General features: G+C 39.2%; 2 protein-coding genes across 2 annotated transcripts; both read left to right on the forward strand.

Moving 5' to 3' along the window:
* Positions 1-29,373: 29,373 nt before the first annotated feature.
* On the forward strand, positions 29,374-37,048 carry LOC145101314 (DNAse I-like superfamily protein). Its single transcript, XM_079038514.1, has 8 exons — positions 29,374-29,486; positions 29,661-29,839; positions 29,947-30,054; positions 30,257-30,608; positions 31,048-31,238; positions 35,758-35,866; positions 36,056-36,210; positions 36,390-37,048. Exons 1-8 carry the CDS (start codon positions 29,475-29,477, stop codon positions 36,649-36,651), a joined length of 1,368 nt encoding a protein of 455 aa, XP_078894640.1. The 5' UTR covers positions 29,374-29,474; the 3' UTR covers positions 36,652-37,048.
* Positions 37,049-65,770: 28,722 nt separating this feature from the next.
* On the forward strand, positions 65,771-67,178 carry LOC145101315 (putative F-box protein At5g55150). Its single transcript, XM_079038515.1, has one exon. It carries the CDS (start codon positions 65,859-65,861, stop codon positions 67,038-67,040), a length of 1,182 nt encoding a protein of 393 aa, XP_078894641.1. The 5' UTR covers positions 65,771-65,858; the 3' UTR covers positions 67,041-67,178.
* Positions 67,179-72,089: the final 4,911 nt, after the last annotated feature.

Raw genomic sequence — 72,089 nt, forward strand, 5'->3', positions numbered from 1 at the left:
TGGCCCAAATTAGAGGAAAGGCAAAATGGACTATGATTGGTTGAAGGACTCTTGGTCAAATTAGTATCTCCATTTATTGACTTAATGTTCATTATTTGGATAGTACGGGATTTTTGGTGAGACAACGATTCGGGAGTTCGATTCTTCAGTTCACATCGGCATTGCGAGGTGACTTATCCTCATCGTACTCAAGGGTCTAAAGCACCAAGGTCGGCCCTTTGATTTGTTATTTGGAATTGTTACTGTTGTGATATGTTAGCTCGGTATCCTGGTAGATAGGATGGTTATATGCTAGTATGATCTGTTAGATCGGTATCCTAGTAGATAAGATGTGGTTATGCTTAGTAACCTATAGTTGGTCTGACTGTCTGTATGCTGTTAGGAGATTACCTGCTATATGTGCAAATGATTGATTGGTAGTTGAGGGTATTCCATCCCGAGGATGATAGGACCCTAGTATGTTGTCTTTATAGATTGTTATACGATTATCTGATATAGATGCACATGTTTGATTAGTTATGGGGGCATTCCAACCCGGTGGTTGTGGCCCGAGAGTATTCCATCCCGATGATGATTGGACTTGTAGTATGTGGGCATTCCAACCTGATGGTTGAGGGCCTGGGGTTTTCCAACCCGATGGTTGATTGGACCCACAGTATGTTGGCATTCCAACCCGATGGTTAAGGGGAATGGGGTATTCCATCCCGATGGATGATTGGACCTATAGTATCTGTTATATATGTATTGTTTGTGGGCATTCCAACTCGATGGTTGTGGGCTGAGAGTATTCCATCCCGAGGATGATTGGACTCGTAGTATGTGGGATTTCCAACCCGATGGTTGAGGGCCTAGGGTATTCCAACCCGATGGTTGATTGGACCCATTGTATGTTAGCATTCCAACCCAATGGTTGAAGGGCCTGGGGGTATTCCTTCCCGATGGATGATTGGACCCATAGTATGTTGTTATTGTTATTGTATGTGTATTGATGTGTGTATGGGTATTTTTGGGGTAACTCACTAAGGCTTCGAGCTTACATTTATCGATTATTGTTTCAGGTACAACGGATGACCGTAGGAAGGCAAAAGCGTGACCGTACAATTCCTCGATTGATGATTATGATTTCTGGGAACTCTAATGTTTAAACTATTGCGAAAACAAATTGTAATCACTGAATGGTTTTAAATGATTTAAAAAGTTTTAAATTGGCTCGAATTTTTTGGATGTTACAAGTTGGTATCGGAGCTTTGGTTTGAGTGAATTGGAGGAACACTCGTTTGAATCCAGTCTCAAACTAAGGAAAATATTTTCAAAATGATTTTAAATGGTTATCAAAATAAGAAAAGGAGGATGCAAGTGTATGATCAACCGGAGCCAGTAAGTAGACCCCAAAATACCATGCAGTTATTTGATTATGTGATATGTTAGAACATCATGCTAGTGATAAGATAGGGATCCTCAGGAATTGTATGATAGAATTGCCTGATCTTTGATGCCTTATCTTATGTAGAGTACCTCATTGATTGTTGTATGACTCTTTTGCGTGTGAATTAACTATTGGGTGAATACTCCAAGTCACATGCTACATGGGTTAAATGGTCTTAGGGTAAGGGATTTGGTCCTGTTGTGCAGCTCTCATATGAGTCCAATCGTTATGGGATTAAATCTTTTAGTCTAAGATTGTTTAAGCCATGCGGTATGTGATTGTATTCATGCAATAGTTAACTGGCACCAATGGAGGGTCATGTGGCAGTTGGTGGACGGGTGGGTTGTGCGAAGTCGATAGGCCAATTATGAGATATTTAGCATTCCTCTAGGAGTGAGGATTAAGCGCTCGCTATATTTATGTATATTGTTAGGGTGTTGTGGTGATACTTGAGACAAATATAGATAGGTGTGGAAGGTAGTATGGGCCCTTACTACTGAAAGCACAGGACCCATACGCATAGCAAGGAAGTCACAACCCCTAGGGTTTAGTTGGGAGTTGGTTTCCTGTTATTGTATGGATTATCCAAGACGTCTTGAGACCGGATCCGGGTTAGGATCGGAAGCTGGCAGCTAGGATAGGCTAGTATTGTCAGAGGATCGTGTCGGTGAGATCATCCAGGAGGAGGTGATCAAGATTGTCCGGGGACAATTGCCAGAGATGTTCGGGTCTATTAAGACCTCCATGGTTAATTGAGGGATTGGACTGTCATTTTATAGGGCAAGGATTGTGCCATTTCAGTTTTTTGAGCTCGAAGGAGTGAGCAGGCTTGTGACCCCAGGATTAGGTTGTATTCCAGCTCGGGGTTAGTTGGTTGCAGGGATTGGCAACATTATTTCAGTGTCGATGAGCACAGGTAGGTCAATGTGGCAAAAGTATTTTGTGAGGTCCGATTTTCCTTGAATCTCTTGTATCGGGCAGTAAGGATTGATTGTGCGACCAATTGCACGTTTAGGATTGTAGACTACGTCTGGGGAGTAGTTTGTAGCCCGGTTTAGGGCAGAGGTTGCTTTAGCTAATGCAGTTCAGCTGTGGACGTTTGAGCGGGTGAGTAAGTCAGGGTACGAACCCTGAATATAATGATTTCTAGAGCTCGAGAGTGAGAGACTTATTGGGAGCACCTTAGCAAGATGGGTATTATGTGGGAAGCCTGCGGATAGGGTCCCACAGAAGGGTTATTCAACATTGTTAGGATTTAGTGGTTTTAGCAACCGTTAGTGATTAATGGAAGAAAGCGCCAAGGGAAATAGCTCGTCGCCGAGGTATTAGGTGGAGGATCTATATTTTGGTCTTCAGGACTTGAGTGTGAGGTCATTCAAGCATTAGTGATTTTCTGTTTCACTGGGATTCTGGAAGTGTTCATCTGGTTCTTAGAAGTGTGAGATCAATTGGGATTGGCTAGTAATGGAGCACTAGTTGGAAAGAGTTGGTTGTCATCGGATCGATCGTTGGGAAGTAAGAAGGATTGGGAATCCTTCAATTTTCATGTATTGTGAAGGCTTAGTCGAATCTATCGGGGGGGGGGAGAGTTACCCCGGGATGCAGAAGCGGGAGTGGTTTTGAAACGGGGATAACTTTCGCAACACGACAAGGAGAATGGAGGCCCCAATGGCCGCTTGGTTTGAGGGTTGTGCTAGTTGGGGGTTCGGTAAAACTCCCCAGCATAAGGAACACGTCTTCTTGGTGCTTGATAACAGAATTTGGGGAAGCATGTTGTGGTTTTAGTCATGAATTGAGTTCAGTTCGGGTGTTCGGTTGAGTGTGTGCTCGACTCTGAGGGTTTTTTGAGTGATAGATTGAGGGTTTTGTTAACTACCAAGGCTCAATAATACATTCAGCACAGGTGTGCTGGTTATTTAGCGCATGTGGTAGATACGCGGGTCAGAGATCAGACCACGGTTTTCCGAGAGGGTGGACGATCGACATGAGGCCTAGGGTTAGGCCGGGGTTATAGTCCACAGAAGGGACCGGGAGTTCAAAACCCCCAAGTGGGTGAGAACAGGCTGCATGGGAGAGAGCACCAAGAGGGGGGTGGTGCAAGGTGATGCTCAACAGTTTGTAGCGGTTCGGATAGTTTGAAGGCCGGTGGGGCGTACTAGTCAGGCCGAAGGCTTGGAGAACGCTCCAGACAGGCTGAAGGCCCAGAAAGGCGGTCTAGACATGCTGAAGGTTCTGAGGGTGGTCCAGATAAGCTGAAGGCCTGGTGAGGCGGTCCAGTCATGCTAAATACTTTGTATGGATTTGTTAGTTATTTGATCGGGTATTGAGTATATGTTATGGGGTAGCAACTTGTTATATAAATGGATAGTGTAGGGTGAGGTTTTGGTACTATGACACTTGGTGGTGTTGTGATGGACATTTACTAGGCCTTCTTAGGCAATGGAGGAGGTTAGAATCTCTAGGATGGAGTGTTGGGGCAAACTGAAGTGATGACAACGGTGTCGATAGGTTATCGGGAGCATTCCAGTCATGAGCTAAGGACTGGAGAGGGCATACCAGACTCATGTTGTGGGCTTAGAATCAATCCAAACCTATACTAAGGACCATGTAAGGGTATTCCAGTCATAGGTTATGGGCATAGAGATTGTGTTAGCTATGTCTCTTGTAGGAGCGCATTTGGAATGGATGTTTTGTTGAGATTCGGGGGAGTTGTACTCGGTTGTGACGAATCAGAGGATAGTGGATGAGACACAAGGATAGATCCTTGGATCACAAGTTATGAGTAGACCCGAGTTATGTTCACAGAGGTATTCCAATCAAGGGTATTCCATCCTTAGGATGACCGGACCCTATGATTGATTGGACCTGATATGTTTGGTATTCCAACCCGAGGGTTGATTGGGCCAAACATGTATGGGATACGAGGGTATTCCATCCTAGGGATGACTGGACCCGTTGTAGGAATTCCTGGTATTCCAGCCTGAGGATGATTGGGCCAAGCATGAGTGTTCATGTTTATGAGTGGGTTGATTACGTATGATATTTTGGGAGCTGAAGGACGCACTATCTTGTCAGCACGAAAGGGTCCGCTTTAGGAAGGGGGAAAGTTGGGTTTCCGATACTTTGGATCATCATGATTTTTGTCAGGTTGGCAAAGTGGCATGTAAGTTAGACCTTTTGAAAAGGTTTGGTTGGATTTACATCGGTTTTCACGTCTGGCAGCTGCAAAGGCGCAAATTGGATGAGTAGGCGGTTGTATCGCTGGGTGATGTTTAGGTCGGAGAGCACTTGAACTATGTAGGGAGACCAGTGACAGCATCGGAAAGGGTCCGAGTAGACTTGGGAGCCAGAGTCCAAGATGCGGGAGCATTATCCTGAATTGTTCGCCGCAGCAGGCTTCGAGGACGAAGCCTAGCTTAAGTGAGGGAGAGTTGTAACATCCCAAGATTTGTCATTTATAGTCCCTGGGGATGGATAGGTAAAGCTATGAAAAGCCTAAGGGTTAAGTTGCAATTTTGGGATGAGGAGGAGTACGTTGCGCGTACATAAGGGTACGCTGAGCGTACTAGGCGCAACCTAGTATGCTGGGTAGACACTTGTGTACGCTGGGCGTACTCATGAAAGAAGGAAACCCTAATATTTAGGGTTTGAGTGCTATATAAACAAACTTATGAGCTCATAACCCTCACTTACCTCAGCCTCCACTGTTTAGAGTTGTTTTCCCCAAACCCTAATCATTTCCTTGAGTGTGTGAGCTTATAGAGTGTATTTTGAGTAGTTAGAGAGGAAGGTGTTGCATCAAGGAGTTGGAGAAGGAGAACAATCTTGTAGATCTAAAGTTGTTTGGTGCCCTAGAATCTCCAGAAGGTAAAAAGCTTCAAACTTTATGCTTGAATGATATAGATCTAGCCATTCTAGCTTTATGGAACCATTCTTGTCCCAAAAGTTCCCAAGTTGGTGCATGTTATGATTTCGACGAAATGAGCTGTCCTTTCAGACTTTAGAAAGGGTCCTAAGTGATAAAAATGATGTCCCAATGGCTGAAGGTGTCCCATGCATGTAGTAAAAGGGTCTTAAGGGATTAAGACCATGTATTAAGAACTTTATGGACGTCCAAAGTAATAAAGTTCAAGACTTTATGGTTCTAAGGCACATTTGGTCGATGGATATGAAATTTGGGCTTAAGTGCTTAAGCCATTAAGCACTTATTAGAGTTTTAAGAACAGCTCGCGTACGCCCCGCGTAAATCCAGTACGCGCAACATACTGGGTAAACCACCCTGATGGTGGTCAACACAAGGCACAGTACGCCCAACATACTAGAGGAGTGCGCCCAGCGTACGCCCTCTATTGGGCCTTTAACGATTTGGGCTTCGGGTTTGGACTGCTTTTTGACTTTTTGGACTTGGGCCTTGCTGGGCTTTCTGAATAATGGTGTTTGGGCCAGTTTTGAATTTGGATCTTTGAATGAGGCCCAATTAAGGAGTTGGGCCCAATTTGGAAAATTGGGCCAATAATGGGCCTTATATATGTGGACTTGTGGATCATGGATTTGGTATCGGGCCTTGGCCCAAATTAGAGGAAGGGCAAAATGTACTATGATTGCTTGAAGGACTCTTGGTCAAATTAGTATCCCCATTTATTGACTTAATGTTCATTATTTGGATAGTCTGGGATTTTTGGTGAGGCAGCGATTCGGGAGTTCGATTCTTCAGTTCACATCGGCATTGCGAGGTGACTTATCCTCACCGTACTCAAGGGTCTAAGGCACCAAGGTCGGCCCTTTGATTTGTTATTTGGAATTGTTACTGTTGTGATAGGTTAGCTCGGTATCCTGGTAGATAGGATGGTTATATGCTAGTATGATCTGTTAGATCGGTATCCTGGTAGATAGGATGTGGTTATGCTTAGTAACCTATAGTTTGGTCTGACTGTCTGTATGTTGGTAGGAGATTATCTGTTATATATGCACATGATTGATTAGTAGTTGAGGGTATTCCATCCCGAGGATGATAGGACCCTAGTATGTTGTCTTTATAGACTGTTATATGATTATTTGATATAGGTACACATGTTTGATTGGTTATGGGGGCATTCCAACCCGATGGTTGTGGCCCAAGAGTATTCCATCCCGATGATGATTGGACGCATAGTATATGGGCATTCCAACCTGATGGTTGAGGGCCTGGGGTATTCTAACCCGATGGTTGATTGGACCCATAGTATGTTGGCATTCCAACCCAATGGTTGAGGGGCATGGGGTATTCCATCCCGATGGATGATTGGACCTATAGTATCTGTTATATATGTATTGTGTGTGGGCATTCCAACTCGATGGTTATGGGCCGAGAGTATTTCATCCCGAGGATGATTGGACTCGTAGTATGTGGGCATTCCAACCTGATGGTTGAGGGCCTGGGGTATTCCAACCCGATGGTTGATTGGACCCACAGTATGTTGGCAGTCCAACCCGATTAATGAGGGGCCTGGGGGTATTCCATCCTGATGGATGATTGGACCCATAGTATGATGTTATTGTTATTGTATGTGTATTGATGTGTGTATGGATATTTTGGGGGTAACTCACTAAGCCTTCGAGCTTACATTTATCGATTATTGTTTCAGGTACAACGGATGACTGCGGGAGGGCGAAGGCGTGACCGTACACTTCCTCGATTTATGATTATGATTTCTCGGAACTATGATGTTTAAACTATTTTGAAAACAAATTGTAATAAATGAATGGTTTTAAATGTTTTCAAAATTTTTAAATTGGCTCGAATTTTTTGGATGTTACATTTTTCAAGGTCCTTAAGACCCCCACTGACTCCTTGAAATATAAGATCCTCTTGTCAAGAAACATTCCTTAACAAACAAATATTCATGAGTTAGTGTGGATTCTTATTAAGAATGACACTTCATATAATCGGTCTTAGTTGGTCCTTTGTCTTATCCAAGACACCACAACTACTAATTACAAATGTGTTGTAAGCCTACTTAAGATATTACACCCAAGTCACAATCTTGGAGTATGCCTCTAAGACTTGATATTGGAACGAAGTATGACTCACCTTTTGATTTAACCATTTCAACAATTTTTGATTCCTCTTCTTAGCCATACAAATGTACTAAGGTGTCCTCAGAGGATCAATTGTGATATGGTTTTCATAATCATGAAGATGATCATAAAAGATGATGCTAACGTACTCTCCTTTCTTTTCAGATTGGAGAAACTTTTATCTTTCTGCCTAATTAATTCTTCTTATTCGTTATGCTATACATTGAATCTTTTCCAATGATTCAAAATTACACTTAATCTTGTAAGTATAACCATATTTACTAAACTTTTAGTAAATCATGATGAATAGTCTCGTCGTTCTTTGTGGTGGACCTGACCAGTGCACAATGATGTGTACTAGATTCCTTAGTCCCAAAGATGAAGGTTCTCACTCATCATACAACACAAGTTGCATGATTCCAAGTTTCTATCCAAATGAAACTTGGTTAATGAGAATCTTTCCTTATTTGGTAAATTATGACACTACCACAAATGAAAGAATTGGATCCATATTGCTAAAAAATAGAAACATACATACATCAATTTTCACAAATTCCATTGCAAGGAAATATAAATAAGATAAAACAAAAATTTCTTTATTTATAAAATTTGCGGAAAAACCTATCCTTACAATGCAATTACATATGAAAACTATGTTACTACATATTTCTAAGCAGTCTATCAGAACTCCTAAGCAGCAGCTCAAAAATCCGATCATCGAATCATGCGATCGAAATCCATTTCTTCGCAATCAGACTCAGCCTGCTCTTTCTTTAAGCTTCCTTTCTCTTCTTTGATCCTTCAAAACATCAAAATCTAATCTTATCACATCATGTATTAAGAATCTCCAAATAGGATCTTAATAGAGTTAGATAACGGACTTACCTGAAGTAGAACCATAAAATTCGATTTTACCCTTTCTTAGATTTCTCAGGTAATCAAGACAACTTCGTTTTCAATGCACCTTCTATTGGCAATAGAAGCAAACAAACTCTTTCAGAATGGTACATGGGACAATCTCAGACTTAGCCTTTCCCTTTCCCTTGAAAAGAGAAATATTTTCTGGACTTCTAATGTTTCCAGTGTCATTGTCCATGGAAGTTTGGAAAGTAGATCTTCCAATCAAATTTGTTTTACTAGTGTGCCAAATCATTGCTGATTCAGCAGCAACAAGCAAATATGTTAGATCAATAAGGGTCATGTCATTATCTTCCATATATTAGTCCTTAAGGAACCCGTTATATGACTAAGGAAAAGAACCAAGTCTACATCCAACTTCCTTGAAACTACGACACCCAACATTCCCATCCTGTCAGTACGGGACTTCATCTTCAAGACATGTGCATACAGACCTTCCATATTGGTGTTTGCTAGCCAATAGGGCTTGAGTGACCTTGAAATTTTCAAGTTTTTGGACATGTGGGTTAGGGAGAATTATTGGAGGAGGTGGAGGAAGTGAAGTATGATTTCTGGGAACATCATCTTCATGAGGAAAGCTTTTTCCAAAAGATTTGGGAAGACCATAATTGTCTGAACTAGACATCTACAAAGGAAAAATTCAAGTTTAGTTGACTTAAGTCCTTAATATAACACCTAAATGAAATATTAAGGCTAGGACCCAACACAATAATTTACAATTCGGAAGAGGGATGCCGTAATCCAATTGCAAATTATTTGAAGGTAGGTAAATGACGATTTACCAATTTCCACCATGAAAAACGAAAATGAATTTTAGGTTTTTAATGAATTGAAATTCCTAGATTCTTTGAGATTCACTGAACTTTTCAATGTCATGTTTAAATCTCGATTATGCCCTCTAAATTTTGTGACTGGGATGTCGAGGGTCACAAACAAGGTGTGAATAACCATGCAAATTAGCATGGTACTCTTCATGTTACATATCACCTAATCAATGTGTCGGTTAACCACACACACTCCATTGATCAAAGATAAACATCAAGCTACCCTTTTCCACCCTTGCTAGTCCCAAATTGGTGTTCCGGTTAACCACACACGCTCCACTAACGACTTAGAAAGGTGTAAAGTGCAATTTCATGGGTTAGCACCAAATTCACATTTTTTCCTAAAGTAACTAAGTTTGGGAATTTATCAAATTTTAGTTACTTTATATTTCATTATACTTTTAATGAGGATTTAAATTTCCTGTTAAACCCGTTCGGCTAACGACCCTCCACCGGTCAAGGAAGCGGTGGGTGAGAGTCGACACCCATTAAACCACCATTTTATAGGCAGTAACCTTATATCCCCTTATAGACCGGCTTCATGAATGAGGCCTACTAACGGTAAGACCGACCTTTTAATTATACTTATATATATATATATATATATATATATATATATATATATATATATATATATATATATATTAGACTTTTAATTTTATATAGTATAAGGGTGTATTTTAAACTTTTAAAATACTTGATGGTTTAATCTATTAATAAATTATACTCTTAATTTAATTAAACTTAAACCATATCATTATGGATTTAATAATACTCTTTTAATTAAACATTTAATTGACTATTAATAAAGTCCATAAGAGTTAATTGAACTATTCAAAAACATAAAGATGCTAAATCAAATTAAAACTATTTAATTAACTTTAAGTTATGAGCCCATAAGTTACATTTTGAAAACTTTTCAAATTACTAGAGTTTCTATGAATTCAACGTTTCTTAATTGAGACATTTCAACTTTTAAAACTTGAGGGCAAGTTTTGTAATTCTTGAAAAACTTTTGAACTTCATAACTTAAGGAGTTAATTTGTTTTATGAAGATGAGACTTTTTCAAGTTCCATAACTTATGGAACTCTTCAAAAACATTAAGATCAATTTCACTAATATTTATTTGTAACTCCTTCAAAACTTTTGAGTTCCAAATTTGATGACAAAATGTGTAACTCCTTAAAAACATTTAGATCAAATTATAAACTTATAAAATAACCATTTTTATCTTTTACCAATTTGATCATAATACAATTCTTGTAGTAAGATAATTTCAAATAAAAAATTACAAATAATTAGCTTGATCATATAAACTAGTAATTATCTTTAAATTTGAAAATTTATCTTTTAATTGGATGAGAATAATCACTACCATATAAAAAAACAGATTTTATGATACAAAGCAGTTTGTGGTGATGATTCTAATCCAATTGAGGCCAAAAAACCCGAAAAACTGCCAATAGATGATCCAACTCGTCGACGCGGTTAATGGACTCGACGAGTTCATGTATGGACTCGTCAAGTCCTCATGTCAGAGTGCAGTTTTTCAACTTTTCCAGCTTTGAACAATTAAGCAAGCAACAATATAACAGAAAACTACCCATTGCTCTGATACCACTGTTGGGTCTTATGTATTCTAACACTCCTATGTTGCACATACAACCCTAATAGCTTTGGATCTAATTTTTCTTTAGTTATACATGCAATTTTTTTTCCAAAGCTAGAAAGCAACATCTAGCATACAATTTGACATATTAATCATAAAAGTAAGTTAGAAGATTACTTCTTTGTTGTAGCTTGTAGGAATTGGTCTTTCAAGAGTCTAGCACCTCAAGTGTGATGCCTCAAATGTCTTATAACAAACCAAGAACAAGAGGAGGAATTTGAGAGAGAGGTTAAAGAATCAAAATTGGCTAGAGCTTCTAAGAACACTTAGTGTACGATTTTGGCTTTAGAGGAATACATATGTAGTTTAGAATTCCAAGAGTCATAAGCAACCCCTATTTCTTACACTTAGGCTTATGATCCATAATTCATATGGACTAATATTTCATGGACTTTCACATAAGCTTATTCCATCATGGATCAATAGCCCAAACCATATGTATCACTGATTTACACAATCAGTCGTTGTTAATTTAATTAGTCTCTTTTGATCACTAAATTAATTCCAAATTAATTCTTGATCAATACTAATTAAATAATATGATTTATCAATTAATATATTATACTTATAATATATTAATAAATCACAAAGAACCTTTTTCTCAAATATCCATCCTATCAAATTGTTCTAGAGTGTTACATCCCAAATGGACCATGCAGTATCAGGTCAAGTACATACCAATTATAGTTATGGGCTTAGACACATAATCCAACAGTTGACACTCGAAAGGAGAAGCAGAAGTCAGTTTCCGATGTCCCTATGGTGAGGGAATTTCCAAATGTCTTTCCCGATGATCTTCTAGGTGTGCCGCCCGAGAGGCAGGTGGAGTTTAGTATCAACCTGATCCTTTGTGCTGCCTCGATTGTCAAGGCTCCATATCGCCTTGTGCCGCCTGAGATGCATGAGTTGTCCTCATAACTCTAGGAGTTGTTAGAAAACATATTTATTGACCCTATTAGCTTGCCTTGGGGAGCAATGATTAAACATAGTGGTTGTTGGATTTCAGAAGTGCTATAATGCGAAAATGGTCCTACCCTCCGGTGTTTCATGGCTGGCCCCTGTCTGTACATAGTGGTTGAAAAGTTTTGTTTAACACTTATTAAACATTGTCATTCCTAAATAGTCGCAATAAATATTAGATTAACACCTAGCGGTAATGATACTAGCTTGCGTCGAAGGGAAATAGATGATGGGTTTTAGCCATATGAACATTCCTATGTGCACATACAAACCCTAATGCTTGGATCTAGGTTTCTCTAATTGAATATGCATTGAATCCAAGACTTCTAATGACTACTAGAGTATAATAATATAAGAAACCAGATTTGAAAGATTACCTTGAATCACTTGCTTGAATCACTTGCTTGAATCTTCTTGTCCTTGGAGCTTTAGAGTCACAATTGTCACTCCTCTAATGGCCTACAAACACCAAATAGCAAGAGGATAATTATAGAGAGAGGAGAGAGGAGGAAGAAATCGGCCAGGGTTTCTTTAGAGACAAGAGTGCCGATTTCCCTTAACCCCTAGGGTCTATTTATACTAATAAGGCTCCTAGGGTTTCACCCTTAAACGCTAATTGGATAACTTAGGCCCTAAGCAATCCAATACCCTAATAATAAGCCTTGGACGATTTTAAGGTCTATCCAAAGCCTCAAAATCGTCCCCCCTTATCCATAAGGGATTATAGCCCAAAGTACAACTATCATACAATTGACAGTTTATGCCCCTTTATTTAATTAATCTCTTTAAGTCACCAAATTAATTCCTAATTAATTTATGACTTATATTAATCAAATAATAATAATATTATTCCTTATATTATTCTCATAATATACTAATAATATTTCTTCTCTCATTATAAATCATCCTATCAAGTTGCTATGGTGAAGGCAACCCAAAAGGACCATGCACAACCAGGTCAAATACTTGCCTAATATAGTTGCAGCCTTAGACACTATTCCAACAGTCTCCCACTTGGATAAGTCTAGTAACTATATAAAAGTATAATCCGATTAGCAATCGTAGCTCTCAAAGACGCTGTCAAGCTCTGATCTTATCAATCTTGTCCTTTAGATAAGGGATCGTACAGTCCTCTGTTTTGATATCATGCAGACATTTACATGGAACCAATTGTCTAGCATTTGGTTTCTCGATCTCAGATTTATTTGACATAGAACTTAATCGAACACATCAATTGAGTTCTGACTGGGCCCGACACATAAGTCAAATCAAATCATCGAGCGGCCGAGATATCGCTTTTACCCTCTTAGGATAAAAGTAACAGATAAACTTCGACTTATATGCATTTACTATTCATTAATCAACTATACACAACAATGCATTTTATAACATCAAGTTACTGATGCGGTTTCGCATTATCAATGTACAACCAATCAACAAATAACAAACCATATATCTAGGTTTTAAGACCATATGATATTATCGTCTTGCGATCACCCTTCTTATCATATTCCATAAGGTAATTCCAGCAAGCGCGAGTTTCTTCCAATGCTCAAAACTAGTTCATAAGCACTCATGAACGTTGCAGCAAACTTTTGCTATGTCTATTACCATTTAGACAATCTACAAACCAATTCATGACAATCTTCATTCATACCTACTTCCAACATATGAACGATTGTGGATAATTTGAATAATTCGATTATTCTTAATAAACTCAATTATCCTGGAAGTCAAAACATGCAAAGTGAAACAATAGTTAAACAATTAACATAAGACAGTAACATTACTCATAAATAATACTCTTTTATTTAATCATCAAATGTTAATTACATTTATCTATTACATGTTTCTAATACTATCTAATCTATACTAATATCATCCTTCAGCCCAATACTCCTAGCATGCTGCAAGTGCTTAACCCTGCTCAGTCCCTTCATAAGCGGATCTGCTGGGTTATCTTCTGATGATATCCTCTTTACTACGAGTTGTCCTTCTTCTACTCGATGTCTAATAAAGTGATATTTTCTACCGATATGTCTAGATCTACCATGATCCCTCAGTTCCTTGGTCAAGGCAACTGCTCCTTCATTATCACAGAAAATCTCCATGGGCTCCTTTATGGCAGGCACAAATCCAAGATCACGGATGAAGTTCTTCAACCATATTGCCTCTTTCGACGCTTCGCTCGCTGCAATGTACTCTGATTCTCACGTTGAATCAGCTACGGTTTCCTGCTTGGAACTTTTCCAAGTCACTGCTCCTCCACTCAGGGTAAAGATCCAGCTCGACTGCGAACGGTAGTTGTCCCTGTCGGTCTGAAAGCTGGCGTCACTATACCCTCGCACCTTCAAGTCATCACTCCATCCGAGGACTAAAAACCATTCCTTCGTCCTCTGAAGGTACTTAAGGATATTCTTGACCGCAATCCAATGGGCTCTGCCAAGGTTCCCTTGATATCTACTAACCATGCTCAAAGCAAAGGCTACACCAGGGCGAGTACAAGTCATAGTGTACATGATTGAGCCAACTGCGGAAGCGTATGGAACTTGGCTCATTTATGCTATTTCAGCTTCGGTACTCGGACTTTGAGTCTTACTCAACTTGGCATTACTTTGTATCGGTAATTCTCCCTTCTTTGAGTTTCCCATACTAAAACGCTTTAGTACTTTAACTAAGTAAGTGCTCTGACTAAGTCTTATTAGTCTCTTACTTCGTTCTCTCACTATCCTTATTCCCAGAATATAGGAAGCCTCTCCTAGGTCCTTCATAGCGAAGCACTTCCCGAGCCAGGACTTAACCTCCTGCAGTGTCGGGACGTTGTTTCCTATGAGCAGTATGTCATCGACATACAGAATGAGGAAGCTCACTATACTCCCACTGGCTTTGACATATACACATGATTCATCTTCGCTTCGTACAAATCCAAACTCTTTGACTTTCTCATCGAAGCAAAGATTCCATCTGCGAGATGCTTGCTTAAGTCCATAAATGGACTTCTCAAGCTTACACACTCTATTCGGATGCTCCAGATCCACAAAACCCTCTGGCTGAGCCATGTAAACATCCTCAGCTAGTTTCCCATTGAGGAAAGCAATTTTGACAACCATTTTCCAAATCTCATAATCATGAAATGCGGCAATCGCTAGCATCACTCTAATAGATTTTATTTTCGCAACTGGTGAGAAGGTCTCATCATAGTCAACTCCGGGAGTTTGAGTAAAGCCCTTCGCAACCAATCGCGCTTTATATGTGTGTACGTTTCCATCCACGTCGGTCTTCTTCTTGAAGATCCACTTGCACCCAACGGTCTTACGTCCGGGTACATTATCAACCAAATTCCAAAGTTGGTTGTCATACATGGACTGGATCTCGCTGTCCATTGCCTCCTTCCATTTCGTAGACTCCGATCCTGCCATGGCTTCCTTATAGCTATTAGGTTCATCTAGATTTATTAGTGTACCATCACTAATATACGTGTCCCCTTCGGTAGTAATATGAAAACCATAAAACTGGGGTTGAACTCTAACTCTTTCGGAATGTCTAAGAGGCAAGGACTCGTCAATTGGTTCAACCGGATTTTCCTCCTCGGGTTGAGCGCCATCGGTAGAGGTTCCTTCATCAATCGACTCTTGAATCTCTTCAAGCTCGATTTGCCTCCCACTATCTCCTTGGCTTATGAGCTCTCGCTCTCGGAAAACTCCACTCCTCGCAACGAAGACAACATTGTCCTTTGGTCTATAGAAGAGATATCCAAAGGATTTCTGCGGGTAGCCGATGAAAATACATCGCTCACTACGAGGTTCGAGCTTGTCGTGAGTATCTCGTCTTACGAAAGCCTCACAACCCCAAACCTTGATATGTGCTAACGAGGGAGCTTTCCCTGTCCACATCTCGTAAGGTGTTTTGGCAACCTTCTTAGTAGGGACTCGGTTAAGGATATGGGCGGCAGTCTCTAAGGCATACCCCTAGAATGAGATAGGTAGTGAAGCACGACTCATCATAGAGCGGACCATGTCTAACAAGGTTCGATTACGCCTTTCTGCCACACCATTCAACTGCGATGTCCTAGGTGGCGTCAATTGTGAAACTATTCCACACTCCTTGAGATAGTCATGGAATTCAAGACTTAGGTACTCTCCTCCTCGATCGGATCGAAGCATCTTGATTTTCCTGCCCAATTGATTCTCCACTTCATTCTTGAACTCTTTGAACTTTTCAAACATTTCTGACTTTTGCTTGATTAAGTAGATATACCCATATCTACTATAGTCATCGGTAAAAGTCACATAGAAGCGGTTCCCATCCTTTGTGGTCGATCTAAACGGTCCACATACATCGGTATGTATGAGGTCCAATAAACCCTCACCCCTTTCACATGTACTAGTGAAGGGTGACTTGGTCATCTTTCCAAGTAAACAAGACTCGCATGTGTCATCATCTCTAAGGTCGAATGACTCCAACACTCCATCCTTTTGGAGTTGGGCTATGCGCTTCTTGTTGATATGTCCAAGACGACAATGCCACAAGGATGCTCTATCCATACTATTGGAAGAATCCATGCGTAAAACATCATTTCCTAGGTTATCTACAATCATAACAGTTTCATAAATTCAATTACATGGTATTGCTTCAAAATATAAGACACCATTTAGATAAGCATAAATAGAACCATTCTCATTATTAAAAGAAAATCTAAATCCTTGTCTAAACAAAACATGAAATGAAATGATGTTTCTTGCCATTTCTGGCGAATAGCAACAATTGTTCATAAACCATTCCTAAGCACTAGAGAATACACTCCAATCTTGGTCACAGGCGACGATCTTCTGTTCCCCATGATTAGATTTATTCTTCCATGCTCCACATCCCTATTTCTTTTTAGTCCCTGCAATTCAGAACAAATGTGGTAACCACACCCGGTATCTAGTACCCAAGAAATAGCATGAGATGAATCATTATATTTAATTGTGTATATACTTGCGAAAGATGGCTTGATCTTTCCTTCCTTGATGGCTTGCAGGTAGTCTGGGCAGCTTCTCTTCCAATGCCCTATTTTATGGAAGTGGTGGCACTCTGCCTCCTTTGGGTTAGGGTTAGGCTTAGCGAGATCAACTTTGGTCCCACTAGAAGAGGAACCATCTCGGGACTTTCCCTTGCGGTGGCTCTTAGACGGAGCCTTCCTCTTCTTGCCTCTTCCTTGCCCAATGGCCAAAACAGGAGTAGCGGGTGGATTGAGAGTGGGTGCAATAAACTTGTCCTTGAGGTTGCTCTCAGCAACCCTAAGGAGACCTTGGAGCTTACTTAGGGTGACCTTTTCCTTGTTCATGTGGTAGGTCATCCTAAATTGATTGTAACACGGAGGCAAGGAGTGAAGCACCATGTCGATTGCCAAGTCTTCCCCAAAGTCAACATTCAACTTGCGAAGACGATCGACATACCTTTGCATCTTTTGCAGGTGCACGGTTAGAGATTCTCCATGACCCATTTTAGCGGAGATCATGTTAGTGAAGATCTCGTAACGTTCCTGCCTCGCGTTCTGGTGGTATCTCTCCAACAAGTCTTGGTGCATTTCGTACGGATACATGTCCTCATAGGAATTTTGGAATTCGGTGTTCATTGTGGCTATCATGATGCAATGAACCTTCGTTGCATCACGTTCATGAGTCTCAAAAGCAGTCATTTCAGCCGGAGTAGCGATTTCTGGGTTGATCTTCTCGAGCTTCTCATCGAGGACATACTCCTTGTCCTCGTAGCGAGCAATCGTGCGAATGTATCTTATCCATTCGCTAAAGTTCGTCCCATCGAAAGTCACCTTTTGGCAAAGGCTCATTAATGTGAACGAGCTAGCAGCAGCGTTATTCGCGTTCGACATCTACAAATAGAAAGGACAAAGATAAATTAGAATTTGAATCCCTAATTATCACCCAATAAGAAAAATTAGGGCTAGGATCCAACAACAATATTTACATATTAGAAAAGGGATGTCGTAATCTAACACGCAAACAATTTGAAGGTAAGTGGATGATGATTCACTAATTCTCCACCATGAAAACATAACTTTAAGTTCTAAATGTATTGAGAATTCCTAGGTTTTGATGAGATTCATTGAACTTTTCAATGGCATGCTTAAATCTCGATATGCCCCTCTCGTTTGTGACTGGGATACCGAGGATCATGAAGTGGGTGTGAATTACCATGCAAATTCACATGGTGCCTTCATTGTAACAATCACCTATTCGATGTGCCGGTAAACCACACACGCTCCATCGAACTATGATAAACAATGAATCACCCTTTGCCACCTTTGCTTAGAACCAATTAGTGTGTCGGTAAACCACACACGCTCCACTAACTTCTTAGCAAGGGTGCAAAGTGTAATTTCATGGGATTGCATCAATTCACTTTTCCTAAAATAACTAGGATTGGGAATTTTTTGAAAAACATGTAGTTACTTTGTATTTCATATTATACTTTTAATGAGGAGATGAGGTTGCCCTATCCTACCCGTTCGGCTAACGACCCTTCACCGATCAAGCAAGTGGTGAGTGTGAGTGTACACCCATTAAGCGCCATTTTATAGGCAGCAACCTTATACCCACCTTATAGACCGACTTCGTGAATGAGGCCTACTAACGGTAAGACTAGCATTTTTAATCATACATATATATATATATATATATATATATATATATATATATATATATATATATATATATATATATATTAATCTTGTAATATTATATTAGTATAGGGTTGAATTTTAAACTTGTAAAATTTTAGTGTTTGAAATTTAAATTGTCTAAATTAAACTTTTAATCACAAAACATAAATTTCAAAACTTGAGGGCAAGTTTTAAACTTTTCAAAACATAGGGGATCAAATAGCAAATAGTCTAAATCAACATTTAATCACATAATTATCCCTATTTGATTTATTTAATTATTTCTTGCAAAACAATTTACCAATTTAATTAAAATAATTAATCAATTATCATATAAGGAAATTAATATTTAATTAATTGATAAATATCTTCAATTAGGTCAAGAATATATTCAAATATATCATAAAATCGGATTTATATTGACCTATTAAGATTATGGTAAGTATCCAAAAGATAAACAACAAGAAATCCCAAAATTAGCTCTTTCTGACGCTCGAACTCGCCGAGTACCACAATGGACTCGCCGAGTTGAGCCTACTCGCTGAGTCCACTATGGGACTCACCGATTTGATCAGGCAGAAACACAAAATTTGAATTTTGCAAGCAACAAACAAGCAACCAATGCATCAATTCAATAGAAACCAATCTTGGCTCTGATACCACTGATGGGTTTTAGCCATATGAACATTCCTATGTGCACATACAAACCCTAATGCTTGGATCTAGGTTTCTCTAATTGAATATGCATTGAATCCAAGACTTCTAATGACTACTAGAGTATAATAATATAAGAAATCAGATTTGAAAGATTACCTTGAATCACTTGCTTGAATCTTCTTGTCCTTGGAGCTTTAGAGTCACAATTGTCACTCCTCTAATGGCTTGCAAACACTAACTAGCAAGAGGATGATTATAGAGAGAGGAGAGAGGAGGAAGAAATCGGTCAGGGTTTCTTTAGAGACAAGAGTGCCGATTTCCCTTAACCCCTAGGGTCTATTTATACTAATAAGGCTCCCAGGGTTTCACCCTTAAACCCTAATTGGATAACTTAGGCCCTAAGCAATCCAATACCCTAATGATAAGCCTTGCATGATTTTAAGGTCTATCCAAAGCCTCAAAATCGTCCCCCCTTATCCATAAGGGATTATAGCCCAAAGTACAACTATCATACAATTGACAGTTTATGCCCCTTTATTCAATTAATCTCCTTAAGTCACCAAATTAATTCCTAATTAATTTATGACTTATATTAATCAAATAATAATAATATTATTCCTTATATTATTCTCATAATATATTAATAATATTTCTTCTCTCATTATAAATCATCCTATCAAGTTGCTATGGTGAAGGCAACCCAAAAGGACCATGCACAACCGGGTCAAGTACTTGCCTAATATAGTTGCAGCCTTAGACACTATTCCAACAATAGAATTGTTAGAAACGAAGCGATGTCCGAGTTTGGAATCATCACTTTAACAAGTGCATACATAGTTACTTTCATCTTACACATTAATATGAACTATTTAATATAAATTACGTGCTATGTGTGTGCATATTATATGTATTCTTTATATCTATGTTAGATGAACAAAATATACATGTTTTATTTGAATTAAACTGTCTATGTATTTTATACCTATAAAAATATTAGGTAAACATGGGTAGATGAATGATGAGAGATGAAAGATGATATAGATAAACATTGACAGCTATGCACTTAGTGGCTGATATATAAACCCTGACAGCTATGGACTTAGTGCCAAATAGATAAACCCCAAAAGCTATGGACTTAGTGCCTTACAAATGAACATTGGAAGCTATGGATTTAGTGCCCTATAAATGGATATTGGCAGCTATGGAGTTAGTGCCTAACAAATAACATCTACATCTATGGACTTAGTGTCCGTTAAATAAACCTTGGCAGCGATGGATTTCGTGCCTATTCCTTAGGAAAATCCTTAGAAATGAATGAGTGAATGATAGATGATTCTTAGGGTAGATACTTAAGAAATAAAGAAGATAATGGGTATAGGTAATTAGGTTAATTGTTTGCCGATGAAACATAATAACTTTATTATTGTGGGTTAAAAACCCTATGTACTCATCAGGTTTCCCAACCTGACCGACTGAGTTTATTTGTATCATAGGTGTCGATACGAAGCTACATTACACGGAGAGATTAAAGGAGATGTAAATCACTAGTGTAAATGAATATAAGGTCTGTTTATGCTTATGTTTTTGTATTGACGATGACATCCCAAAGTTTTAATATAAACAAAACACATTTCTTTGGTAATGTTTTGATAATATATTTATCATGTTTTCTAGGAAGAAATTTGGCAATATTATTCTTTAAAAATGAATACTCCGAATTTCAAATAAGCATAAATAAAAATTTTAAAATGACCGTGAATTTGGGGATGTCACATATTATATATATATATATATATATATATATATATATATATATATATATATATATATATATATATATATATAGGGAAAGGATAAAATGAGAACACCTAAAAGGTTGAGAACGCGAGAACATGTATATTCATTTGTGATTCCATGTATTCATTTATGGAGAAATGATGTATTTTTACGTGCAATCAACATGAATATGCTTTTTCTCTTCAATTGAAATTAAAGGCGTAAAAATTTATCATTTCTCCACAAATGAATACATGGAAACACAAATAAATATACTTTGTTCTCGCGTTCTCAACCTTTTTGGTGTTCTCATTTGATCCTACTCCTATATATATATATATATATATATATATATATATATATATATATATATATATATATATATATATAGTCTAAATGCTTTGTTTATACTAACAACATCATTATTTTTTTATGCAATATAAATCACACAAAAATATTAATTATTATTCTAGTACTTACAGTACGAGGAATCTGGTTTGAAGGGACGCTTGGGTTGGTGGATTTCAGAATGGCTTAATTGCTAAAATGATCGTGCCCACCGGTGTTTCATGTATGGCCCTCGTCTGTACATGGTAGTACGGGTACTTAGTAATACTTATCTTACAAAATACACATAAAATGTCATTATTTTGTGTAAACACATTACTAGTTGGTGAAATATTTGTTTAAACGGTTATATGTTAAGTATAGAAAATCGTTTAAAACATCAATATTTACATATGTTATGTTGTTAAAATAATACAGCTAATAAAAATAACATATATATATTCCGATTACAAATGTGCTATGACTGTATAGACAGTTATCAACTTGGTAGTTTCATTATACCTCATACGTGCATAAAAATATTTAGGTTTATATATTTATACAAGTTTTAGAACTTGTATCTTAGGCTCATACATGTGCTTGTGTACACTATACTAAGTTTTATCAACTATTTAAACAAATATCATACACTTTTACATGTACGCTTATCAAATATACAATTCATTTATCCGTTTATCCGTATCATCAGTTGTTAAGTATAACCTTGGCAGATAACTTTATCCGTATGTCTGTTTATCCATTATCCGTATAACTTTGTCACTATGAACTTGAACAAGATTTCATTATCTAGAAACCAAAGTTTAGATTTCTATCTTTATCAAACATTTCCAAATACGGTTTTAGTTACAATAACAACAATACATTTTAGGCTTTTTAAAAGTATTACTGTTTTTAGCAAAAAACTTGTGACACTCACCGACCTTTGTGTTGACCCTCAAATTTACATCTATTCTCAGGGGAGGATTAGTCAAGCGTTCAGACAGAAGATTGGTCATGGAATACAGACGACCTAGTTATCTAGTTTTTGTTATCTGCTTACAGGTTTATGGCAACTACTGTACTATTATTATCTATAAGAACCCTGTATTCAAACTTGATGATGGAATACATATGTTGTTTTGTTTATCGTTGTACTTGTGCAATATATTCAGTTTATCTATGATCCATGAACTTAGTTGCACTCCCGACATATTCCGCCTTGGCCGGGGGTGTGACCGAATGGTATCAGAACTAAATTGGCTATAGAGAAGTCGTATCCCCAAAAGAGGAATATAACTATAGCAAATTAGATTTTAATAAAAATATTATTAATAATAACACTACTTCTCGACTACTTGTGGTATGAGGAATCTGTTTTGAAGTGCCACATAGGGTTACTGGATTCAGAACAACTTAATTGCCAAAATGATCCTGCCCTTCGGTGCTTCATGTCTGGCCATTGTGTGTACTTGGTAGTCGGGAAGTACAAAACAAAAATTAATAATACTACAAACCCCATGAACCATAATATATAAGAGTTTATATATACTCCCACCCGCGATGAGAACACTTAATAAAATTCTAAACATTTGAAACATCCCAAAAAATACGGTCCAAAATTTACGTTTTGATTATTTATAAAAAAACATAAATACCATTTGTCATCTCACAAAAACATAAGTAATGTATCTCAAATTATCATAATAAAATATTGTATCAAACTCATATGCCAAATATCAGAGTCTAAGCATCCCAGGCTAAAAGTTGTGGTGTGTGCCATGCAGTCATCCCGAGCTCTTCCTCTTGCTAGCGGAAGTACCTGAAACCAAAACTGAAAACTGTAAGCACGAAGCTTAGTGAGTCTCCCCAAACTCCCACACACCATACATATAATCACATAATGCCATACATTGTGCCTTGCCTACTACATCGGGCCCCGCCTAACATCAGACCAAATCCGGCATCAGGCCTCGCCCAACATCGGACCGAAGTCTGGCATCGGGCCCCACCCGGCATCGGACCGAAGTCCGGTATACATATCACATACGAACAAGCATATAACATAAACATATAAGTTGAATCCTCTCGGGCTTGCCCCGACATTGGACCGAAGTCCGGAACACATAACACATAGCATATAACTAAACATTCCTCGGGCTGCCCTGACATCCGACCAAAGTCCGGAGCATAATAACAAACACATGCAAGAATCATGAAGACATCGAACATACCAATCCTTCCTCGGGCTAGCCCCGACATCAGAACAAAGTACAGAAACATATAATCTACATCGGGCTAGCCCCGACATCGGACCTAAGTCTGGAATACACTAACATACATAAACGGGTTGACATTGGTGCCTTAGACCCGTTCATACTGGAGGAAAACTCACCTCTCAAGCTGGCTGCTTAAATTTCGTGTGAAGAAACTTTGATGGCTTCTCCAATCGACTCCCCAGCTATCATCATCACAATAAGCACTTAGTCAAAAAATGATAATTCTTCTAAGGTTAAAATGACCATTTTACCCTTGGTCAAAGTCAACATTCTAGGTTGACCAACTCGCAGAGTCGACCTATCAACTCGTCGAGTTCTTTAACTTAACAGTCTTGAAATCGCGACACAACTCGCCGAGTCGTCCCTTACGACTTGTCGAGTTCTATCGGGCTGCTCATAGTCGCAATTTAGTGAATCAACTTGTTGAGTTCTATCTTAAGCTGAAACGGGACAACAAGACCCAACTCATCGAGTTCCCTTATGGACTCGACGAGTTCCTCTGTCTGTTTGGTCCATTTTAACAAGTTAAGCCTCTACTCTTCAGATCTAAAGTCCATACTTCATCTACACACTGGAAATACCCATTTTAGAGGTAAAGTTTCCAACTTTACCCACTAATAACCCTTCCTAATGGGTTTAGCTAAAATCCTAGTTCCTTAGGACATAGATCTTTGTCCAAAAGCCTTATTACTCCAACCCAACACATGGAAACTGAGATCTAGGTCCTAGATACCAAATGAACACGTAAAGTCTCAGACTTTACTTCCATGCATGACCTTTTGGGCTTAAAAGGGCCAAAATGACACTCTATGGCTTGCATGGGGACTCCTATGGCATAAAGTTTGCACCTTTATGCCATAATAGTCCTTCAAGGTCCTAGATTTGGAAGAATACCCACTTGGGTCATCCATTCTTCACATGCTAACATACTTGGACCAAAATGCTCATAAAGATGAAAAGAAGAGATCAAAGAAACCCTTGAGCAAGGTTGAGACTTGCTTACCCGAAAATGTAGCAAATGATGTGTAGTTTCTGGATCTACTCTCTCCCTCTTGAGCCGTCTAACTTTCTCTTCTTCCACAAGCTTCAAAAACACACAAAGATCACTTAAAATGGCTCACAATCTCAAGCAAAGCACTAGGGTTTGGGACTTGGAGGCTGTAAATGAAGCTGAGGGGTGGGGATTAAGATTCTTAAATTGGGTGCAAAACCCCGAAATTAGGGTTTCATTCTGACATACTTACTTGCCAAGTTGAGGGCTCTTAACTCGTCGAGTAGACTACTTAAAACCCCGTGTCCAATCCCATTTCTACTCGACGAGTCTGGGGCTCCCAACTCGTCGAGTAGCTCTACAAAAATACATAAATTATAAATAAATGCGTACCAGGAATCAAGCGTTACAATTCTCCCCCACTTGACTTAGACTTCTTCCTCGAAGTCTGTTGTATCGGAAAACAACTCTGGGTAATGCTCCATCATATCTTCCTCGGGCTCCCAAGTCCACTCTGAACCCCTACGGTGCTGCCACAGCACCTTCACCAGCTCCACCCTCTTGTTCCTCAGCTCCTTCATCTTCTTATCGAGAATAGCTACTGGTCTCTCGATGTAATTCAGGATGTCATCAACCTGAATGTCATCTAGAGGCACAACCGTTGAGTCATCTACTAAGAACTTCTGTAACTAGGAAACATGGAAAGTGTTGTGGATCTTGCTGAGCTCCGCTAGAAAATCCAATTTGTACGCCACCTTGCCCACCAAGGCTAAAACCATGATAGGGCCGATATACCTGGGGCCTAGCTTGCATCGCTTCCGAAATTGAATGACACCTTTCCAAGGTGACACCTTCAGGAGAACCATATTGCCCACCTGAAACTCCAAGTCTGAACGTCGTTTGTCAGCCTAGCTCTTCTGCCAACTCTGAGCAGTTTGGAGCCTGCTCCGGACTTGCTGGATTCGCTCTGTAGTCTTGAGTACTACCTCAATACTCGCCATGACTCTCTGACTGACTTTGCCCCAACATATTAAGGTCCTACACTTCCTCCCGTAGAGCATCTCGAAGGGAGGTCGGTCTATGTTGGTGTGGTAACTGTTTTTATATGAAAATTCCGCTAATGGAAGATACGTATCCCAACTACCACCGAAATCCAAGACACATGCACGTAGCATGTCCTCGAGAGTGTGAATCATCCTCTCACTCTGTCCGTCCGTCTGAGGGTGGAAAGTGGTGCTGAAGTGAAGACGAGTACCCATCTCATCGTGAAACCGCTTCCAAAATCTAGAAGTGAAACGAACATCTCGGTCCGAAACCACTGAGATAGGTACTCACTGCCGTGCCATTATCTCCCACACATAAATCTCGGTCAGCTTCTCCGTTGATATGCTCTCGTGGATCGGGATAAAATGAGCACTCTTTGTTAATCGATCCACAATGACCCATATCGAATCTACTCTGTGTGCGGTCCTGGGAAGCTTCGTGATGAAGTCCATAGTGATGTCTTCCTATTTCCACGGGAATATCTAACGGCTGCGTCTTGTCATGGTGCCTCTAGTGCTCTACCTTGACTTTCCTACATGTCAAGCATCTCTCGACGTACCAGACTACATCGCGCTTCATGTAGGGCCACCAGTAATCAGTACGAAGATCTCTGTACATCTTTGTCGCCTCGGGATGGATGGGGAACCTGGACTTGTGGGCCTCATCCATCAGAATCTGCTGTACTCCGCCCCAGTACGGTACCTAGACCCTCTCAGGCAAAGTCAACAGCCCACAACTGTCGTAATCAAAGGAGGCCACCTGGCCTATGATCGGTTCTCACTTCCGGTGCTCCTCCTTCAGGCCTTCAACCTGCGCCTCTCTGATCTGCTCCAGAAATTGAGTAATCACTGTTATTCTCAGACAGATGTCTAGAATCGGGGTTGCTACCTCCTTGCGGCTTAGGGCGTCGGCCACCACATTGGCCTTGCCCGAGTGGTAAATGATCTCACAGTCGTAATCCTTCACCACATCTAATCACCGACGCAGCCTCATGTTAAGGTTCGACTGATCCATGAGGTACCTCAAACTCTTGTGGTCCGTGTAAATGGTACAACAGACCCCATAGAAGTAATGCCACCAAATCTTGAGGGTGAAAACCACATCCCCCAGTTCTAAATCATGTTTTGGATAGTTAGACTCATGGGGCTTCAACTGCCTCGAAGCATAAGCTATCACGTGACCTCGCTGCATCAATACCGCTCCCATTCCTGTGATCAAAGTGTCATAGTACACCACGAAATCATCGACTCCCTCCGGAAAAGTCAGGATCATTGCCTCACATAACCACTGTCTGAGAGTCTCGAATGCTACCTGCTCTTAGGCCCCCAACAGAAGGTCACCGACTTATTGGTCAGTCGAGTCAAGGGAACAACGATCTTGAAGAAGTCCCGAATCAATCTCCGGTAATAACCTGTTAGACCCAGAAAACTACGAATCTCAGTTGGAGACCTCGGAATCTCCCACTGCATCACGGCCTCTATCTTGGCCGGATCGACTAGAATACCCTTGTGTTTGACAAGGTGCCCAAGAAATTGTATCTCGCGCAACCAGAACTCATACTTGGAGAACTTTACAAAAAGTCTCTCCCTCCTCAGTGTCTCTAGCACCCCCTCAGGTGCTCCTCATACTGCTTTTGAGTCTTAGAATAGACCAAGATATCATCGATGTAGACTATCACAAACCGATCCAGCATCTGTCTGCACACGAGGTTCATGAGGTCCATAAACGCGGCTGGAGCCCTGTGAGCCCAAACGACATCACCGCAAATTCATAGTGACCATAACGAGTCCTAAAAGTTGTCTTCTACATGTCCTCATCCCTAACTCGCATCTGGTGATAACCCGATCGCAGATCAATCATGGAGAACAAAGATGTGCCATGTAGCTGGTCAAAGAAATCATCAATCCTCAGGAGGGGATAACGGTTCTTCATCGTTACCTTATTCAACTCCACGTAATCTATACTCATGCGATGTGACCCGTCCTTCTTCTTCACAAACAAGATCGGGGCTCGCCATAGAGAACTGTTCGGTCTGATAAATCCCTTGTCTAGCAGCTCCTGTAACTACGTAGAGAACTCCTACATCTTGGGAGGAGCCAACCGTTATGGTGCCTTGGCTATCGGATCCGCATAAGGGACTAGGTCAATCCTAAAGTTGAGTTGTCTCTCGGGAGGTATCCTAAGCAAATTCTCTAGAAATACATTCGAGTACTCTCGCAGTACCAGTACATCATCCACTGTTGTCCTACCCTTGTCCCGGGTATCCATAACATACGCGACGTAACCCACGCAACTCTGCTGAAGGTAGTGCCTCGCTCTCGCTGCTGAACACATAGTCGGTCCACCCTACGACCTCTCGCCCTAAATCAGTAATTCCCTCCCCCACTAGGAGTCTGAACCCTCACTAGCAGCTGCTCGCAGTCGATCACTGCCCCATTGGGGCTCAACTAGTCCATACCAACTATCACCTAGTTCCCTCTAAAGGGAATAGGGACCAAATCCACAGAAAACTGCTTATCAAACAACTGTAGTGTACAACCTCGATGAACCCTCGCAACCTTAACGGTCCTGTCATCTGCTATCTCCACATCAAGTAGGCAATCTAGCTCCCTCGGAGCCCCTACGAATCGCTTTTGAGCACGAGCTACACAAAGGATCGGGTAGCCCCCGAATCAAATAATACCATAGCAGATATACCATTCACAAGGAACGGTCATATAATGAAACACACAAACATAAAAAATAATCAATATAAATGAAGAGATAAGGAGAAGATACTTACCCGTCACCACGTCGGGAGTCGCTCGTGCCTCCTCTGCTGTTAACTGAAAGGCCCTGCTCCTAGACACAGGCGCCTCTGCCCGGCACTGACGGTCGTCCGTAATCCTCAAAGTAGTAGGAGCGGGTGCTGCCACCTGCCCTGCCGCTGCTAAACTCGGGCACTGACACCGCTTGTGTCCCCTTTGATTGCACTGAAAACAAATCAGGTCTGAAACAGTTGTGGTGGTGGTAGTAGTTGTACAATCTCTGCTCATATGCCCAGTCTGGCCGCACTTAAAGCAGCCTGAACTCCCTGCCTTGCACATCTCATCGTGCATCTTGCCGCATTTGCCACAACGGCTGCAGCCCTGCTGGCTCCTAGGTCTGTGATCTGACACCTTGGGCTTCTTGCCTGCACTCCTTGTCTGAACCCCCTCGGGTTTCCTCTTTCTCTCCATCTCTAAATTCAAACTCCCTCTCTCGAGCCCTAGCAATCATGTCCTCTAGCATCTTACAGCTGGAGCGGCTCACAAACTGGCGAATATCATTCCGCAACATCTCATGATATCATACATTTTTCATGTCCTCGTCCGTCACATACTGCGGAATGAGAAAGGCCCTCTCCCTGAACATGACGGTGATCTCCGTCACCGTCTCAATCGTCTGCTAGAGATCCTGAAACACTTAGCAAGTTGCTGCACCTCTATTACAGATGAGAACTCGGCCCTGACCTTGCCGAAATTCATACCCTAAGTAAACAAAAAAGAAAAGCAAAAACCACATTTTAAAACAAAACCTATAACTTTGTTAGGTTACATTAAGCATATTTTTTTTATCAAGAGGTATTTGACGTTAATTAATTATATCATGTTAAGTAAAAGAAGTTTACAAACCTATGTCTTTTCCATGCATAGACATCACCCTGTACGTCATTTTTATTGTTTTTATAGTTCCAACTTGCTTCCCTCTATAAAATAATAAAAAATATATTGAACAAGAAATGAAAGTAAAAAAATAACTCTCTCTCTTTCTTTATATTTCGTTGGATATTCTCTTTGTGAGATGGTTTCCATACTTCTCTCCCTTAATTCGTCTTGAAGACCACTCCCATTTTCTTTCAAACCATGCTAGGAGAAGTGAGTCTCTCTCTCTCTCTCTCTCTCTCTCTCTCTCTCTCTCTCTCTCTCTCTCTCTCTCTCTCTCTCTCTCTCTCTCTCTCTCTCTCTCTCTCTCATGCACACACGAATTCAACATGCAAATGTATATATTTACATAGATAACATATATTCATTAATTATGTTGTATTTAAGGTTACATGGCCACGATTGGTAGCAAGCAAGCTATTAAGGAAAACACTGGGATCAAACAACTTCGTTGCAGATTTTCCGGGAAACACAGATTCTTTTCTTAATCTTCCAACTTTGGATCTTGAAAACATCCCTAGTCCGAAGATCATCTTTACTGACCACGATGACACACAAAAGTTCAAGTAATTAAGATACATATACATAAAATTGTATAATTGAAGTAAATGTGTTTTTTGATTGAGAGTTGTATAATTAATTATGTTACTTTTTGTTGTTAAATTTTTAAAAGGGTCTTCGTTAGTACATGGAACGTTGGCGGTGTTCCACCTACCGAAGATTTGAATATCGATGATTTGCTGGATACATGCAACACTCCATGCGATATATATGTACTTGGGTATTCTCTTTTTACAACTAAAACACTTATTTTGATTTTATATATATATATATATATATATATATATATATATATATATATATATATATATATATATATATATATATATATATATATATATATATTGTATATAACAGTCTTACATATGGAACTAATCAATACCCTGATTAACAATCCAATATCTATGCATGCTGCTTTTAAGGTTTCAAGAAGTGGTTCCTCTAAGAGCCTCTAATGTTCTTGGATCAGATAAGAAGAAAATATCGATGAAATGGAACTCATTGATCAGAAGAAGCCTAAACAAGAAATCACATAACGTATCATACAATGACGATAGTTTGGTAGACAAGCAATGGAAATCCTTTCGTGGAAGAAAAGGAAACAAATCAATTATTGAGAGTGGAATGATCCAACAAGAGTTTCGATGTCTCATCAGCAAACAAATGGTTGGCATACTGATATCGGTTTGGGTTCGCAGTGATCTTCATCCATTCTTCCGAAACCCTAATGTCTCTTGCGTAGGGTGTGGCATCATGGGATGCCTAGGGAATAAGGTAATTTTTCTTTTGCTTTCCATAGACATCACCCCATAAGTCATTTTATGGAATTTAATTAATTCTCTATCACAAGTTATGAATAAATTTCACATCAAATTCCACGGGAAAAATACTGATCAGGTGGCCCAAGCATGCCATTAAGCATGGCTAAAAGAGCTTCATTCTTACTCCTTTATCATGCTTACTACCCTACGTACACTTGCATATTTTGTCATTACTCATAAAATAGGTTTAACCATGCACGTTTCTCATGTGAAGATGGACATATCCTGATTTTCATAACTGAAAAATGCAAAATCTTTGTTACTAAATCATTTATATTGAGATCCGTAAGGTTATTCAATAAAAAAAATACCCATCCATCTAATTTGAGACTTGAATTAATCCATGATTATTTGTTTTATATTTTCGGCTTGGTGATATATGTTACCTACAGGGTTCAGTTTCAGTTCGGTTTCAGTTCCATGAGACAAGCTTCTGCTTTGTATGTAGTCATCTAGCATCAGGAGGGAGAGAAGGAGACGAGAAAAACAGAAACTCCGATGCTGCGGAGATCTTGTCGAGGACGAGTTTTCCAACTGCCATGGGACCTTCACTTGACCTGCCCAAGAAGATTCTTGACCATGAGTACGTTTTCAATCAAAGAAGTAAACGTTTTGAACATCGAATTTCGTTTTTCTAAGAAAATCTTTGTTTTAAGAAACCAAAAAGAAATTAGGAATACACTTAATTATAAAATACATGATTAGGAATCATATATAGAACCAGGTAATTAAACTCAAAACGAAATTAAGACCACTCATTTTTTATAATAGAAAAACAATACTTTTTTGATTAAGTTATATATAAGTTGCTTTCAGTATGCGAAGACACCAACCAATCATATTTGCTTCTAGTTTAAACCAACTTGTCGATTAATTTACCAAAATGATTTCCAATTAAAAAACAGATAACAAGAATGTGATCACATAAAATAATTCAACTGGTCCTGAGTATATTGAACTTTGATGTTTATGTCTGTTGTCGTTATCAATGCAGTCGGCAGATGATATAAAACAACCTTTATAAGATCTAATTAGTACTGTCCTTTTTGCAAGTATTTACAGGATATACTACAGATGAAGAAACAAAAGGATCTTAGTGTAACGTTTATTATATAAAGATCAGAGAATTTACTTTATCTTATATAAGAAATAAATTACAAAGGAAGAAACAAAAGGATCTTACTTTAACATTTAAAATAAAACTAATTACTGAAATCGTCCCTATAGTTTGGTTAAAATTGTGCGTTTGTCCCTAACTTTTATTTTGCACTCGGACCATCCTTAGTGTTTGATTTTGTTGCGTTGTTGGTCTCTCGTAAACATAAAAAGACTATAATACCCTTTATATTTATTAATTATTAAAAGATGTATTAATATAGTAGGTCCCACCATCACCATCACTACCACCTACTAACATCAAAAACCCACCAGCTACCAGGAAACACCACCGATGACCACTAGCCACGAGCTGCCAACCCCTCATCCATCACCTCCGATAACCAACACCACCATCCACCTATTCCGGCAACACCACCACCGCCTATTCAGCCCGCCCACATCATCGATTTCATCAGGTGACACCCCATTTACATCCAACAACCACCATGTTTACCTCCGACAATAATTAGCATTCACTTCCTGTAACCACAATTGATCATCACCCTGACCAAATCAAAATCAAACCAAAACCATGATCAAAACACATAAATCAAAATCAAACCAAGATAAAATTCTAAAATTAAAACCTAGACAAAGTCAAATCCTGAAACTGTAAAATCAGAACATAAACGGAAACCAAAATCAAATCCGAAAATCATAACCTAAAATCTAAACCTAACCTAAAATCGGTGATGAAATTCCAAAAATCAAATCGAAAAACAAATGAAGTCAAATTATTGTATTTGAAATCGATGACGTCGCCAGATTAAACACATCGGGATTAATCTGAAAATAAAACACCTCACCAAATATCCCATAAATCAAAGACCAATTTTCTAGATGATGAAATCGATTTTTCCAGGTGAAATCCACAAGATCAACGGAACAAGAAGAAATGGGATTAGATGGGAACATGTGAAAGTGGAGAAGAACAATGGAGTTACAGGTTTTCGGTGGCTTTATAGTTGCAGGTTTCCGGAGGCATTAGGGTTGCAGGTTTCCAACATCTTTACAGTTTCAGGTTTCAGGCATTAAGGTTACAGTCATGAGTCATCTGGAGGAGCTGTTCACATGATGGCTGATGGAGGCTGCGACTTTCAGGAGGAGAAGGCTCCGATGGAGAGTTGAGGTGAAGATTGTTGATTTAAGGTGGAGTTCAGAGGGAGAGAGGTATATCTTGAAGCCTTAAACTACGATCGATAGCTTCAAGTTACAGAGGGGAATGGGTAGACTGGGGTGGTGGGGATGTGTGGAGCCCAACCTTTTTAACAATCTATAAAATACTTTTAATAATCTCTAAGAGTTTTATAAATATAAATAAAAAATAGTAAGGATATAATAGTCTTTTTATGTCTAGTAGGAACGAAAAGCGTAACAAAAAGAAACTATAGGGATGGTCCGAATGCAAAATAAAAGTTAGGGATCAAACGCGTAATTTTAAAGAGTCAATTTCTATCAGACTTTCCGTCCATTTAGTTATTTCAGACATTCCCAAAAACTTTATATATATATATATATATATATATATATATATATATATATATATATAGGATTGAGTTCTATGGAAAACAAATAACTAGGGCAACATCTACCGGAACCAATAATCAAATGACACGTGTCCATTTCTTTCTTCGCAAGTAATGTATTATGGAAGTTATTGTGGAAATGATGTGTTGTCATGTTTTCATTGGTTCAAATATGTTATGGAAAACAAATAACTAGGGCAACATCTACCGGAACCAATAATCAAATGACACGTGTCCATTTCTTTCTTCGCAAGTAATGTATTGTGGAAGTGATGTGTTGTCATGTTTTCATTGGTTCAAATATGTGTTGCCTTAATCATTAATTTTCCATATACCTCTTCCTTATTTATATATATATATATATATATATATATATATATATATATATATATATATATATATATATATATATATATATATATATGTTGTGTCAATTACATACGTTTCAAAAGCAAGAAAGCGAGTTTTGATCTCCTATTTTTGATATTTCAATTGTATTTGGATAAGGAGGTTATCAGTTGATAACCACACAAAGTTACATTTAGACCCTCGAAATTCAATAATTTCTATTAGGATCCCTCTATTAATTTCATAATTTTTCCTAACCCGCTGAACAGACCCGCCAAGGGGCGCTGCCCACTTGACCCCCGCCCTTGTGGTCGTATCGACGTTAATCAAGACTAATACAAGTGTGCACTCCGCATCACTAATCTTGTATTAAAACTATGATATAATCCTCTTTAAAACATGTATAAATCTCATTACATAAAATGAACCAATGATACTAAAATCACCAACAGGAATCACAAGAACAATTTTGATATTGAGAAACGATGATGAAGCAGAAATTGGTTTCACTATCAGTTTTGGTTTCATCATCCTAATTATCCTTGTCATCGCAACATATCTCTGCTTTGTTTTTTTTTTCATCGTCTTTTTCAATCTCAATGCACGTCTCAAATTTTGAATTTTCTTTTGCATATGTTAAAAGCAACTTGTCATTTTTCGTTAGTGTGGTAAATACATTAAATAATCACATTATGCATCGTAAAGTCTCAACAAACAATCGAACTTCTTGTTGAAAAATATAATTTAAAGAAAACGATTAACAATTTTTTGCTATATTCACATTTAATTAATTAATTAACATTAATTAAAGTATGTGATTGCCTAATTAATTGACTTTGAGAGAATCATGAAAACCTACTACTAGCAATTCCTATAAAATTGTTTGGTTGGTTCAGTTTATTGGTCAACTTCAAAGCTCATCCTTAACTTGTCTAATAAATTATCAAATATTTCATATTTCAATACAAGATGTTAATTTGTTCATATTCTAATTCTAAATAATATAATATTTTACGACTTCTAAAAAGTTATGTTTTCCCTATGGATTAGTTGTTGTCAATAAGCCAAAGGTAGTGGTCAATTATTAACTTAATTAAATATTAAACCGCCCCAGAGAGATGATTTCTTGATTTGTTTCTTTTCTTTGGTATCTTCAGCTAATAAAATATGTGTAATTAACTTTGATATTAATATTATTATATTAGTAATTTATAATTAAGAAACGTTCCTAGGATTAATTAATGGGTCATTCTTTTACGATTTGAAAATTCTTTCGCAATTTAGTTAATATTTAATTCATTGTCTATGTCTTCTATAGGACTGTAAACGAGTTGGTTCGAGCAGAGTAGTGCTAAGCTCGAACCTTGACTTGTCTAAGTTACTCGAGCTTGAAGCTAGACTCGAACTCGCCTCGAGTGTAAAGTTGAAACTTAGACTACTTGAATGATCACTTAATACTCGATGCTATCGAGCTCGATCGGTTCGGCTCGATTAAAATTAAAAAAAAAATAAATTAAATTCAACAAATATTAAAAAAATCTAACATGCTTTTACATTGTTCCAAATAACGAAAAAAATCATAATAAACCATCTAATGTCAGTATAAAATAAACCATCTATATCAATGCATTTTACATACATTCAAAATACCAAAAAAAAACATTCTCAAAAGTTTTGAAATGCAATTTATATTTTTACTTCTTAACCCGCGTCTAAAAGTTAAAAATGTTGAAATGTTTTTGTAATTTAAAAATATTAAAGATATAATTTTATAAATACTTTGATGTTCAAAATTTCATAATAGAAACAACTTTAATTTTTAATTAAGTCTCATTAAGAAATTACTTTTTTGAACATTCTTTTTATTCTTATATGTTCATAATTTCTTTATTAGTCTATTTACGAATTTACGAATAAATGAAGGTATTGATGGTTTACATAAAATTATTTTATTTTATTTCTATTGAAAAATATTTTTCTTAACCTGGGCGTTGCAAGTTTTATCATGTTTGTTTTCTTTATGTGTTCATTGTACTGTTTTAATGTTTATATAAAATTCCAACAATGCAGTCGGGTCGTGTTGCTTGGAGACCTAAATTACCGGATTTCCTTACCAGAGAGAGAGACAAGATTGCTCGTAAATAGGAAGGATTGGAATACGCTGCTTGAGAATGATCAGGTAACTCGAGGAACGACATTATCACATACCTTAATTCACTTAGCATGATCAAATTAAGTCTATTTTAATTTGACGTTTAATAGTTAAATGAATCGTCTTTAACATCAAATATATAAGAATTCTTTAGGTTAGAAAGCCAAGTACAAACAAATAACCAAATTTATTTTGAATGTGATTGAATAATTGAAGCTTCGAATGGAGCTCATGGATGGTCAAGCTTTTGAAGCTTGGCATGAAGGAACGATTAATTTTGCTCCTACCTACAAGTACCATCCGACTTCTGGTGAATACTATGGTTGTGGTCATCTTGGAACTAAAAGCAAAAAGAAACGTGCTCCTGCATGGTACTTTTTCTCTTTAATTTTATGTAATATCGATTTCTCTATTCGTGCTAAAAAAAGAAAAAAAAGAAATCGTTCTCAAATTTCTTGATATCACATTACAAAAATGACTTTCTTTTATGGCAAAATGTGTTGGTCATACTAATTTGCATCCATTGATTAAGGATCTATCTTGTGTATAGGTGTGATAGGATAATTTGGACGGGTGAGGGATTAAAGCAACTTCTATACACAAGAAGTGAAACCCCATTGTCGGATCATAGGCCCGTGAAAGCTATGTTCTCTGCTGAAGTTAAAGTTTCACGATTGAGGTACCAGAGCTTTTGTTTATCAGAGAGGTTTGGACGTCGGACCAGAGCTAGTTTAGAATTCCATTCCGATGATGAGTATTCAAGTCATTCCGGTCGGCTAAGCTTCCATATTAAAAATAAAATGACCCCATGAAAGTGAGAGGATTATTTTGGGTATATTTGCATTGTGTTTCCACTTTGCTAGGTTGGTCTCCTTATTTTTTCAACCCCAAAATGTCGAAATCATCTCTCTTTGATTGATATATTTGGATATACATACATACATATAAGTACAAAAGCAAGAGATAGTAGCATATATTTTTGTAACATAAAATCCTTGAGATATGTTTTTTTCTGCCCACCAACTTTGATTCTGAAATTAAATGATTGTAATTGGCATATTAGTGAGGTAATTATTTGAAGATATATCATTCTTGTAAGTATTCGACTACATGTTGGTGAAACCAACTTCTTGTAACTATATTTTAGTTGATTGATGTGTACAAATTTTATTAATTACTATATGAAATGGATGGATCATATGTTTTCAATTTTGAGTCCAATAAAACAAATTCATTGTTGAGATATTATATATAACCAACCTACCAATGTATATATAATGTGTTGGTTTGAAGTAATTCAAAATGAACTATTTTGGATTTATTGAGAATTTATTTTTTGTTTGAAATTTATGAAATCAGATAAACACAAGAAATAATGAAGTATGAATAAAAATAACTAGAATGAGCAATGGGCTGGACCTAGACCAAATCGACCCGAAGACCGAAAACTTGAAACTTAAAATTCTTGAATATCCTTAACTGAAAACCATATCATTTTAGGATGTGCGGGTCCTGGTTTCAGGTATGCCGATTTCGGGTTCTAAACCGGGTTTCGGTTTTTGGACCGAATTGTAGCATTTTTTGGCCAAATTAAATACTGGGATAATGACCTGAGAGGGTAACCAACTATACCCTTTGTATATATTTGGTCACTTCACTTTTTTTCTGTGCACTGTTAACTATTAAACTTGTTTTTTTTTTTTTTTTTAAATATAACATTATGACCGGTAATAGATGGTTTTTCCGGTTTCCGGAGTCTTTTCCGACCAAGTATGATTCGTCAGGTCAAGTATGATTTTTCCATTCATCTTCTCTGGGCAAAATAAATTTACTGGCGAGATAGGTTCTTGACACATTTTTTAGATTTCTTTTTTCTCTCTTTCTTATCTTTTGTATATTCTCTAAAACAAACCTGTAAATCAAGGTTTAGATACACAATCACATATCTTAGAAATCTAATATGAATTTTTTTTTTAGTAATTACTATATGAAATGGATGGATCGTATATTTTCAATTTTGAGCCCAATAAAACAACTTCATTGTTGAAATATTATGTATAACCGATCTTGCAATGTATATTTAATGTGTCAATTTGAAGTAATTCAAAATAACTTATTTTGGATTTATTGAGAAATTTTATTTTTTGTTTGAAATCAGATAAACACAAGAAATAATGAAGTATCAATAAAAGTAAATAGGAATGCGCAAAGGGCTACACCCAGACCAAACCGACCCGAAAACCGAAAACTTGAAACCCAGAATTCTTGAATATCCTTAACCGAAAACCAGATTGTTTTAGGGTGTGTCGGTCCTGGTTTGAGGTATGCCAGTTTCGGGTCCTAAACTGGGTTTCAGTTTTTGGACCGAATTGTAGCACTTTGTGGCCTAAATAATATTGGGATAATGATCTGAGAGGGTAATCAAATATACACTTTGTACATATTTAGTCACTTAACTTTTTTTCGTGCATTATTAACCATTAAACTTATTTTTTCGTTTAAAATATATCATTATGACCTGTAATAGAGGGTTTTTTTTTTTGGTTTTCGACGTCTTTCCGGTCAAGTATGATTTTTCGTTCATCTTCTCTGACCAAAATAGATTTTCCAGCGAGATGGGTTCTTGACACATTTTTCAGATTTCTTGTTTCTATCTTTCTCTCTCTTTCTTATATTTTGTGTATTCTCTAAAACAAACCCATAAATTGAGGTTTAGATACACTCACAGATCTTAGAATAAAAATCTGAAAAAATGGTGTTCTTGAGCAAAAAAAATCTTTGAATTTCAAAGCTAAAATATGAACCCATGATTTTTTCCTTCAGATTTGTAATCCTGAAATCAATTTCCTCCTTCAGATTTGCATTCCTGAAAATTGAAAACCCTAGGTTCGTGTATCTTGTTCGTGGATTGAAAATCTTGAAATCGGTTTGCATTCCTAAAAATTGAAAACTCGAAGTTGCCATGGAAAACCGGATTCACGAAGATGATGAACAGCCATGGACTGGAAATCGGTTTGCATTCCTTCATATTTGCATTCCTGAAAATTGAAAGCCTGATTCTCAAAGATGAGGAACAGCTTGAACTCGAAGCTGCCATGAAAGTTGTTTGAAGAACATGAAGCAAAAACGAAACCAACATGATGAATTGAGCATTTCAACTTCAGATTTGCACTCGTGCCAACGAACCTTCTCCTACAAAACAATACCAAAACGAACTCATTTCAAGGTTTTAACTTCATTTATGCATATTATCAATTTGTAGATCTGGAAAATCAAGAAGAAGAAAATCGAGCATTGGAAGCAAAAAGATGATGAATCGAGCATTTCAACTTCAGAAATGTGTTTATGTTAATGCTTCAGATCTTAGAACCCAAAGAAATCTAGAAAAAAAAAATGTCCTTCAAGAACTTCATTGGCCCGAAAAATCATGTTTTACCGGAGAAGATGACCGGAATATTCATAGTTTGCCGGAAATCGGAAAAACCTTTTATTACCTGTCATAATGGTACGTTTTAAACAAAAAATAAAACAAATTTAAGGGTTAATAGAGCATAAAAAATAGTTAAGTAACAAAATATATACAAAATATATAGTCATTATCTTTTAAATATTTTTTGACTTTCATATAAGTTGTACGACGAATGATTCATTGACATCTTTTACCAACTATATTATATATATATATATATATATATATATATATATATATATATATATATATATATATATATATATATATATATATATATATATATTAGGGTAAACTAGTTTATAACCCGTGGAAACCACGGTTATAAAACTAATCAAACTTCTATAGTAAAAACTCAAAATTATTAATAAGTTATTTTAAATAAATTATTAATTTAAGATATATTTTTATTAGTTATGTGAAATTATAATCATTGATTCAAATAAATATATAAAATTAATTTTTAATATATATTATATATTTTTTATTTGTGAATTAATGAAAACAATAATTTAAAATTTAAAATTTAAAATAGAATCACATTAATGAGGAGATCTAATAAATTTAAAATGGAAAACTAATAGATTGACAAGTGGCAACAAATTAATTAAAATGTCTAATATGATGACACATGACAAAAGAGCTACTCTTTTATTAGTATAAGGATTACTGGTCTCTGTGGTTTGGGTAATTTGCGTAGTTGGTCATTATCTTTTAAATATTTTTTTGACTTTCATATAAGTTGTACCACGGTATGATTCATTGACATCTTTTACCAACTATATTATATACATATTAAGGTAAATTACACGAATGGTCTCTCTGGTTTGGGTAATTTGCGTAGTTGGTCCCTAAAAAGAATTTTTGACTCAAACGGTCCTTCTTGTTTGCTTTTATTACACGTCTGGTCCCTGGTCAATATAGAAAGACAATTTTACTCTTTTGATTTTATTTTTTACTTTACTTTTTATTATTTTTTTATTTTTTTATAAAAGATAATGCAAAAGGGGCCCACCCTACCCTTTGTCGCTTCCAACTAGTCTTTTCTTAAACATCCATCGTGTACCATCATTCTTCACCTTATAACTCCACCATTCCCATCGAGAACCCACCATCCTCACCACCCAAAAACACCATCATTTTCACCCTTCTTCCACTCAATAAACACCTTCGTCGGCCACCCTCTACTACCACTAATCACCCAATACAACCTTTCTCCATCTTTATTTCAACCTCCTTAACCATCCTTCATCCACCTTAGCACCACCTTCATTTATTGAATCTAGCCAAATCAGAACCCACTAAACATCCATCATCGAAGACCTTACACCACCTTCCTTTCCACCATCTTTCACCCTGCCACCACCATTGACCCTTTCATATCGATCCCTTATTCTTGTGTTACTATTAACCTATAGTTTCGATTCAGAACAGAAAAATAGAAAGGGGAAGGAGACCTGTTATCGATTCAAGAAGATACAAAAGTGTTGATTGAATGTGAGAAAAAAAAAGAGGGAAAACAAGATCAATTTGAGTGGTGGAGAGAAACATGGAGAAACCTGTGATCGACTTAGAGAGGAGTTGAGATATTTGGTGTCGATCGAACTTTGAGAAAGAAAGAGGGGTTGATTTAAAGAAAAAAGCAGCACCAAATTAAAACCCACATATGAATTTTTTTTTTCTTAAGGGAAGTTTCGAGCAAGGGCTTTAACGAAAGCACTCTATGGCGATTGGATACTTCATAAGTTCCAACGAGGAGTTCCAAGAATACCTCTGAAACAAATCCATGGAAGCAAGGAGATAGTAATTAAGGCTCACAGAAACCACAATTCAGGATGCAATTGACCAAGGGGGAGATGTAAGCGACCGTGAAAAGGCGAGAGGAAGGAAGGATGGTGGCGGCGGCGTAGGAGATGACGATAGATAAAAGGCAAGAAAGGGAGAGGGTTATGGGTTGTTCTTCAATGTTGGAGATATATAGCAAGAAAGGGAAGGATACGGGGATGCTGGGGTAAAATTGGCAGTCGATGGTGGCTATAGAGATGTTTCCGACATGTGGGAGGAGATGCAGGTAGTGGACGCGATGTAGGTGGAAAAAGAAACAAAGTGAAGAAGAAGGGAAAGAGTCATACGACCACTTTTTTTGGAACCGACAATTTCATGGCAATTTTTAATATATATTTGTTGTTTTAATATGTTAATAATATAAAACGAGTAAAAGAAAAGTAAAAAAATATTTAATAAGTGTAATATACTCTTTTTATCTTGAATAGGACCAAACGCGTAACAAAAATATATAATAAGAACTGTTCGAGTTAAAAAAAAATTTAAGGACCAAACACACAGATTACCTTAAACCACTTAAACCATAAGGACCATTCGTGTAATTTACCCTACATATTAAAAACCGTGGGGCTGTGGAATAGTGCTTTGGGTTTTGGTAAAATGCATGTGATAAATTATATTTATAAATATTATGTGCCAAACTATAAGACAAAGTAACCGGTTCAGTGGATAGTGTTTTGTGTCATTTTTATTTCCTTTGGCAAGGGTTTTAGGATTTTAGCCTTCCTTCAAATTTTTATTTCTTTTTTTTTTTGAATATACACCTTATATTTTCCTCATTTTTATAGTTTTAGCCCAACTTTTCTTTTATGAAATTCGTTTTTTTTAATTAATTACTATATTCTTAAAAAAAAAGTAATGTAATTTTTTTAGGATTTTGTATTTTCACAATTTTGCTTTTTTTTTTTCCCGATGGTTTTATGAACAATTTTTTTTACAATTCAGACAAAACTGTAAAAATGATCCCTATGGTATATAATTTTTCAGGGTTTTAGTTCAGACCCTAATTTTTTGGATTGATGATTCATTTGACAATGTTTTTTATGATTGATGGTTCATTTGACAATGTTTTTAATGATTTTGATCCTTCTGAAAACTAAAAAAAAAAAAAAAAAAAAAAAAAAATGCACTTTTTATGGTTTTAATATTTAATTTAAAATGTTATTAATTAAAAATATAGAGCCCAACTCTCTCTCTCTCTTAATTTTTTTAAAATGTTATTAATTAAAAATATAGAGCCCAACTCTCTCTCTCTCTCTTAATTTTTTCTACTGAAACACTTTCCGTCATCAACATTTCCACAACTAAGTTCATCATCTTTGACACCCATCTCCAACTATAAAAAGCTCTACAACAAATTAACTGAGTTTTGAAAATGACACAAGATCGATCCATGGTCGAAACCCAATAAGAAAAATCGAACCCAGAAAACTTACCTTTAAAACCCAGAAAACAAAATCGAGTGTGAGTGTCTTTTAATTTTTCAGTGTGTGTATGTGTGTATTGAACCCATATCAACTGTGGGGTCAACATCAGCTTTCGACTTAGCTTCTACCATTGCAATCCTCATGGTATGTCGCTCCCTTTCTCGTTGAAACCCACCTCCGACACCACTAGGTTTCATTTCTTGGTCAAACATTTCATCGAATTGCACGAGTTGAGGGGCGTAGGGGCACGACCGGCCCTATTGGATTTCAACCGGTGCTTAAGAACAGAGCCCACCAAAACATAAGGGGCCAATTTTTTTCCTTGTTAGTATTAGGTTAACTTTACTACTTACATATTCCTGGAAATAGAAGATGCCGATGCACACAAGCATCAAATCAAAAAATCGAGGGGGAAAAACGCTTCGATTCTTGAACGCATGCCTACTATTGAAGGGTCTACAATCATCGACAAATGTACGTAACAATTCTATTTTTTTTTTGTTTAAAATCAGATTTGGGTTTTGATGTTTTTGTTCTTACTTCTTTCTTCTCCAAAATTAGGATCTATTGAACTGTAAATTTACTCTTGACTTTCTTGTGGGTTTGATTCCTAAAATCAGAAGCTTTGAGTTTCTTTTGTCTTACTTCTTTCTTCACTAGAATCAGATCCATTTAGACCCATTTCACTGAATCAGAAGCCGCAATGTCCTACTAGATCTAACACTAAGTTTTTGAAAATCAGAAGCAAAACATATCCCCAAAGCTCCAATTCGGCTTGAGTTTTCGAAAAACCATAAGATACAAAGAATTTTATTTTTTCTATCTTTTTGATTCGTATATGATAATATAAGTCATTATCTTTTTGATGTAGTATTTAATCTGGATTTTTACAGGTTTTTTTGAAGGACTTAGAATAAAAAGATTTGTAGTATCAGAAGTTCTTAAAAACATGTTTTTAGTTTTATTATTTCAATTGTACTTTTCATGTTTTTACAGGTTTTAAATAGAAGCAGGTTTTTATGTGTATTATTTTGAATGGTACTTGAACTTATGTATATTGCAATTAAAATGAAAAAGTATAACTTCTAGAGGCCAACCTGTATACGAAATTAATGACTAATTTCATATGCTTAAGACTTTTCATGAGAAACTAAATGGTCAAAGCATTGGTGGTGTCAAAAACTCCTTTATTGAAACATCAAATGAACTGTTGGATCCTTACATCAAATATGAATAAACATGTGTTAAGAAAGTTAAATAAAATTAGCATGCAACCCTTTGATCTTCAAAATTTTGGGGCCTATTTTTTACTAAACTGTACAGGGCCTTCAAAATCATCGGGTCGTCCCAGTGTAGGGGAAGTGGCTTCGTCTAACTCATTATTTCCGTCAACCTGAAGTTGTAAAAGGATAACATGACGATAAACTTCAGTGAGGTCCAATTTGTTTTTGATGGCTGTAGGATGAGTGAAAGGTGTCCTGGTAAAAGATCCATCTCCAAGACATACATCTGCAAAACTTGTGTTAAGAACAAACTCAACATATGAACACACATACATACACACACATCCCCTCGACCTCAAGCGTCTTTCCCTCTCTCGATCTTGATCTTGATTTCTCACTTTCTCTTCACAATCAATAATCGCCACCTACCTTCTTGTCATCCTTACCAGTGAAACAAATCTACGAAGGGGTAGGGGCGTAGGAATAATCTAGATCTACCTTCAAAAACTCGAATTTTGAGTCCATTTCTCCCTCTTGTCTTCCTTATGGTTTTGAGTTCAGGTGGAGGATAACAATGATGACAATGGTTCATTTCAAATTGAGTTCATATTTTTTTATGGGTTGTAGGGGAGGAATACACAGGGGAAGGGAAAGAGAAATCAAAGAAAGGGAAAACAAGAAATAGAAATGAAAGAAAGGAGAACGAAGAAATGGAGGCCTATTTTTTCTTCTTTTTTTCTAATTTTTTTTAATTATTAATATATATATATATATATATATATATATATATATATATATATATATATATATATAGAGAGAGAGAGAGAGAGAGAGAGAGAGAGAGAGAGAGACCCTTTCTTATTTTTTTCTAATTTTTTTAATTATTAATAGAGAGAAGAGATTGTTCATCAATAAATCACTTTGTTATTTGTTTATTGATGAACAAAATAGATTAGACTTCTTATAAAAAAAATTATATGAGTAAACTTTCTTCATTGAGGAAAAAAAAGGTAGTTTCCTATGAACTCTATCTCATATCAAAAGATTATATGTGTAAACTTTCTTCATTGAGTTCTCACACTAACTTTAATGAAAACCTACAACACATCTGCATAAGGTAGATTTTGGACTTCTTAATATCCAAGGTTATCTATACACATCATTACAATTTGTAGAGCTTACTTGAAAAAAAACATGTCCTTCAGAAAAGGTGTTTATAAACATTAAGTAATGATATTGGGGACGTTAATGATGAATAATTTTGTTGTTACTAAATATGAAGAATATTATTAAGTCAATACTTGGTAAAAGGGTCGTGATATTTCCATTGACGGTTTTTATACTTCCACTAAAAAACAATGTAATGATAATTATGCCATTGATTTCAATTTATCGATAATTAAGAGAGAAAGTTTCTTTGCTTCTAAAAAATGTGAGACCAACAAATCTTCCTTCTTCTGCGCTCGCACAAATAAATGAACTGGGCAATCAAATGAATACGCTTGCTTCTGGAAATTTGTTTCGAATGATAACAATATAACAAGTTGTCTAATTAGATTCTCTGTGCAAATGCCTCTTGTGAACTTCACTATTTTTGTTGTTCTGGCAATTAATTTCATGGTTGAAATGTGAACTCTAATTGAGGATTTCTGCAAAAATTAGCAATTCTCAATTGGGGGTAACATCACTTGCCCACTTTAGAGAAACCACATGATGTTTGCAACAAGAATAAGAAAATTGTTGCCTGATATGAGGTTTTATGTAGGCTTTTTAGTGCACAAATGCAATTTTGGGTTTTTCTTTTAAGGTTTTTTCGATCTTAAATAAATTATAACTTTAGGAATTGGGAATTTGGGATAACATCGGCGTCTTCTTTCAGATGCTAGTTGCAGGTATAACAAAAGCTTAAAAAACTCTCACTTGGCAATATCTGGACCAAGCTTGTTCAATTCGCGGTATTCAACCTCTTTTGAGAGAGAGAGAGAGAGAGAGAGAGAGAGAGAGAGAATCAGTGTCGCTTACCATACTGATGACATGGAGAAATACACTTTGACGACCGTTAAACAAGTAGCATCGATGGAGGATGAATGAGGAAACTGTTCAGATGGTGAGGTTTCGTTTGGATTTTGGAAACAAAAAAATATTTTTCTTATATATTTATGAAAATATAATCAGGGGTATAATTGTCAATACCTAATTTTTTCAGCAGAAGTATGAAAACCTATCGTGGAAATATCACGCCCCTTGGTAAAATGAGTTAAAATGAGTCGATACTTTCAAAAGTGAAAGAATATCATTAAGTCAATGGGCGTGTTCGGTACGCAGCTTTTGGGAGCTTATAGCTTCTAGCTTTTAAGAAAACACTAGTTAAAAAAAAGGCATCGTTCGGCGACAGGAGCGTTTAGCTTTTAGCCTAAACGAAATGCTCCAAAATCAAAAGCTACATGGAGTAGCTTTCAACTAAACGCTCCAAAATCAAAAGCTGCCCACTATCTGCTACCAGCTAGTTTTACCGAACACACCAAATACTTGGGTAAAATGAGTCATCCTTTCAAAAGAGGTGTACCTTTCCATTGAGGACCTTACCACTTTAAGGATCTCTAAAGCTCAGAGAAATTAGTTGCATCTTATGGAAAGTCTTATGTTAATGGTTCAAACCGTATACTAAATTCTAAAAATTGTAAACGTATTTTTTTAAGTATTGAAACGACTGTAATTATTTTGATCACTGAAAAAATCAAGGGAGATTCTCAATCCCCAATTTGACCAAAAAGACTCATAAAAATCGAACACTTGGAAGGTTTTTGGTTGCACCTTTATTTCATATGTATAGATCTCCTTTTTCTTTATTTCTTTCTTTTTGTACTAGTGACTGAGGAAGTTATAATACCATGTTTAAACTATGAATTAATCCACAATGATGTTAAGAAGGCTCCCCCTTTCCTTTTTACGAAAGAGAATGTAATTATAAGGACACCTGTTGTTATCATAGTATATATTATCAAAAGATTCATGCATTTTATTGAAGAATCAAATAAGTGCATAAAATTGATTTCATAAATCATTCAACGGTTCAAGAATTTGATTAAGACGCTTCATTTTGGATAATTCTCCCAAAATCATAAAAACTTATGATGTCTTAAACTCCTTCTTTATTTAGAATCAAAAGGAACCGCCAAGGCATAAATCAAACAAAAAAAGAAAAAGACAAGAAAAAAAGCTTTTAGTATCTAGTCATAAATTCAGTTAAGACTTATATGTTGATAATTTGTAAAACCCTCTTGTCATACGACTTCAATAATGAGAGTATAAATACATGAGGCTATATGGGCCAAATACGTACAATGGGCTAAACAATACAATCCTAAATACAATAATACTAAAGTAAATACAAATGTATCAAGAATATATCTGCTAACATCCCCCCGTAGTTTGATCGGGAAGGAAATTCTGAACGTTCAAACAGGTTTTGAAATAGTTAAATAGCGTAGTCGGAAGGCCTTTGGTGAAGATGTCGACGTACTGAGCAGAAGAAGGTATGTGAAAAACTCAAAATGCACCGCGAGCAACTAGATCACGAACAAAATGAATATCAATCTCGATGTGTTTCGTGTGTTGATGTTGCACGGGGTTCAATGTCATGCAAACCGAACTGACATTATCACAATACACAATAGTAGCTTTGGTAGGCGGGCACCAAAGCTCTCGAAGTAAATTACAAACCCAACATATCTTTGCAACAACTTTAGCAACGTCGCGATACTCCGCCTCTGAACTAGACCTAGAACATGACCCCTTGTCATTTAGACGACCATGATATGAGATTATCGCCAAGAAACACACAGTACCCTAAAGTGGAGCGCCGAGACACAGGACACCAGTCGGCGTCTGAGTAAGCACGAAGATCCGAATTCGGAGAAACATGAAGTTGCAGACCGTGGTCCAAGGTACCTCTGATATAGTGTAAAATACGCTTGAGAGAATACAAATGAGGCTCGAGTGGATCATGCATGAATAGGCAGATCTGCTGAACAGCGAAGGCACTATCCGACCGAGTAAAAGTAAGGTACTGAAGAGCACAAACCAGACTGCAAAATAGAGAGGGGTTGGAAACAGGAGGACCGGTAGCATCCAACTTATGTGTGGTTTGGGTCGGTGTATGAGCAGGATTACACTGACTCATATGAGCCATGTAAGGAATCTAAGATGCATATTTCTGTTGGGATAGAAAGAGACCTTGAGATGATCCGGTAACTAAAATGCCTAGAAAATAGTTGACAACACCAAGATCAGTCATCGCAAACTCACATCTGAGGTGAGATATGATGGAATCGAGCAGAGATGTAGTTGACACAGTCAACACAATGTCATCAACATATAGTAATAAGTAGGTTGTATCGACTTCATGATGGTAAATAAAGAGGGAGGTATTCGTGAGGCTGTGGTGAAAACCCATGTGTAGAGCCTATTGAGCGAAGCATTGATACCAGGCTCGCGGGGCCTGTTTAAGACCGTATAAAGATCGTGGAATATGACATACATAATCCGGATGTTGAGGGTCCTATAATCCTGGTGGCTGATGCATGTAAACGGTCTCGTGAAGATGGCCGTGAAGAAATGCATTCTTCACATCAAGCTGATGAATTGGCCAATGCCTATAAATAGCCAGACTGAGAACAGTATGGATAGTAGCCGGTTTGACAACCAGACTAAAAGTTTCATCACAATCGACTCCCTGTTGTTGACTGCGACCGTTTTCTACTAATCGCGCTTTATAGCGAGATAAAGAACCATCAACATTAAACTTCTGTTTGAATAACCGCATAGATCGAACCACATTGACCCCTAGTGGACGTGGGACAAGGACCCAAGTACCGTTTGTAATAAGAGCATTGTATTCCTTTTTCATTGCTTTATGCCAATTTGGATCTTTCAAGGCCATTATGTGTGACCTAGGGATAGATGAGAGAGATGAGGAATGGAGATTGAGGCGATCAATGGGTTTCACAATGCCACTTCTAGACCTGGTGTGCATGTGATGAGTCAGAGGGGGAGGAGGGGCTTAATGAGTGGATGGTGGAGGACTAAGAGGTGGGGAAGAAGGTCCATCCTCAGGCAGATGAGGAGAAGAAGGGGTGTTAATGGTAGTAGTGATGGTGGGTGGAACAATTGGAGTAGGAGGAGGATTTAATATTTGATGAAGATTGGGAGAGATATCGGAGTCAGATAAAAAATCATAGGAAGGAGGTTCGGTTGGGGTAACCAAGTCGTACAGAAAAATGAACTCGTCAAAGGTGACATGACGAGAGACAATGATCTTGAGAGAGGATAAATCAAAACAACGGAAACCACGATGAAGAGTGGAGTTATAACGACCCAGTTTTCATGTCTAAAAATTTCGTTATAAAACATTACTTAGAAAACATTAATAATTAAAACATTGTTTGATTAAACCATTTCACATCGAAAACCAAATTGAAATCCACAACATTTAAACAACCAGAATATCAGAGTGTCAATCCCAGAATAAACTCATAACTGCGGAAACAAGAGTGTGTATGATATGCTGCTACCGTGCCTGCTCCTTCCCCTTGGCTGAAGAGGTACCTGAAACAACAACTGAAAAACGTAAGCACAAAGCTTAGTGAGTTCCCCCACTGTACCACATACCATAACAATCACATAACATACATATATTGTCAGGCATATCTGGGTGCCCGACCTACCCCTTCGGTCCTCTCGACCGGATATTGCGTAGCATACCTGGGTGTTGGCCTCCCCTTCGGTCCTCTCGACCGGATACTGCCTAGCATATCTGGGTGCTGGCCTCCCCTTCGGTCCTCTCGACCGGGTACTGGAGACTACTTCTCCCCTCTACTACTACCACATAACATGTACCACAATATCAGAATCTATCTAGCATGACTGGGTATAACTACACCTTCGGCCCTATCGACCGGTTATCTTGGGGACTATCTCCCCTACTGCCACTAACACATAGCATCATGTCATACTAGCACATAAACATAGCACAGGTAGTAGTAACCCTAGATGAATATCACAGAGACAATCATCCACATACAACTCCTACTGGTGGGCCGACATTGTGGCCGTAGACCCACCTCTTAGTGAGAGAACATGAAGATGCTTGGCTTCCTTCCCTTCCTCTTGATCTACTCCTCTTCCTTCTCAAAATCTTCAAGAAAACACACAAAAGGCCTCAAACTCACAAGAACAAGGGGTTAGAACGTATGGAGAGATCCTGAGGGTGAAGGGGGCTGGCTTGGGGCGGAAATGAGGGCTTAAATAGGGTGCAAACCCCTGAGACTTAGGGTTTCATCAAACAGCGGTGACTCGCCGAGTCCAGGATATGGACTCGCCGAGTCGCCAACTTAAACATGTCCCGGGTCCCGTCTCTACTCGGCGAGTCGGACCTATGACTCGCCGAGTCCAAGGCTAAAAATGGAAAATACTCAAATAAGATTTACATACCAGGAACCAGGTGCTACAAATCTCCCCCACTTATTTTAGACTTCGTCCTCGAAGTCTGCTGCTCGATCCTGAAACAGCTCGGGGTAATGCTCCATCATCTCTTCCACCGGCTCCCAAGTCCATTCCGAACCCTTGCGGTGCTGCCATTGCACCTTCACTAGCTCCACCCTCTTGTTCCTCAAATCCTTCGACTTCCTGTCGAGGATTGCGACTGGGCGCTCAATGTAATTCAGGCTGTCATCAACCTTTATATCCTCTAACGGCACTACTATTGAATCGTCCACTAGGCACTTCCGCAGCTGAGAAACATGGAAAGTGCTGTGGATCTGGCTGAGCTCGACTGGCAGATCCAGCCTATACGCCACCTTGCCCACCTGGGCTACAACTCTGAACGGTCCGATGAATCTCGGGCCAGCTTGCCTCGCTTCCTGAATCGAATGACGCCTTTCCAAGGCGACACCTTCAGGAGAACCATATCCCCGACTTGGAATTCCAAGTCGGATCGACGCTTGTCGGTGTAACTTTTCTGTCGACTCTGAGCAGTCTGAAGCCTGCTCCGAACCTGCTGGATCCTCTCGGTCATCTTGAGCACCACCTCAGTGCTCCCCATGACTCTCTGGCCAACTTCACCCCAGCATATCGGGGTCCTACACCTCCGACCGTACAACATCTCAAATGGGGGACGGTCAATACTCGCGTGGTAGCTGTTGTTTTATGAGAACTCGGCCAAGGGAAGATAGGTATCCCAGCTACCACTGAAATCCAACACGCATGCCCGCAACATATCCTATAAAGTCTGGATGGTACGCTCGCTCTGACCATCCGTCTGCGGGTGAAAGGCGGTGCTAAAATGTAAACGAGTGCCCAACTCGTCATGAAATCTCTTCCTAAACCTGGAAGTAAAACGCACATCCCTGTCCGAGATAACCGATACTGGCACCCCATGCCGCGCCACGATCTCCCTGATATAGATGTCAGCCAATTTCTCGGCCGATATGCTCTCCTGAATCGGGATAAAGTGAGCACTCTTGGTCAATCGATCCACGATGACCCAAATCGAATCCACTCCACGCGCGGTCCTGGGAAGCTTCGTGATAAAATCCATCGTGATATCTTCCCATTTCCACAACGGGATGTCCAGCGGCTGCATCTTGCCATGCGGTCTCTGATGTGCGGCCTTGACCTTCCTGCAGGTCAAGCACCGCTCAACGTACCATGCCACATCCCGCGTCATGCAGGGCCACCAATAATCTAGACGAAGATCCCTATACATCTTCGTCGCCCCGGGATGAATAGAGAATCGGGACTTGTGCGCCTCCTCCATCAAGATCTGGCGCACGCCTCCGTGATACGGCACCCACACCCTACGGTGTAGTGTCAATAGTCCTCGGCTATCATAACCGAAGGAGGAAACCTGACCCACCACACGCTTGCTCTTCTGATGTTCCTCCTTGATAGCCTCCTGTTGAGCCTCCCGAATCTGCTCCAACAGGGGAGTCACTACGGTCATCCTCATGCAAATATCCCTGATCGGCGCCGCCTTGCGGCTAAGCGCATCGGCCACCACGTTGGCCTTCCCTGGGTGGTAAAGGGTCTCGCAATCATAATCCTTCACCACGTCCAACCACCGACGCTGCCTCATGTTCAGATTCGGCTGATCCATGAGGTACCTCAAACTCTTGTGGTCCGTGTAGATGGTACATCGAACCCCGGAGAGGTAATGTCGCCAAATCTTGAGGGTAAAAACTACCGCCCCCAACTCCAAATCATGCGTCGGGTAGTTCGCCTCGTGAGGCTTGAGCTGCCTCGAAGCGTAGGCAATGACATGCCCCCTCTGCATCAGTACCGCGCCCAACCCTGAAATGGACGCGTCACAGTACACCACAAAATCCTCTACGCCCTCTGGCAGGGCTAAGATTGGCGTCTCGCATAATCTCCGTCTCAGCATCTCAAACGCAGCCTGCTGCTCGGGTCCCCACCGAAAGACTACGACTTTCTTCGTCAGACGCGTCAGGGGTACGGCTATCTTGGAGAAGTCCTGAATGAATCTCCGATAATAGCCTGCCAATCCTAGGAAACTCCGAATCTCAGATGGAGACTTCAGAACCTCCCATCTCATCACGGTCTCGACCTTGGCTGGATCGACCAGAATCTCGTTCTGGTTGACAAGGTGTCCGAGAAATTGCACCTCGCGCAACCAAAACTCACACTTGGAGAAGTTGGCATACAAGCTCTCCCTCCTCAGGGTCTCCAATACCTCTCGCAGATGCTCCTCATGCTCTTCCTGTGTCTTGGAATAAACCAAGATGTCATCGATAAAGACTATCACAGACCGATCCAGCATCAGTCTACATATGCGGTTCATGAGGTCCATGAATGCGGCAGGAGCATTGGTGAGCTTAAACGGCATCACCACGAACTCATAATGGCCATAGTGCGTCTGAAACGCGGTCTTCTGCGTATCCTCCTCCCTGACCCTCATCTGATGATAAACCGAACACAAATCAATCTTGGAGAACCAACATGCTCCCTGAAGCTGGTCAAAGAGGTCATCAATCCTCGGGAGTGGGTAACGGTTCTTCACCGTCACCTTGTTTAGCTCCCGGTAATCTATACACATCCGATGCGACCAATCCTTCTTTTTTACGAACAAAATCGGGGCTCCCCAGGGTGAACTACTCGGTCGAATGAATCCCTTGTCTAACAGCTCCTGCAGCTGTGTAGACAACTCCTGCATCTCAGGAGGAGCCAACCGATACGGTGCCTTGGCTATCGGAGCCGCACCAGGAACGAGGTCACCGTCGCCTTACCTGCCTCTGGAAAAACATCTGCGAAATCTCGCACCACCGGAACCTCGCTCACCGTCGCCTTACCTGCCTCCCGGGTATCCATTACGTACGCGACATATCCTGCGCATCCCTGTTGTAGGTATCATCTAGCCCTCGCTGCCGAACAGACTGTGGGTCCACACTGTGGCCTCTCGCCATGAATCACTAACTCTCCCCCACCTAGGGTCCTGACTCGCACTAGCTGTTGCGCGCAATCTATCACCTCCCCATTGGGGCTCAACCAATCCATGCCTATAATCACCTTGTTCCCACGCAACGAAATGGGAACCAAGTCTACCAAATAGCGCTCCTCAAACAAATGCAATACGCAATCCCGAAACACCATCGATGCTCGCACCGATCGATCATCAACAATCTCTACCTCCAAAGGGCAATCTAACTCGCCCGAAGACTAAGGAAACTTCTTGCTAAGCGCAAGGGAAACAAATGATCGGGATGCACCCGAGTCGAACAACACCTGAACTAGGATGCCGTTCACATGGAACGATCCTAATGCATACATATACACACAGAGCACATATCAATAACATAGCATTATGAAAATAAAATAGAGGGAAAGAATCATACCCGTCACCACATCAGGTGCGGCGCGTGCCTCCTCGGTAGTCAGCTGAAATGCCCGACTCCTCACCACTGGAGCCTCTGCCTTGCCCTGCCGGCCATCTATGATCCGCAGGGTCGCTGGAGCTGGCGCCTTTACTGGCACTGGGATTGTCAACTGGGGGCAATTGGCCTTCTTGTGGCCCTTCTGGTTGCAGTGGAAACACAGCAACTCAGTCGTCTGAATAACTGCTGCCGGAGCAGTGCAATCCCTGCTATAGTGCCCAAACTTGCCGCACTTGTAGCAGCCTGATGATCCCAACCTGCACGCCCCCTCGTGCGTCTTGCCGCATTTCCTGCAGCGTACCCGTCCCTGCTGGCCTTTCGGCCCCACATCTGATCCCTTGGGCTTCTTCCCCGAAGCCCCTCCTGACTGACCCTCTTCTGCCTTCCGCTTCCGGATGTGCTCCAAATCTATCTCCCTCTCCCTCGCCCTGACAATCATGGAGTCCAAGGTGGGGCAAGCTGAAAAACTAACGTGCTCCCGGATATCAGCCTAGAGCATGTCGTGATAGCGGGTTCTCCTCATGTCCTCATCGCCCGCATACTGGGGCACCAGCAATGCCCTCTCCCGGAACTTGGCGGTGATCTCCGCCACAGTCTCCGTCGTCTGTCTCATGTCCAAAAACTCCCTGGCCAGCTGTTGAAGCTCGACAGCCGGCGCAAACTCCTCCCTGAACCTGGTCACAAAGTCCGACCAGGTCATAGCCTCGATAGCTGAGGCTCCCAATGAGTCACCCACTAACTCCCACCAATCTCGAGCTCGGTCCCGTAAACACCCTGCTGCATACCTCACCTTCGACCCCTCGGGGCAGAAGCTAGTCAACTGTGCAGACTTGATGTCTGCAATCCATCGCCTAGCAGCAATGGGGTCGTTCACCCCGTGGAAATCCGGCGCACCACTGCCCCTGAAGTCCTTAAAGGACAGCGTGCGAGATCCCGACTGGCCAGATGCCATGTCGCTCCTGAACGCCCTGAGGCGATCCTCCATCAACTCGATGATCCCTTCCTTGATCGACCCAAAGATGATGGGGGTCGACTCAAGGATGCCTCTGGTAATCTCTGACGCGATGAACTCGCGTAGTCCCTCATCCACTGGCTCGGAACCTGATCCAGAACCTGACCCCTCTCCTGAACCGCCATCTATCGGCCTCGAACGTAGTACCACCATTCTGCAATACAAAAATAATAATTGTTAGTGATACTAATACTTCTTGAGGGATCACATCCACCACAAGTTCCCTGGTCTCATCTTGGCCTTCCCTGGTTCGGGTACGGATCCTCTGCTTTCAGTAGTACGGGCCCATACTACCTTTAACATCTATCTGTACCTTCTTCTAGGAATGCCTCGACTCCACCAGATCCCTTTCACCATTGCTGTTCACTGCTATACTCATCCTAGGCTTGCCCTAGGGAAATCTCTGATTCTACTCTATCCAGTCCTCAGCTGTTGCAGGCCTCCTTGTAATGCCAATCAGCCATTACCCGAATACCATCACATGTGACGAGGCTCAGATAATCCTTTGAGTATCCGACTCGTCCCTACAACGGTTGGACTCAAACAAGAGCTACGCAGTAGGATCAAATCCAACATTTTAAGATTTTCCAACCCTGATCACATGTGACGTGACGTATTCGCCTAATGGCTAATTCCCATTATTCAGAGTCCCACAAAGCACGAAGCAAGCAACATTCAGACAAGGGTAACAATCTCACTCAACTCTATCTGCTTACAGGAACTGTACTAGCATACAATGCTAAGCTCATACCATCAGGCATAACCTAATCAGGCTATCTTACTTGCTGTCTACTCAATACTAGGATGCAATTCGCATACAGCTGAAACACATAAAGCAGGCACATAAGGCATCACTCCTAGATCCTTAGTCCTATTCTAGCATGCTGTTCTTCAAAAGCTGATAAACATAACATAAACTTGTATGGGTACTTTGGGGGAATACTTACTTGAGCTCGGCCGGTCGCGCACATCACACACTTCGTTCTTTCTCAAAACTCTTTTCTCAATATTTTGAAAACATTTTCTTTTAGAAAATCTTTTAATCCCTTGATTTGAGTTCAGACACCCCCGAAGGTGTATCCGAATCCCTCAAACCAGGGCTCTGATACCAACTTGTAACGACCCAATTTTCATGTCCAAATTTTTTGTTATAAAACATTACTTAGAAAACATTAATAATTAAAACATTGTTTGATTAAACCATTTCACATCGAAAACCAAATTGAAATCCACAACATTTAAACAACCAGAATATCAGAGTGTCAATCCTAGAATAAACTCATAACTGCGGAAACAAGAGTGTGTATGATATGCTGCTACCGTGCCTGCTCCTTCCCCTTAGCTGAAGAGGTACCTGAAACAACAACTGAAAAACGTAAGCACAAAGCTTAGTGAGTTCCCCCACTGTACCACATACCATAATAATCACATAACATACATATATTGTCAGGCATATCTGGGTGCCCGACCTACCCCTTCGGTCCTCTCGACCGGATATTGCCTAGCATACCTGGGTGCTGGCCTCCCCTTCGGTCCTCTCGACCGGATACTGCCTAGCATATCTGGGTGCTAGCCTCCCCTTCGGTCCTCTCGACCGGGTACTGGAGACTACTTCTCCCCTCTACTACTACCACATAACATGTACCACAATATCAGAATCTATCTAGCATGACTGGGTATAACTACCCCTTCGGCCCCATCGACCGGTTATCTTGGGGACTATCTCCCCTACTGCCACTAACACATAGCATCATGTCATACTAGCACATAAACATAGCACAGGTAGTAGTAACCCTAGATGAATATCACGGAGACAATCATCCACATACAACTCCTACTGGTGGGCCGGCATTGTGGCCGTAGACCCACCGCTACTGGAAGGTAACTCACCTCGAAGTAGCTGCTGATCTGATCGGGAACTGACTGCCTAGTGCTGCTGCTGTTCCGGAAATCCTCCGGCTGCAATTCCCACAACATACTCAATCAATCACTGCTAACTGTCCTTTGGGTAAAATGACCATTTTACCCCTGATCATGTCATAAGTCAAAGTCAGAGTCAACTTTCAGTTGACCCGACTCGCCGAGTCCCTATCCAATTGATTGCCCTGAATCCCGTCCCTACTCGTCGAGTTAGACATTGACTCAACGAGTTCTCCTTCTAAATTGAGGTTCAAGTCCTTCATCCTATTCGCCGAGTTATATGAACAACTCGCCGAGTTCAACTTCATCCGAAGAACACATATGCTGCGACTCGCCGAGTTGTATGAACAACTCGCCGAGTCTGTTCTTGATCTAAGGAGATTGCCTTGAACTCACCGAGTCAGGGCAATGACTCGCCGAGTTCCTTCATGAATGAGTTCGGCTTCCAACTCACTGAGTCACACCCCGTGACTCACTACTCACACTTGACACAACGAAAAGGGGACAAACTTGGAGACTCGTGAGCAAACTCGCCGAGTCAGATGAACGACTCGCCGAGTCGTTACCATGCAATCACTATATACGCGATTTTGCTCGAATCCAGTCCATGCCATTCATAGATCTGGGCTCCTAGGGCCTGGTTTACACGTAAAGTTTCCAACTTTACGTGTAGATCATCACAAATAAAGGTTTTAAGTCTCAAAGTGCACCAAAAGGGGTAGATCTAGGGCTTGTGTGCAACATGACTCCATAAAGACAGTAGATCCAAGCTCCAAGGACTGAATAGGGTCTAGATCTAAAGGCTAACAACTTGAATCAACCAACAATTGTGACATCCCCAATTTCACGGCCAGAAAAGACCGATTTGTTTATGCTTTATTTTATAAAATCAGAGTAATCTTTTAAAGAAAACAGTTGCGGAATTTCTTCCCAAAATAAAATATGATAACCTTTTATCAAAACATTTCTCAAAGAGAATGTATTTCCATTAAATAATAAAACCTCGGGATGTCATGTTCCGATACAGACCAAAAGCATAAACAATATAAAATAGACCTTACAATAGTTATTCAACTACTGATCTATAATCCAAAACCTCTCGTCAAGTCCACCAACTTATACTCTTGTGTCATTACCTGTAATGCAAAGAAAACTGAGTGGGTCAGGCTTGGGAGCCTGGTGAGCATATATGGTTTTCAACCCACAATAATATAATTATTATATTCAACCATCAAACAATCAACCCAATTACCCATCCCCATTATCTCCTTTATTTCTTAGGATTTTACCCTAAGAATTCAACTACCCGTCATTCATCCATTCCTAGGATTGACCTAAGGAATTAGCACAAAAATCTATTGCTACATAAGGCGCATCTACCAACGTCATCCTTTAAGCGCCTCTGCCAGGATTACGTCATACACTATAAGGCGCGACTGCCAGGTTTAAGACATTTTCTTTTAGGCGCATCTGCCGACATTATCTTATAAGCGCATCTGCCAAGATTACCCTATAAGCGCATCTGCTATTATTACTGTATAGGCGCATCTGCTTTTATTATGACAATCTCTATTTGGCGCACCTGCCGACATTATCCTATAAGCGCATCTGCCAGGATTACCCTATAAGCGCATATGCTTTTGTTATGACAATCTCTATTTGGCGCATCTGCCGACATTATGCTTAAGCGCATCTGCTAGCATTATGTCATTCTCTATTTGGCGCATCTGCCGACATTATCCTATAGGCGCATCTGCCAAGATTACGACATTCACTACTTGGTGCATCTACCGATATTATGCTTAAGCGCATCTGCTAGCATTATGACATTCTCTAATTGGTGCATCTACCAATACTATGCTTAATCATCTTTCATACCTCATCATTTTATCACATACCAACTATCTCATCTACCCATGTTCTACCCAACATGTTTGTAGATATAAAATACATATACAGTTTAACTCATTTAAAACTATATAAAACATCCATTCCACACTCATCTCAAATAAACAACAATATATAAACACATAGCACGTATTTTATAACAAATACTCCATATTTATGTGTTAGAAGAAAGTAACCACACACTCACCCAAACATATACTTAATACATTCAAACGATACTTGTATTATACCCGTGTTTATGAAAGGGACTATACCCATGATACCTTATCGAACGAACACGTAATTCAAAAATATATAATCCGTACTCTCGGATCTAAAACTAACCTCCTGATCTGATCCCTACTCTCGGATCCAAAACTAATCTCTTGATCTGATCCATACTCTCGGATCTAAAACTAATCTCTTGATCTGATCCATACTCTCGGATCTAAAACTAATCTCTTGATCTGATCCATACTCTCGGATCTAAAACAAGTTTATCTCTTTATTCTTTTATCTCATGGTCCAACCCACCTTTTATCACCTACCAACAACCTCATCTACTCATGTTCTACCCAACATATCTTTAGATACAAAATACGTATATAGTTTAACTCATTAAAACTTATATAATTCACCCGTTCCACAATCATCTCAAATAAACAACAAAATATTATACATGTAGCACGTATTTCATAGCAAATACTTAATATTTATGTGTTAGAAGAAAATAACTACACACTCACTTGATCAGAAGATGATCGGACAGCACTACGACTTGCAGAAGTAGTAATCCTCAGCAGATCTGGAAGATCTCTTCAAAAATCGAACTTCTCGCGGGCAGAGCTTCGGCTCGGGAACCGCACTTCTCGGGATCTTCGGGATCTCGGGACTTGCCTCGGGGCTAGAGAATAATACCGGGGCTTCGGGGTATTTCTGGCACGCAAATCGATGCAAAACGGGAGAGAGAAGAGAGAAAATAGCAACCCTAAACGGCTGGCCCTTCAAATCTATTTATAGGGCAATTTGGCTCTTGCCACGTCGTGGCAACCTTGTTCCACGTCATGGGCTTGGTCGTCACTGCATGCGTCATCCCAAGTTGCATCTGGGGGCCTCCCGGAGGTGTCAGGACACTTGCCACGTCGTGGCAACCTTGTTCCACGTCGTGGGCTCCGACAGTTTTGGGGTTTCGCGCCCCGAACTTCAGAAATTCATAACTTTCGCATACGAACTCCGTTTTCGACGTTCTTTATATCGCCGCGAAGGTGAGATTATGCTCTACAACTCTCGTTTAGAATCCATTGGCTAATTTTGAATTGATTTTTAATATATTATAAGTATATTACTTATATAGTATTTTTAGTAGGCCGGGACAGGAAAACTTCGTTCGAAATTCATAACTCCTTCATCTGAACTCCGTTTTCGTCTGTCTTTTTATCGTTGGACTACTATCGAAGAAATCTTCGAATCTCGTTTAGATTACTAAGGATAGATATCTATCTACCTTAAATTCACTATTTACGTCGCGCTGGGCCGCGCTAGGTCGTGTCGGTTCTGTCGCGAAACTTCGACAGGTCATAACTTCTTCGTTATAACTCGGATTTTGGCGTTCTTTATATGCATGGAAACCTTGTGACATACTACAACTTGGTTAAGATTAATCCTTCTAAATAATCTTCCATCAAAAAGTCATTTTGATGCTTATCGTCTCTAAATCGACTAGCCCTGATCTACGGGCGTTGCAACAATGCACAACCAAGCTTGGGGAAGGGCTCAAGAAAGACTGTAATGGAGTAATAAGCATAGAAACAGAGGGAAAACATGTTATACCTCCAAGAAATTACTGAGAGAACACGAAGATGCTTGGCTTCCTTCCCTTCCTCTTGATCTACTCCTCTTCCTTCTCAAAATCTTCAAGAAAACACACAAAAGGCCTCAAACTCACAAGAACAAGGGGTTAGAACGTATGGAGAGCTCCTGGGGGTGAAGAGGGCTGGCTTGGGGCAGAAATGAGGGCTTAAATAGGGTGCAAACCCCTGAGACTTAGGGTTTCATCAAACAGCGGAGACTCGCCGAGTCCAGGATATGGACTCGCCGAGTCGCCAACTTAAACATGTCCCGGGTCCCATCTCTACTCGGCGAGTCGGACCTATGACTCGCCGAGTCCAAGGCTAAAAATGGAAAATACTCAAATAAGATTTACGTACCAGGAACCAGGTGCTACAGGAGTAGCCAAGGAAAATACAAGGAGTGGAGTGAGGTTGAAGTTTATGGGTGATGTGAAGATGAGGGAAACACAAGCAGCCAAACACACGTAAGTGGTCATAAGTGGGATGGTGCTGAAAAAGGTGGTAGTGAGGAGTGTCATTAGAAATAGAGACAGAAGGGAGAATGTTGAGTAAGTGGGAAGCCATGTGGAGGGCCTCGGGCCAGAAAGGAAGAGGAAGATGAGAATGAAAGAGAAGGGTTCGCATCATGTTATTGATAGTGCGAATCATACGTTCAGGTCGTCCATTTTGTTGATAGGTGTGAGGACATGAAAAACGAAAGATAATGCCATGAGAGGCAAGGTGATCATGAAAAGATGTATTATTCTACTCCCCCCGTTGTCACATTGCAATTGCTTGATACTACCTTCAAATTGAGTTTGTATTATGTTAGAGAGATGTAAGAATTTTGAAATACGTTAGATTTATGTTTAAGGGGGTAAACCCAAAGGTATTGTGTATAATGATTTATGTTTATATTTAATTCATTAGTTTTTTATTTATAATTCCTAATTTATCGCATCTAAACCACACCTTACAGGCAGTGAACCCGATCGAGTATAATATAGCTTTGATAAGCAAGGGTGTCGAACACAAGGGGAACGGTAGTGAATTAATATTAGAATGTTTGATTATATGTTATACAAAAACACACAAAAGTAATAAGAAAGGTTTTACGAAATTTAATCTCATACAATTAATTAAACAATAAATCTCGATAAAATGACCAAAGACAAATCTCTTTAGGTACTTTGGTTTAGACAAAGTACATCGTAAAATCATAGATAATTACGCACACATCTTTATTTATTCATATTCACCTATTTCTAAAATGATTCGGTTCATGTTCACTATTACTAATCCTTTAGCAAACAAGTCAATTCAAGCAGTGATTAGTTGATTAAACTAATAGGTTTCCTAGTGTTCGGTTCGTATCAAGCAAGATTTGTAATATTAGTTAATTAAATTTGTCAATTCAATCAACTTTTATGTGGATGTTCATCACACATGCTCACAGTTTAACTTACTTATTTTCTAATTAACCTTAGGTTCATGTTCACTAATACTAGGCATACATTCTTGTTTTCACAAAACTATATGATTCAAGTAATTAAGAAGATGTTCATACAACTCAATAAACTTTATTATTAATAGAAAATATTTATCATTAACACATAAGGATCTTTAACAAGCTTAACAAGATAAATTAAACACGAATAAAACAATCCAAATAGCAATTAATCCATAAATCAAGATTTCATCGAATCATAAACACAAAGCAAAGGGTTTTAACACCCAAATCTGAAAGTAAACACATAGTGACATCACAATGGAACGCTAAACATGGTCACAATAAAAAAACTACATGATTACCGACACGTATCCGCTCTCTAATCCCTTAGATCTTCGCTCCTGTCAGCTTAACGGCCTTCCGACCGCCTTTTAGACCCAAAAAACGGTCAATTATAAGTTACTTGTCGACTAAGGATCAATGGTAGTCGAGTTATATACTTTGGAACCACTTACGTACGTTGAGCGCAAGTCGGTGTATGTGGGGCGTACCAAGAAATTCATCGCGATTAGGAATTACGGACACCAGCCCAGTACGTTGGGCGTAAGGTTATCTACGATGGGCATAGTCTTCATCTCGTCCGTACGCAGGGCATAAGTCCCACTATGTTGGGCGTAGTGGGCTGCCTTCAACCATTTTCATAATTTTTACCTTTTAAGCCCAACTTCCTTCTTCCATTATATCTTTTCGGCTCTAGTAACACTATTCCAATGAAATATAAATTTAAACGTTATAAGTACCTTTTAGTTCTAAATAAGAATACTAAAGGCTAAAATATTAAGATGTATATATATATATATATATATATATATCTGTGTGTGTGTGTGTGTGTTTGTATAGAAATACACGTATCAATGATCAAGAAACAAGACATAATATTTCAACCCACCATTACTAGATATAGGAGATGTCCAAGCATCAGAATGTATAATCTCAAAGGGTGCAGAAACATTAGTATCAGATAAAGCAAAGGGAAGTCTAGTGTGTTTGGCAAGTTGACAAGCTTGGCAAGATACATTATTTTTTGGTAAATGACAAGAAATAGAACTACTAAAGAATAGATGCTTCAAGACTTGATCGTCGGGATGACCAAGTCGTTGATGCCAAATGGTGGGTGAAATAGAGATGAAAGCATGACTGGTGGAGCTGGTGACAGGATAGACAGGGCCAGAGCTGTCACAATGGATGACAGGATGACGAGCTTGGTAATCAAGAATAGTAAAACCGTAAGGATCAAAATCAATAGAACAATTGTTGTTAGTAGTAAATTTACGAACATATATGAGGTTTTTAATAATATTAGGTTTAATAAGGACATTCTGTAAATGGAGGGTACGATAAATATTTGGAATATGAAAAATGGAGTGTCCCATGGTCACAATTGGTATTGCAGAACCGTTACCGACATAAATAGAGCGAGGATAATGATTATTAAAGACAGATTTGAGTATACCTGCACTGGCGTGAACATGATCGGTTGCTCCTATGTCCATGACCTAACCACTATTTCTCGGATTATTTAAAGATGTAGTGCTGAATAAATTTGGGAGCGATGTGGGTTGATCATTACCAAGTCAGGGTCACGGTGGCTGATTTGGGCCAAAATACTGGCTATGGGCTTGAGGTGTAGATGGCCTGCTGCCGAGAAGTCCTGGCCCACTAGAAGTGGGCTTGTTGTAGTTTTGGTTCGGTAAATATGTCGGGTGAGAGATCTGCGGAGGAAAGGCCCAATTTTGTTGGGTTGGATCAGATGGGTCCGTATTGAAGGAAAGGGATGGGGCGGAGGTGAATAAACCCACCCAGTTGGGGTATGCACGATTACTAACTAGAAGGAGTTGGATCGGGGGGTTGCTGCCAATGGTGGTTGTTGCGACCTCAACCGCGACGGGAATTGTTTCCTCGGTAGGATCTGCCCCTACCTCCACGGGTCGACGGCGAAGATAGGTCAGCGACATTAAACAGTGAAGGCGAAGAAGGGTGATTTTCATGCGATGGAAGAGTGACGTGGTGGCTGTTCAACCTCGATTCTTCAACCAAGAGTATGGATTACATCTTAGAAAACGTAGGCAGAGGTTTGGAGAAGCGGAGGATTCCGGCGACGCTTTCAAACTTGCTGGGAGACCGTTTAATCCATGAAGTACAACACTACGATCCTTGACTTTTTCACTAAGGCCCTCAAGCATATCGACGATCTTCTTTATCTTCTCACAGTAATCGTGAATGGTTAAGTCTCCTAAAGTTATGTTTCTGAGTTCATCTTCTAGTTTCATAGAAACCGACTCTTTATCATCATAAAAGAGGGATTGTAGGTTCACCAAAATTCTGCGAGCAGTGACGTTGATGAAGTAGGCAAGGGTAATCAACTTTTGTGAGATAGAACCGAAAAGCCATAGTTTCACGAGATTGTCGAGTTCCTTCTAGTCCCAGTCCGTAGGAGGTTTATTGGGGGGGGGGGGGGTCGTATGCTTCATCAATATGGTCAGCAACCCCACATGCAATGCAGTGTGCATTGAGAAGGTCACTCTAGAGGTCGTAGTTGCAGGTAGAGAGATCGAGGATGAGTGGTACATAGGTTTTAATGTTGGTGATGCCATACGCCTTGTGTGTAGGTTTTGTGGAGGAGCTGCTTTCGACTGATAGGGTAGAGAAGAAAGAAACAGTCAACAAGTGAAGAAGAAGAGAAGAACGTCAAGAGAAGAGTAGGTTGACTTAGGAACGAGATTAGCTAGGGTTAGAGGTAAAGCCTGATACCATGATAATCTGTAAAACCCTCTCGTCATATGACTTCAATAATGAGAGTATAAATACATGAGGCTACATGGGTCAAATACGTACAATGGGCTAAACGATACAAGCCTAAATACAACAATACCCTAAATACAACAATACCCTAAAGTAAATACAAATGTATGAAAAATATATCTGCTAACATATGTCTTAGAAGAAAATCTTAGCATATTATACGTACACTAGGAACAATGTGTCCATATTATCTTCATATGAATATGCGATCTACAAGGACTCCCAATAGACAGTCATGTCAAGTTTCCTACAAAACAAATACTTGTAATGAACTAGACCGATATGATTCAAGTTTTCACTTGCTTCAGCATTTAAGAATAATTATGGCTTTTGAATATATTGAAGTGCATTTATTTCCTTTTGTTGCTGCCATAAGGACATGATAGGGTTATAAATATTAATTTTAAAAAGAAATAATGCATTCATAATAAGTACTCAGTTTTATAAAACAAAATGTACAAACCAATAAAACATATTGAAAAAACATAACATGAAAAATACTAAAAAATTAATTAAATTAGAAAGCGACGACTTAATGATCTAATCGGGCAACTCCTATTTGCGCTCAACATTCCCTTTTTCAACTCTTCTCCGCTCTTGAAGAAAACATAAAATATTAGTATTTTATAGTTAGGATAGAAAATTCATAACCCAAACACTATGAGACTTTCATCATTTTCATTTTACTTTGTATTTTAACATCCACAAAACCAAACTAATTCAAACCGGAATAATTAACAAACAATTTTATAGGATAACAATTTTTGGATCTTTAACAGCGTGGATCATGAAGGTTCTACTAAATTTAAATGTGTGATAACTTTTGAATCGTCGATTTAATTAATGGGCAAGTAAAAGAAGCAATTATGTATGATTCGAGTCATCGAAAGCGACGACAACCAATGGTACTCCAATACGTATATATCGCTGTTTCTTCAAAGCTTTTGGAGGTTGAATGTGAGACTTTCGATCAGAAAAAAGGACGGCCTGATTTCCGCAAGAAACCTTTTTGTATCTAACCCAAGATGCATACCAGGTTCATTTTGCACCAATATTTGTCTGGAATAAGTGTATCTAAATAATTTTACCCATCTATATCCAGTTACCGGCCCACGCTACTCCAAGATTCCAATCCAAATTCTCTGACAATGCCCTCTTGGTCGGATCTTCTGCCGGAGATTCTAAACAAGATCGCCGGAAGGTTCGAGTTTTATGAAGATTTCATCAATTTTCTTTGTGTTTGTAGTTCATGGAGATCTTCTGCCACGACAACCAAAAAGTTCATACACCACCTTCCTTCTCGCTTTCCATTGTTGATGCTTGCAGAGTCCAACACCGAAGAAGACAATGATCAAAATTACCGTAAGTTCTTTCTTCTTTCAAGCGGCACGATGCGTAAGGTGCAACTACCAGAGGCTCACTGGCAACGATGTATATCAACCCATGGGTGGTTACTGACCACCGGTGAAGAAGAGTTCTACGCCAAGCTCATCCATCCACTTTCTCGTACTCAAATCGATCTCCCTGAGCTTTATATGTTCGAGGAACTCTACTTTGATCAAGACGAGTGGATGTACTATGGGCACTGCATGAGGAAAGTAGTTTTTACGTCATCAAACCCTTTGTTATTGGAGCCTGACTTTCGTGTTATTATCATCTGGGGCCAAACTTTAGGGTTTTGCAGGCTTGGTGACGTTTCATGGAGCCGTATAACTGATTGGGATGGACATCTTCTCGACATTACGTATCATAACATGCGAAAACGGCTATACACAGTGACAACCATCGGATCAATCTACGAATGTGACGTTTTTAGTTGTGGACCAGGTCCTCTAAATTTGAATCGATTGTCAACATTACCACGAAAAGAATTCGACTGTTCGTGCCTCCAATCAGCTTATCTTCTCGAATGGGGTTATGACAAGTTGCTAATGGTTACACGTGAACATCAGTGGTACAAGAAACATAGCGAGGAGTTTCGTCGTTATGGACCTTATAGCACTAAGAGGTTTCAATGCTTTGTGTTCAGTTTGGATGATGAAAAGTGGTCGAAACTCCTCAGTTTGGGAGACAAAGCTGTGTTTTTGGGTTTCAATTCATCATTCGCCATTGATGCAGGTGGTGGCATAAAGCCCGATTGTATCTACTTTACTGATGATCTTTATGAGCCATACCGTGATCTGCCGAATGGAGGTGGAGGGGATGTTGGAGTTTATCATATGTCCGATGGTAGCATCGGAGCCATTATGGATGCACAAGAACACTTGTTCCGTGCTCGTCCTCCTTTGTGGCTTCAAACCAGCACCATCCCTGCGATTAAACAAATTTAAATGTCTTACATGGCTTTAAATCTAGATATATCTTTGCATGTGTATTGTATGCTCAAGAACTAGAGAAATAACTAATTTATAAAATTTCATATCCACATATTTTTTTAAGAGAAAATAACAAAATTAGTCCTATCTCAATCTCAGACTTAAAAAGTGGTGTCATGTTTTGGGGGGCCATGTACGTACGCCGAATTTGCCACCACCTTGCCAAGCATACTGCCGAGCCACATCCTCAAGTCTTATAAATACATCTAACAAAATAATAAACTTTTTCCGTATATTACAAACCGGTCACCGAATCCACAACGATGTCACTAATACAAAACATATTTTTTGGTATAATGTTTTTTTAGTGCAGCGGTAGTCTAAAACCATGCCATTAAAACACCTTCGCATCAATAAAGCAATGACCACACCATTTAAAAGGATTTGTTTGTATGATTTCTCTATAATCGCATTAAAAACGCATTTATTGGTGCCTTAGATCAAAATCGCACCATTAAACACGGTTAAACTGCACCAATAAATCATGTGGGAACCGCACCATTTTAACATTTTCTTCAAAATAAATTATTTTTCACGAGATCCCTCCAAAGTTATAGATATCCCTCTCAAATCTCCCCCCTTCATTCTAATATAAATCTAAGAACACACCCATTTTGATTCTCATAACTGCTCATTCTCTGACTATGTTTCCTTCCATCACAAACTGACATGGCAACCATAACTCCTCCACTCTCCATTACCCTTTTCTTCTTTTTCATCGTCTCAGATACCCTTTCATTTTCCTTCCTTTTTTTTTTCTCAATGATTTGAAACCATATGATCTGTTTGTAGTCATTCAATCTTCAAATCTTCTGCTTTTTTTATATCTCTACAAACCATTCTCTTTATTTTCATTCATATTTCTATAAAATCTCATTATTATTCGAATTTTACAGTTAGCATTTAGGAAAACCTTGTATATTTAACTTGCACCATGCAAGTGCTATGTGATGGGTTTAAGCCAAAAGAACATCATCTGTGCTCATGCAAACACTAATGCTTGGATCTAGGTTTCTCTATTGTACATGCAATTCATCCAATACTTACAAACCCTAAATCTAGTAGTATATTTCAAAATTGACATAAGAAAAAATATCTAGATGATTACCTCTTCTTCAATGGCTTGAATCTTCTTGTCTTTGGAGCTTAGAGTCACAAGTGTCACTCCTCTGATGACTTACAAACACCACAAGCAAGAGGATGCTAATTGAGAGAGAGAGAGAGAGAGGGAAGGCACAATTTCGGCTTCTGAAGACTCTTAGGGTTCAAGTGGCCGAAATTTGGAAGCCTTGGGATCCTATTTATATTGGTGTTGTTAGGGTTTCAGTCAAAACCCTAATGGACAGCTTAGGCCTTAAGCAATCCAAGGAAGCTTCTGGAATAGGGCCTCATTGGCCGAAATTAGGATGGGCACATCCCTAATTTCGTCCAAGCCTAGTTCCATAAGCCTTCTCAGCTCAATACTCAACTATCACACATTTGACAGTTTAAGTCCCCTTTATTTAATTAATGTCTTTTAGCCACATAATTAATTCTTAATTAATTCTTGTTTAATATTAGTTAAACTATATGATTTCTCCTTTAATATATTATTCATATAATATATTAATAAACCATAATAACCTCTCACTTGATAAATCATCCTATCATGTTGCTTTGGTGAAGGCAACTCAAAAGGACCATGCACAACCGGGTCAAGTACATACCAAATATAGTTACGAGCTTAGACATTAATCCAACAGTCTCCCACTTGGATAAGTCTAGTAACTACAAATGTAAGTACAATCCGATTAGCAATCGTAGCTCTCAAAGACGTTGTCAAACTCTGATCTTATCAGTAACTTGTCCTTTAGATAAGGGATCATATAGTCCTACGTTCTAGATATCGCGCGGACAATTACATGGAACATAGTCATACTTATTGTCCAACAGTTGTATCTTGATCTCTGATTCGTCTAACATAGAACTTAACTGAACACATCAATTCAGTCCTGACCGGGCCGACACATAAGTCAAACCAAATCATCGAGGGGCCCTGATATCGCTTTTACCCTCTTAGGATAAAAGGAACAGATAAACTTCGACTTATATGCATTTACTATTCACTAATCAAATTATACACGACAATATGTTTTATAACATCAAGTTATTGATGCGTTTACACATTATCAATGCATAACCAAATAGCAAACAATAAACCATATATCTAGGTTTTAAGACCATATGATATTATCCTCTTGCGATAACTCGTGATAAATTCCATGAAGTGATTCCAACAAGCATGGGTTTATTCCAATGCTCAAATCAAATTCATAAGCACTCATGAACGTTGTAGAAAACTTTTGCTATGTCTAATACATTTTAGACAATCTACACACCAATTCATGACAGTCTTCTTTCATACCTACTTCCAACATATGAACGTCTGTGGACTGTTCGAATAATTTATTATTCAGGAAGTCAAAACATGCAAAATGAAATAATAGGTGAACAATTAACATAAGACAGTAACTTTACTCATAAATAATACCCATTTATTTAATCATCGAATGTTAATTACAATTTATCTATTACACGTTTCTAAATTATCTAATCTAAACTAATATCGTCCTTTAGCCCAATGCTCCTAGTGTGCTGCAAGTGCTTAACCCTACTCAGTCCCTTCGTAAGCGGATCTGCTGAGTTATCCTCTGACGATATCCTCTTCACTACGAAGAGTCCTTCTTCCACTCGATTTCGAATAAAGTGATATTTTCTGTTGATATATCGAGATCTGCCATGATCCCTCGATTCCTTGGTCAAGGCGACCGCTCCTTCATTATCACAGAAAATTTCCAGGCTCTCCTTTATGGCTGGCACAACTCCAAGGTCTCCAATGAAGTTCTCCAACCATATCGCCTCCTTTGACGCTTCGCTCGCCGCTATATACTCTGATTCGCACGTTGAATCAGCTACGGTCTCTTGCTTGGAACTCTTCCAAGTCACTACTCTTCCATTTAGGGTAAAGACCCAGCCTGACTGCGAACAGTAGTTATCCTTGTCGGTCTGAAAACTGGCGTCACTATACCCTTGCACCCTCAAGTCATCACTCCCACCGAGGACTAGAAACCATTATGTGGTCCTCCGAAGGTACTTACGAATGTTCTTGACTGCAGTCCAATGTGCTTTGCCAGGTTTCCCTTGATATCTGTTGACCATGCTCAAAGAGAAGGCCACATCAGGGCGAGTACAAGTCATAGCATACATAATCGAGCCAACTGCGGAAGCATATGGTACTCGGCTTATTTTTGCTATCTTGACTTCGGTACACGGGCTTTGAGTCTTACTCAACTTGGCATTACTTTGGATTGGTAACTCTCCCTTCTTTGAATTCTCCATACTAAAACGTTTTAGTACCTTGTCCAAGTAAGTATATTGACTAAGTCCTATTAGTCTTTTACTTTTGTTTCTCACTATCCTTATTCCCAGAATATAGGCAGCTTCTCCTAGGTCCTGCATAGTGAAGCACTTCCCAAGCCAGGACTTTACTTCCTGCAGCATCGGGATGTCATTTCCTATAAGCAGTATGTCATCGACATACAATACGAGGAAGCTAACTATACTCCCACTGGCTTTGACGTATACACATGATTCATCCTCGCTTCGCAGAAAACTAAACTCTTTGACTTTCTCATCGAAACAAAGATTCCATCTGTGAGATGCTTGTTTCAGTCCATAAATGGACTTCTCAAGCTTACACACTCTATTAGGGTGCTTTGCATCGACAAAAGCCTTTGACTGAGCCATGCAAACATCCTCGGCCAACTTCCTGTTAAGGAAAGTGGTTTTGACATCCATCTGCCATATCTCATAGTCATGAAATCCAGCAATGGCTAGCATTACCCTAATAGACTTTATCTTCGCAACCGGTGAAAAGGTTTCATCATAGTCAACTCCGGGAGTTTGAGTGAAACCCTTCGCAACCAATCGCGCCTTATAGGTGTGTACATTCCCATCCATGTCGGTCTTCTTCTTGAAGATCCACTTGCACCCTACTGTCTTAGGACCTAGTACATTGTCAACCAAATTCCAAACTTGGTTGTCATACATGGATTAAATCTCGTTGTCCATAGCCTCCTTCCATTTTGCAGACTCCGGGCCTGCCATGGCTTCCTTATAGTTGTTAGGTTCGTCCAAATTCACTAGTGTACAATCACTAATGAACGTATCCCCTTCTGTAGTAATATGAAAACCATAAAACTGGGGTTGAACCCTAACTCTTTCGGAACGTCTAAGAGGTAAGGACTCGTCAATCGTTTCAACCGGAGTTTCCTCCTCGGGTTAAGCGCCAGTGTTAGAAGTTCCTTTATCATTTGACTCTTGAATATCTTCAAGATCGATTTGCCTCCCACTGTCCCCTTGGCTTATGAGTTCTCGCTCTTGGAAAATCCCTCTCCTCGCAACGAAGACAACATTGTCACTCAGTCTATAGAAGAGATATCCAAAGTACTTCTGCGGGTAGCCGATGAAAATACACAACTCACTACAAGGTTCGAGCTTGTCGTGAGTCTCTCTTCTTACAAAAGCCTCGCAACCCCAAACCTTGATATGTGCCAACGAGGGAGCTTTCCCTGTCCACATCTCGTGAGGTGTTTTGGCAACCTTCTTCGTAGGGGCTAAGTTAAGGATATGGGTGGAAGTCTCTAAGGCATACCCCCAGAATGAGATAGGTAGCGAATCACACCTCACCATGGAACAAAACATGTCTAGCAGGGTTCGATTACGCCTCTCAGCCACACCATTCAACTGCGGTGTCCTAGGTAGCGTCAATTTCGAATCGATTCCACATTCCTTGTGGTAGTCGTGGAATTCAAGACTTAGGTACTCTCATCCTCGATCGGATTGAATCATCTTGATTTTCCTGCCCAACTAATTCTCCACTTCTTGTTTAAACTCTTTGACCTTTCAAAAGTTTCTGACTTGTGCTTGATTAAGTAGATATACTCATATCTGCTATAATCATTA

This window comes from Lactuca serriola, chromosome 4 (assembly GCF_051521515.1).
Source record: "Lactuca serriola cultivar US96UC23 chromosome 4, Lser_US96UC23_V15, whole genome shotgun sequence".
NCBI classification, from domain to species: domain Eukaryota; kingdom Viridiplantae; phylum Streptophyta; class Magnoliopsida; order Asterales; family Asteraceae; genus Lactuca; species Lactuca serriola.

Coding starts and splice junctions, on each gene's coding strand:
- LOC145101315 (XM_079038515.1), top strand. CDS start 65,859: ATGCCCTCTTGGTCGGATCTTCTGCCGGAGATTCTAAACAAGATCGCC.
- LOC145101314 (XM_079038514.1), top strand. Junction 31,239..35,757: donor AAGAAGATTCTTGACCATGA/GTACGTTTTCAA, acceptor CCAACAATGCAG/TCGGGTCGTGTTGCTTGGAG. Junction 35,867..36,055: donor CGCTGCTTGAGAATGATCAG/GTAACTCGAGGA, acceptor GAATAATTGAAG/CTTCGAATGGAGCTCATGGA.